Source organism: Mirounga angustirostris, unplaced genomic scaffold, assembly GCF_029215605.1.
Source record: "Mirounga angustirostris isolate CCGP_5_RB_7025 unplaced genomic scaffold, mMirAng1.0.hap1 SCAF_17, whole genome shotgun sequence".
Taxonomy (NCBI): Eukaryota; Metazoa; Chordata; class Mammalia; order Carnivora; family Phocidae; genus Mirounga; species Mirounga angustirostris.
Genome location: NW_026991725.1, coordinates 47,024,373 through 47,083,500, shown reverse-complemented (window position 1 = coordinate 47,083,500; position 59,128 = coordinate 47,024,373). Strand labels below are relative to the sequence as shown.

At 50.1% G+C, this 59,128-nt stretch overlaps 2 protein-coding genes across 3 annotated transcripts; both read left to right on the top strand.

Moving 5' to 3' along the window:
• The first annotated feature begins 15,961 nt into the window (after nucleotides 1–15,961).
• Nucleotides 15,962–28,734, top strand: ASGR2 (asialoglycoprotein receptor 2). 2 transcript variants are annotated; one of them, XM_064582614.1, is made up of 8 exons: nucleotides 15,962–17,738; nucleotides 21,135–21,254; nucleotides 21,463–21,558; nucleotides 22,131–22,202; nucleotides 22,339–22,425; nucleotides 22,507–22,652; nucleotides 26,564–26,670; nucleotides 26,897–28,734. In XM_064582614.1, exons 1-8 carry the CDS (start codon nucleotides 17,615–17,617, stop codon nucleotides 27,051–27,053), a joined length of 909 nt encoding a protein of 302 aa, XP_064438684.1. In that variant the 5' UTR covers nucleotides 15,962–17,614; the 3' UTR covers nucleotides 27,054–28,734. The 2 variants fall into 2 exon arrangements, with proteins under 2 accessions (XP_064438684.1, XP_064438683.1); XM_064582613.1 differs by lacking the exon at nucleotides 15,962–17,738 and having other exon boundaries at nucleotides 20,165–21,254.
• A 12,767-nt stretch (nucleotides 28,735–41,501) lies between these two features.
• On the top strand, nucleotides 41,502–47,802 carry LOC123854613 (C-type lectin domain family 10 member A-like). The gene is made up of 10 exons (XM_045890070.3): nucleotides 41,502–42,548; nucleotides 43,251–43,345; nucleotides 43,951–44,067; nucleotides 44,375–44,470; nucleotides 44,564–44,635; nucleotides 44,736–44,807; nucleotides 44,984–45,070; nucleotides 45,156–45,307; nucleotides 45,552–45,655; nucleotides 45,794–47,802. Exons 2-10 carry the CDS (start codon nucleotides 43,279–43,281, stop codon nucleotides 45,948–45,950), a joined length of 924 nt encoding a protein of 307 aa, XP_045746026.1. The 5' UTR covers nucleotides 41,502–42,548; nucleotides 43,251–43,278; the 3' UTR covers nucleotides 45,951–47,802.
• Nucleotides 47,803–59,128: the final 11,326 nt, after the last annotated feature.

Genomic DNA, 59,128 nt, shown 5'->3' with positions numbered 1-59,128 from the left:
CTGCTCAGCAGGGAGCCTGATGTGGGACTCGATCCTGGGACTCCAGGATCATGACCTGAGCCGAAGGCAGTCACTTAACCAACTGAGCCACCCAGGCTCCCCCCAAAATAAAATGTTTTAAAAAAAATCCCACAATTGAGTCTTATCCAGAGGAAACAGCCGAGGAGAGCGCCTCTTGGCTGTGATGCTGGGGAGGCCGCTGTGCCATGAGTTGGCCGAGGACAATCCAACCCATTCTGTCTAAGCAAGTAACCAGCACGGCCTTGCTGAGAGACACCCAGAGACACAAATATGGAAAAGAGCCGTAAGACTCTCGAATAGATGAAGAATGGCCTCCAGAAAAAATGTGCCTTGGAGTGGTTGAAGACAGTGACTAGACACTTCGCTCTGAATTAGGAACATTAGTCAAGCGAGCAGCCTGACGAGGGGAGGTCCTAGGGTGGAAATGCAAGGGCTCAGAGAAGAGATTATGGGACCACAGGGGACATGACACGAGAGCCCGCTCAGTCACTGAAGGAAATGGGAGACCAACATCACAAACAGTAGAGAAATAAAAATGCAGTTGGAAGGAGCATGAGGGGGGACAGACCCTGTGGAATATACTGTACAGGACATAACAAATAGAGGGGATGAAAGCGAGCAAATGAAGTGGGTATGAAGGTAGAGCTAAAAAGAATGAGAGAGAAATTATATATATATATGTATGTAAAATATATATCTCTATATTATACATAGACATGTCCTATATTCTATATATGACATGCAAAGAGGTCTAACATACGCATAGTTGAAATCTCTGAAGAAGAAACCCCAACCAATTGATAGAACATACATACATTTCAATACATAATTTGAGAAGGTTTTCCTCAGATGAATCTATATATTGAAAGAGAAAACTATAGGCCAGGGAAAACTGATCATGCACGTTGAATTTTAAAAATAAGGAATTTTTTGAGCAGCCAGGAATAAAAGGGTCAAGCCACTTTCAAGGGGGTGAAGATCAGGCCAGGCTTGGATGTCCACAGACCCACAACCAACACCAGCAGAGATGGCACAAGATTCTCAAGGAAACAAGGGGAGTCAGGATTTTACAAAAAGGCCACAGTTTTCTGTCCTCCTTCCCCCACCTCCTTCCAGCAACCACTGATGTTTTTACTGTCTCAAAATAGTTTTGCTTTTTCCAAAATATCATATAGTTGGAACCCTATGGTGTGCAGCTTTTCCAGAGTGGCTTCTTTCTCTTAGCAATATGTATTTAAATTTCCTCCATGGCCTTTGGTTGCTTAATAGCTCTTTTTTTTTTTTTTAATATTCCATTGTGTGGAAGCACCCCAGTTTGCTTATCCATTCACCTCTTGAGGGATATTTTGCTTGCTTTCAGTTTGGGACAATTATGAATAAAGCTGCTATAGACATTCGCAGGCAGGTTTTTGGGTGGACATCAGTTTTCCACTCATTTGGATAAATACCCAGGAGTGTGATTGCTGGATTGTATGGTCAGTCTGCATTTAGCTTTGTAAGAAATGGCCAAATTGTCTTCCAAAATGGCGGGGCCATGTTGCATTCCCAGTGGCAGCGAATGAGAACTTCTGTTGTCAGTGTTCTGGATTTTACCCATTCTAATAGGTGTGCAGTGGTGTCCCACTGGTGTTTTAATTTTAAGTGCCCTCGTCACATATCTGCATGTCTTTGGTGAGGTGACTGTTCAGATGTTTTGCCCATTTCCTTGTCACATCCTATGTGTATTTTCATATACTTACCTGCCATCTGCATGTCTTTGGTGAGGTGACTGTTCAGATGTTTTGCCCATTTCTCAATTGGGTTGTTTGTTTTCTTACTGTTGAATTTTAGGAGCTCTTTGTGAAAAAAAATTTTTTTGTAAGATTTTATTTTTCAGTAATCTCTACACCCAATGTGGGGCTCAAACTTACAACTCCAAGATCAAGAGTCTCGCGTTCCACTGACTGATCCAGCCGGGTACCCCAACTCTTTGTAAATTTTGAATAGAAGTCGCTTATTAGATATATGTTTTTGCAAATCCCCCCCCCCCCGGGTCTGTGACTTGTCTGTTAATTCTCTAAACCATAGACACTTTTGGAAATGTATGATTTGAGAATAGTCTCATGAGCTCTCCTTGAAGAGATCACTAGAGGATGAACTTGGGTCAACTCAGGAATAAGTGGGTACATTTTAGTAAAAGGAAGGTAGTGCATATCAAATGTATTTATCACAGAACTAACACGAAAGTTTGGTGGTAGGGTTGGGAGACAGAAGGAGGAAAGTTGAGGATATAAGCTAATTCATTTATCGTTCATTAAAAAAAAAAACAAAACCAAATTTGGAAAGGTGAATCATTTCCTGGGAAAATGTTATTTGTCAGAAAGATCCCAGAAGACAGAAAATGTAAACAGGGGCTTTTATAAAAGGAATACGGAAACTTTTCAGTGAGTCACTAGCTTCCCCCGAAGGCTCAGACTGCCGATTTCACAAAAAATTCTAACAGAGGAGATTTTTGGATAGTGTTCCAGGGCACAGAAAAAGAGGAAAAAGCTCCATGTTATTTTAATTAAGGCAGTACAATTCCAACACTTGATAAAAATTACACAAATATTACCTGTTGGTTGCCCACCTGGCTAAACTGTAGCTAGGTGGGGGGGAAATTTGGACACAGATACACAGGAGTGAAGACGATGTGAAGACACGGGGGAGACCACCACTGCGAGCCAGGGAGAGAGGGGCCTGGAACACAGCCTGCCGCCTCGCCCTCGGAGGGAGCCAGCCCTGCTGATGACACCTTGATCTTGGACTTCCAGCCTCCAGGACTGTGAGGAATTACATTTCTTTCTTTCTTTCTTTCTTTCTTTCTTTCTTTCTTTCTTTCTTTCTTTCTTTCTTTCTTTCTTTCTTTCTTTCTTTCTTTCTTTCTCTTTCTTTTCTTTCTTCCTTTCTTCCTTCCTTTCTTCCTTTCTTCCTTCCTTTCTTCCTTCTTTCTTTCTTCTTTCTTTCTTCCTTCTTTCTTCTTCCTTCCTTCCTTTCTTCTTTCTTTCTTTCTTCTTTCTTTCTTTCTTTCCTTCTTTCTTCTTTCTTTCTTTCTTCTTCCTTCCTTTCTTCCTTTCTTTCTTTTTTCTTTCTTTCTTTCCTTCTTTCTTCTTTCTTTCTTTCTTTCTTTCTTTCTTTCTTTCTTTCTTTCTTTCTTTCTTTCTTCTTTCTTTCTTTCTTTTAAGATTTTGTTTATTCATTTGAGAGAGAGAGCACAAGCAGGGAGGAGGGTCAGAGGGAAAAGCAGACTCCCCGCTGAGCAGGGAGCCCAATGCAGGGCTTGATCCCAGGACCCCGGGACCATGACCTGAGCTGAAGGCAGATGCTTAACCCAACTGAGCCGCCCAGGCGCCCAGGCATTACACTTCTGCTGTTCAAGCCCCTCAGCCTGTGCTACTTGCTTATGGCAGCCCTAGCAAATGAAGATTGCTCCCCTCGGGCGTGGATGCCCATAAAATACACGGTCACTGCAGAAGATCTGCAATGCCACAAAATAACCAAATCCACCAACAAAAACTCCTGTGCGAACAAATTAGGATGAAGTCGTAAAACCCCACAAGTGAGGTCGGCATCCAGCAAGAGTGGTAGTAACAGATTCCGGTTTGGGATCCCAGTTGATTACATTTCTCATGGGCAGTAGGTCCGTTTTGGCAGACAAGGCCGGCACGCCATGGGATCACTGCTTTGAACAGTGACCCCCGTTCAGAGTGTTGGCCGTGAACTTGCCCCTCTCAGGACCCCTCAGGACCAGCCCTGCAGTTTCTGGGCCTAGAAATTCCTTCTTTCCTCAGGCTGAAGACCCCATCCCATCAGGTGTCCTGATCCAGAAGGTGGAGGAGGGCCTTCCCCATCAAACGAGCTTTTGTTGTGTTTTTAGCGGTTTGTTTCTCTGTCCCCAGACGCCTGGGTGAAAGGAGCAAAAGTTCACCGGGTGGCTTTCAACTTTGATTTGGACTTTGTCACCCTCTTTCTTCTTTTCCAGGCCTTTTTCTGCCTGCTGGGGCCAAAGGCTTCCCTACCACAGGTGACCGCTGGGTGCTCCCACCAGCTCCCACAGCGGGGCCCCGATCTCTGCTTTGGTGCAGGGAAAGAGAACAATTCACAAACACACAAAACACCAAATGAGTTCTTTAAAATTCAATCCAATTGACAATAACATTTTTTTTTTTTTGATCTTACAACTGGTGTTCTTTGTCTTGGATCCTGTTCAGGAATGAAATGGAGATATTCTACTGTCCTTAACAAGAGGACGGTTCTCAATGAAACAATATGGCTTGTTGTTCAAGGGAGGTGCTAAATCCTTAAACAAACAGGCCATTTCAGTGCACTTGATTAATTGTATTTTTACTGCAAACATTGCAGGACCTCAAAAAACAGAGGGTCATGTTCCCACTGGTAGAATAAAACCTTAGGTTTGTTTTAGGAATAAATGAACTCTTCCTTATCAGCACTTTCTGGGTTCAGGGGGAATGGGGGGCCACGAGGAACACGTTTAAGACCAAATTAACCTGTTATGACCTGTTAGAAACACTTAAAACAGAAATTCCACATCAGAAGTACAACCTACACAGACATGAAAAACAAACCTACCACGGTTTCCAATGTGAACGTTTGTATTTTTCAGAAGTTATGCAGCTGCGTGTTTAAAAAAAAAAGTCATTTCCTCAAATCAATGAAGACTTTTGATCTTGCCATTTGCAAAAACATGGCTGGGCCTTGAAAAGGCATTATGCTTAGTGGAATAAGCCAGACAGAGAAAGGCAAATACAAAGAAAAAAAAAAAAGACAAATACAGTATGATGTCCCTTATTTGTGGAATCTAAAAAACAGAAAGGAGCTCATGAGCTCATAGATACAGAGGACAGATGGGTGGTCACCAGAGGTGGGGTGGGTCGTAGGTGAAATGCGTGAAGGGGGTCAAAGGTACGGACTTTCAGTTACAAAATAAGTAAGTCATGGAGATGTAATACACAGCATGATGACGATAGTTAATAACACTGCATGGCATATTTCTTTTCTTTTTTTTTTTTTTTGCATGGCATATTTCTAAGTGGCAAATAGAGTAGATCTTATAAGTTCTCATCACAAGAAAGAAATTTTTGTGGCTATCTATGCTGACAGATGTTACCTAGATTTATTGTAGTGATCACTTTGCAAGATCTACAAATATCGAATCCTGACGTCATCCACCTGAAACGAATATAATGTCATATGTCAATTATACTTCGATAAAAATAAAGTTTGAGACAAATGCACAAGAAAGCAAATCCAAGGCAAAAGGCGACAGACTTCGAAGAAGAGGCAGAAAATATGATGGAGGTTCATGGCAGGAATTCCAAATACAGTCATACCACTGAAATTGAAATAAATCTATTTTGAAGCTTTAAAGAAAAGACTTGGGAAAGACTCTGGACATGGTGGTGACGCGGACAGGGCCAAAGTGGCAAGCAGACTGGGGGTCCCCAGGGAGGACCTGAGGGGGATGCAGGACACCATGGGGGCACGGATCCCCAAGTGGCTCGGTGTTAGTGAGAAGCAGCAAAGATGAAGCAAGAAACACAGAACAGCCCAGCTGGTGACCACACAGCCCCAACTGGGCAGGAGGCACCGGAAGACGAGTCGTCCAGGACAGTGGGTATGTGGATGTGGCCTCCAGGCCAAGAGAAGGGCAAGGTCAAGAGAATACACCTCTCGTTCCATCAGTGCTCAACAACCTCTTGGCCCCAAGTCTGTGGGATGTGTGCTTCCATCCTGAGGGTGTGTAAATATGGGGGAATCCAGATATCAAATCAATAAGCCTTTGCCAAGGCCTTACTGTCTGCTAAATTCTATGTTGTCCTGTTGAGGTTCTACAACACAATATGGTGCCTGTCTTTTTTTTTTTTTTTTTTTTTTTTAAGAATTTCTTCATCTATTTGAGAGAGAGAGAGTGCGTGGGAGAGGGACAAGCAGACTCCGTGCTGAGTGTGGAGCCCGACGCGGGGCTCGATCCCAGGACGCCGGGATCATGACCTGAGCCCAAATCAAAAGTTGGACGCTTCACTGACTGAGCCACCCAGCTCCCTGGTGCCTCTCTTGAAGGGAGGCAGGAACGCACCTATTGAGGGTCTATTAGGTGCTCGGTGTTTTATAACAACTCTCTCAATCCTTCCAATGACCTTCCTGGGTAGGTGAGCTGATTGTGATTTTATAAATAGAGAAACTGAGTCTCAGAGGTTAAATGACTTGACCAAGGTGATTTGCCTATAGCCCGTTGGAAACCAGATTGGAAGCCTGGCTCTTCTCTCCCGCCACAATGCATTCAGTGCCTCTCTGCATCACACTATCGAGGAAGGCGGACAGAACACATGTATTGCTGTCCCCACGACAGGCTTCACTAGCTTGGAGGACAACTAAGGGGACCTGTGTCTTTCATATTCAAAGTTATTGTTCAAGACCTCATGGGGCCAGATTAGTGGGAAGTCCCCTGGCTGGCTCCGTCTGTAGAGCGTGTGACTCTTGCTCTCGGGGTTGTGAGTTCGAGCCCCATTTTGGGCGTAGAGCTTACTTAACTAAATTAAATTCAGTTAAAAATAAGTTGAAGGGGGCGCCTGGGTAGCTCAGATGGTTAAGCGTCTGCCTTCGGCTCAGGTCATGATCTCAGGGTCCTGGGATCGAGTCCCGCATCAGGCTCCCGGCTCCTTGGGAGCCTGCTTCTCCCTCTGCTTCTCTCTCTCTCTCTGTCTCTCATGAATAAATAAATAAAATCTTAAAAAAAAAATTAAAAAAAAATAAGTTGAAGGGCCAGACCCAGCTCCATATGCCTTGCAGAGAGTGGCCCACTAGCAGGCTGCATTCTACTGCCTTGTTGCTTCTGCCATTGTCCCCAGAGGCAGCAGCTGCTGCTGGAAGGGGGTCTCCTGCAGCCTGGGACTCCCCCCCCCCATAGTGGGCTTGACCCAGAGGGCCATGTCCTCGGGCCCTAAGACACAACACTTTAGTTCCTATTCCTTGATCCGCTATGTTTCCCAAATCACCTTCCCACTCTGCCACACCTGGCCCCCCCAGGAACCATTCCAGGCCTTGGCATCGATAGGAGGCACTGTGGACTGAATGTTCCCGCCCCTGCCCCCAGTTCCTGCACTGAGACCCTAACGCCCAGCGGAATGGTATTTGGTATTTGGAGGCGGGCCTTTGGGGGGGGTGATTAGCTCATGCAGATGGAGCCCCTTGTAAGAAGAGGAGGGGACCAGTGCCTCCGCATCTCTGCCATGGGAGGACACGGCGAGAAGGCGGGTGTCTGCAAACCGCGAAGCGGGCCCTCACCAGACACCGAATCTGCGGGCACCTTGATCTTGGCCGCCCCAGCCCCCAGAACTGTGGGAGACAAATGTCCATTGCTTAAGCCGCCCGCTCTGTGGTATTTGATTATAGCAGCCTGAGCTGACCAAGACACAGGGTCACTAGATCTGCCTCCTCCTCTGCTCGTGACTGGGTCCCCGTGGGCCGTGTGGCTCCCTGCCCTGTCAGCAGGCCTTCCCTGAAGCCATCCGTGTCCGTTAGGGAGGTTCTGAAGACGTTACACCTCCAAGGGAAAGGGACTGGGTCTCTCTCATTTGTTGACATCGATTTTACCCTTACTTTTGCCAGCTTTATTGAGGTACGGTTGACGAAGCCGTCTCTTCAGTTCCCGAGAAGTGCTGTGGCCCCTGTGAAAAGTGCCCACGTCCTCCAGCCACCGCTGGATCCGCGGGAGGATCCTGGACGGGGCGGGCGGGCTGCCTCCCATCCCCCGCCAGCGGCTGCTGGCTTCTCACTTCGCTATGGAGGCAGGCTGGCCGGGCTTCCGGCAGAGCGAGAATCTTTTGCAAGCTCACCCTCAGAGGGAGTTCATGAGCAATTTTTACATGTCAGCTTGGGCAAACAAAACAAGTTCATGTGCCTATAATCAGGGGCCATGTTTCATCATTAAAAGTGAATTAGAAACAAAGCTATTGGCAGGTTGGGTCACAGGCAGCAGGGGTACCCGGAGGCAGGAAGGCTGGGGCTGGGGAGGGGTCAGGGGATGTGCGCCAGAGGAGGTGTGTGGATGCAAGGGGGTGGGGAACAGCTTGGGAGATTAATCCAAGCGGGAACCTGGAGGCAGGACTCATCTGGCACCAAGTGTGGACCAAACAGTGTGAGATCTGGGGGGTGGCTTATATTCAGGATGGGCTGGAGGAAGACTCACTCACGCCTGACCCGGGGCCCAGAGATGGGGATCCGAGCACATGTGCAGGGCTGAGCCCCAGTCTGGAGAGGGCGGGGCTTGCACAGAGGTCAGAAGTCCCCAAGGCTGGAGGCGGGCTGTGGGTCAGGGACCGGGCAGCAGGACATGCAGCCAGGCCCTTCTGCATACCTTCTGGGTAGGGGGTGCAAGAAGGGCACCCCCCTCCTCGGCCTGCTGGCGACCAACAGACTCTGGGAGGAGGCCCGAGGGGGGTGGAAACCTCTGAGTCCGGTTTCCCTCCCAGATCAAGGTCTTCTCCACTTCTGGCTCCAGCCAGTTTGCAAGCCACAAAACCAGTTTGAGCTTGTCTCAAAAACTTGCTGAGTGAAGCTCTAAAATTGGGATCAGGTGGCTTGCACCTGCCCCTAACCTTTAAGGAAACAGCCGTGAGGTTTCACTGAGGCAGTTTGTCCAGGAGGCAGCTGCCAAGACACCCCAGGGAGGTGCTGGGGGGAGCACCTGCAGGGACAGCAGGTGGGACAGGTGGTCCTGCCTGGTGGGAGGGGTTGTTGCCCCAGACTGGGAGCCAGGGGGTCTGTCCTGCCCTGGGAGAGCCCCGTGGGGAGGCAGTGGAGTGGCTGGATCCCTGTGGACCCCCCTCCACCCCCATTCCTAATTTTACTAAGACAGAGAAGGGAAGCAAAGGTCTGGTAGGAGCTGTAGGGTGCATTGGGTCCTTTCGTGGCAAGTAAAGCCCAAGGGACCTCTTTCTACCAAGTTTTTACAAACTCAGAACTTAGAAACTCGACTGTCCTGGTTTCTGACCCCGAGTTCCATAGATCCGGGGATTGAACAGGAGAGAGAAACTATCACCTTCTGATACCACTCCGACCTGACACCATCAGGGTCTTTGCAAGCTTTTAACTGATCCGTGATCTGTCTCAGAGTAACGGGAAAGTGACAGGATTCCAGCTAGAACAAGTGAATACAAATGAAGAAACACAAAGACTGATCAGACGAAAAAGGTTGCCAACGTTTGAAACTCTGTAGTCTAAGAATGATCTCCTGACTGTTTAAAGTTTCCCTTCAGTTATTGGGGGGGAGGTGTGGTATTACTAAGTAGGTGGGCAGCCGGAGAGTCTGGGTCCCCACGACTGGAGCCTTCCGCAGCTGTGACCACGCGGTGGCGCTGTCATCCCGCGTCTGGGGAGCTGAGCGACACAGAAAGGACAGACCCGGCTTCTTCACCGGACAGAGCGTCCCGGCCCCCAACACGAAGGCACCTGCAATGCCTCCAACAGGGATGGAAAGAAGTTTTACAGGAATGTCCTAAAATGGGAAAACTCAGGTTTTTTTCCTCCCCGGGCAGGGGAAACCCCAGTTCTGCCATTTCTGGGTCCCCAGGTGTGTGGAGGTTTCTCCCCAGCAGCAATTCTGCGACACCAGCTGGGTGTCCACCTGGAGGTGGTGTCAGACCCCACAGGTCAGGGGCTCAGTCCTGCAAGACTGCGCCTTCCTTCCTCCAGATCCAGCTGCAAGCCCAGGACCCCCTGTGCTTCTGAGCTACGGGCTCGAGATGGGAGGGTCCCACCGCCCCCTGCTTGGGTTTGGTTGGTTCGTGATGGCGGCTTACGGGACTCAGGGAAACGCTTGCTCACATTTACTGGTTTATTAAAGGACGTGATAGAGGCCACAGGTGAGCAGCCAGAGGAAGAGGTGAGCAGGGCGAGGTCTGGGAGGGTCCTGAGCACGAGAGCTTCTGTTCCCGTGGAGTTGGGGTGCGTCACCTGCCCCCCCCCCCGGGGTGGATGTGTTCACCAGCCCGGGAGCCCCCAATCCCCGACTATTGTGGTTTTGCGGAGGCGTCCCTGAGTGGGTGTGATTGATTGATTGTTAACTGTTTCCGGCTCCTCTCCCCTCTCTGGGGAGTGGGGGTCGGGGCTGAAAACTCCAAGCTTCCAGTCTGGGCTCTGTCATTCTGCAGATCAGACCCCAGCCGGGAGCCAACCAGGAGCCCACCCAGAGTCCCCTCGATAGGACCAACGAGGCTCCTGGTGTTCTGGCCACTTGGGAGTTTACAGGGTTTCAGGAGCTCCATGTCAGGAACCGGGGGCAAGGGAAAAAAATTTTGTTTCTATGATCTCACGCGTGCATAGGTCTGATTGCACAAACTGAACACATGTGCAACCAGAAACCCGATCTGGAAAGATCATTACCAGCCCCCCAGAGCCCTGCAGCGTCCCCCTTTCAGTCACGGCCCCGCTCTGTGACTTCGAGCGGAATAGGTCAGTGTTGCCCTGTTTTGTCCTCGAGTAAATGGAACACCCTGTTCGTGCTCTGGCTTCTCGTGATCTTCGGCCAGGGTGAGAGTCCCCCAAATTTGCTGCCTGCAGTGTCCCGCTGTGTGGGGACACTGAGAATGTGTATCCACCGTGCTGCCCAAGGGCAGTCGCTGCCACGGACATTGAACATGTGTTTTGGTGAGAATGGGGGTGCATTTCTGTCGGGTTTACCCCTTGGCCTGGCATTCCTGGCTCGTGTGTCCAGATTTAGCAGACCCTGCCAAACACCACCACCTGTGGCCACGTCGAGAAGACAGAAGCAACGTGGCTTGAAGAATCGAGGAAGGTTCCCGATGATGGTCATCCTCACAGCCTCTTTGACATCTGACGTCTTTAATATTCCAAGGAGGTGGGCAATTCCAACCATTCCAGCTCCCGGCGTCCTTGTGACCTTGTGAGAGCATCTGTGTCCCCTTAGCATCACTCAGTGTATTTATTTTAGGTATTTAAAAGTGCCTGACCTGGCAAGCAAAACCTAAGCCAGTAAGTTAAATTATTTAATATTCATAATGAGTCTCAAGGTCTCTTAATTCCAAAACCATCAAATTATTTTACACCTTCCAACTGAAACCACAAGTCTAAAACTCAAGTGCTTGATTTTAGATTTTATCTTGATATCACAAGGCTCACTTCAAGTTCTTTAGTATACCAAATTTCCTTATACATTCTAATACCGAATGCAGATTGCTCTCACATTTAACATTAATACCATGTGTTTGGTTTACTCTGTCATTTACACATTTAGCTTCAAACCTTCCTGGGTTTCGAATATATTTCCCTGGAGGAAAAGCTTTACCCATGCTTTGTCACCCGGGGTTGGCTTCTTACTGGTCTGAGCTCTGAGACTGGGATAAGGGACCAGGAGCCACAGTGAGAAGTCCTGAGCCCTTGTTCTAGTTGCTAAAGATGGGATTAAAGTCACAGCTCCCATTTCCTGGATTTCATGTAATCCATCCCACATTTTATTTGGTCGGATTTGAATAGATGGAATTATACACAACTGCTAGGGTTGAGAAGACCTTCCTTCACAGACTGCTGGGGCCAAGACAAGAGTCCTTTACCATTCCTTCTGCCTGGGCAGGATCCAGCCCTACCAGGCACCTGCTCAGTGCTTGACGGACTCGGCCACCACTGACCCCATGTTCCTCAGGACAACTTGCATTTTCAAGGACAGACCCTTGTATTTCACTAGTTTGTGTTATGAGAAGAAAAGCCAACCCGTAGGCAGAGAGAAAGAGTTGCATAAGATTTTATTCGAGAATTGGGGCGCCTGGGTGGCTCAGTTGGTTAAGCGACTGCCTTCGGCTCAGGTCATGATCCTGGAGTCCCGGGATCGAGTCCCGCGTTGGGCTCCCTGCTCGGCAGGGAGTCTGCTTCTCCCTCTGACCCTACCCCCTCTCATGCTCTCTGTCTCTCATTCTCTCTCTCTCAAATAAATAAATAAAATCTTAAAAAAAAAAAGATTTTATTCGAGAATAATGAAAAAGGCTCCTATGGAGATGTTCTGCATGTCTTGTTTTTGGATTCTTCGCTCGCTTTCTATGGCATTTCCTAACACGGTAGCGGTAGGAGATAAATGTTCTGACACAGACAGGTCTGGAAGTGGTTTATTCCACTCTCTTACGCCGATGATCATTTGACTCTACCGTTCTTGGATGAAGGAAATTTCCCCTGGAAGATGGAGCGTGTGCATCACCCTGGCGTCCCCCCAGTGTTGAATGTAACAGCTGATGAGTGGGATCCATGCTCATTCTTGTTTCTTTGTAGGTGATTTTTCTCCCTCTCTAGTAGCTTCCAGAACCTTCTCTCCATCCCTGGTATTCTGAAATTTCATGATGGTGCGTGCTGGGTCATTCTTCAGAGGAAAGCTGAGCAATTCGTAGGTCATCTGAATTTGGAGGCTCAACGTTTTAATTCTAACAAACTTTCTTGAATTATTTCTTCAACAACTTTCTCACTTTGACTTCCTGCTTTTCCTACTAGAACTCCTACGAGGGGGATGTTGGTTCTCCACGTTGATCTTTTATGTTACCTGTGGAGGTTCTACGGGGCTAATAAAAGAAGAGCCTGTTCTCCTCTGAAGTTTGAAACCAGTTGAGAACGAGGACGCAGTAGACAGACACGTGAATATGGAGATGTTAGCTTTATTGCTGATAGGCGGTGAAAAGTGGATTTGGCTGAAAACCTTAAATCAAAACCAACAAAACAACAAAACAAAATAAACCTTAAATCAGAAGGACTTGTTAAGATTTCATCCAAGAATTAGGCAGAACTATCCGCCCCGTGGCAGGCAGGGCTGGCCAGGCGGCCTTCCCCGCAGAGAGCAGATTATAAGTTGGGCGGAAGGCAGCCCGGCAAGGCAGGCTTTCTCCCCTGGGCAGGAGTGAGGGGCTGGGGGGCTGGGGGGTTGGGGGGGAGGCCCAGAGACTTTCCCTGATGAGAAATATATGCGGAGGGCGCCTGGGTGGCTCAGTCGTTAAGCGTCTGCCTTCGGCTCAGGTCATGATCCCAGCGTCCTGGGATCGAGCCCCGCATCGGGCTCCCTGCTCGGCGGGGAGCCTGCCTCTCCCTCTCCCACTCCCCCTGCTTGTGTTCCTGCTCTCGCTAATGTCTCTCTCTGTCAAATAAATAAATAAAATCTTTAAAAAAAAAAAAAAGAAAGAAAGAAATATATGCGGAAACATGAGGCCAGGGGAGAAAGTCCCCCAATTTAGCTGATTTCTCATTAACATAATTTTTCTTTTTATCTCTTTGTTCTTTTGGTTATTCTCTCTCTCCCTCTCTCTCTTCCCTGGAATTTATCTTCCAAAGCTCCTACTAATTTTTTGACGTCAGCAATATTATTATCATTTTTTTTATTTTCAAAAGATCTTTCTTGCTTTCTGAACAAGTATCTAGGACAGAATATACTGGAAATTCTGGTTAATCCACAACATGAATTCAGGAAACCCAAGAGGAAGATAGATGACTGATATGAGAAAGCAACTCACACAAGGGGAAACCCAAATGATTCACACATAGATGAGGAAGTGTCCAAGCCCACTCTTAACTAGAAATGTGGAATGAGAGAGTAGGAAGATGGCAGCAGATTGGCAGCAGTTGGGAAGTTGAATAATATCGAGTTGGGAAGGGTGGACCAGAAGGGAGGGGACCCTCATGGGCTGGTGGTGGGGAGTCACCCAGCACAGCCATTCTGGAAAATGGGCGCCCTGACAAGACGCGGTGAAATCGAGCACCAGAATGCTTTGTTGATTTCATAATTTGACCCTGGGTGTCCTTTGCAGGGAAGGTCTCCTCTAGATCCACCCAGGAACATGACAAACCCTTAATAGCCAAGAGAAGACAGAAAGATAATTTCTGGGTTATTAATATTCTCATAGAAGGAGCAGGGATGGAAGATGTTGTGAGGGGGTGTGAAAGGGAGGCAGTGGACCAGCTAAGCAAAGAAATAAAGGGAGCAAAGACTACTAAAAAAAAAAATCTTGTGGATATGATCTCATCAGTGCAAGAATGTGCGTATGCTTGGAATGAAGTGTGAGAAGTTTCTGTGACCCAGCGATTTCATTCTTGGATGTGGTTCCCGGAGAACTTCTCGCGTAGGTCCTCATGGGAACATGATGAGAACACTGACCGCGGTGTTAATCGTGGTAGCTGGGGATTGGCGACATCTTAGGGTTCATGACTGGAGGACTGGGTAAATAAACCATGATTGATCCACACCAGTGAATACCACACACAGGCTCATAGCAACAAGCCAGATGTACAAATAGCAACATGGACAGATCTTAAACATTTGTTGTTGGGTGAAGAAGGTCAGGAACAAAAGACTTATGAAAATTCCATTTCGGTATATAACAGAGAGGGCACACAAAACCCACCGCGTATTTTATAAAGATTCCTGTTGAGGCGTAGATACTCTTTGCATTACCTATGGATACATAACATACCAACCCCAAATTCAGTGGCTTAAAACAGAGGACTACTCATTCTTTTTCTTTTTTTTTTTTATTTATTCATTTGAGACACAGAGATACAGAGAGAGAGAGAGAGCATGAGCAGGGAGAGAGGCAGAGGGAGAGGGAGAAGCAGGCTCCCTGCTGAGCAGGGAGCCCGATGCGGGGCTCGATCCCAGGACGCTGGAATCATGACCTGAGCCGAAGGCAGACGCTTAACCATCTGAGCCACCCAGGCGCCCCTCTTTTTTTTTTTTTTTAAAGATTTTATTTTTATTTATTTGCGAGAGAGAGAATGAGAGACCGAGAGCATGAGAGGGAGGAGGGTCAGAGGGAGAAGCAGACTCCCTGCTGAGCAGGGAGTCCGATGCGGGACTCGATCCAGGGACTCCAGGATCATGACCTGAGCCGAAGGCAGTCGCTTAACCGACTGAGCCACACAGGCGCCCTCTACTCATTATTTCTTAATATTCTCTAGGGCCAGAAATTTGGGCAGGGAGAGGCCCGGAGGCTTTGTTCACGCATCCTCGGGCCTCAGCACTCCTCTGTGTGGCCTCTCTCTGTCTCTCAATCTCCATATCGTGTCTTACTTCCCCACCCCCAGCCCAGGCCAGGCCTCTCTCTCTCTAGCAGGATAGCTGGACTTCCTTAAAGCGTGGTGGTTTGTGTCCAACCCTGAAAACTGAACCTTCCAGGTCTCTGAAGGCTGAGCCCAGAACTGGCAGAATGTCCCTTCTAGCACTTTCTACTGGCCATGGCAAGTTGCGAAGTTCGCTCAGATTCAAGGGGAGGGAAACAGACTCTAGCTCTGGGTGGGTGGTGTGACTTGCATGTACAGTGAGGGAAGAAGCTGATGGCCACCATCTTCGGAGACCGTCACATACAGCAAGCACGCCATTTTGGCTGCCTGTGGAGCGTAGAATTGGTTTGGGGGAACCGGATGGAGGAGGGAAAGTAGGAGGGGAGATTGGGGAAGATGGCGTATCATGAACTCAGGACTACAACTAACCTAATTTTCTGTGCTTGGGGTACAAAAAAATAAAATAAAAATAAAAATCCCAAACCAAAATCAATCAAATAAAACAGGATTCCATAACCCAAATCAGAAAAACCCAACAAAAAAGTGACAAGACCGTATGAAACCTTCAGAAAGTGTACGTCAACTTTTGGTAAATTAAGATGCTGACTTTCGGGGCGCCTGGCTGGCTCAGATGGTTAAGCGTCTGCCTTCGGCTCAGGTCATGATCCCAGAGTCTTGGGATCGAGCCCCACATCGGGCTCCTGGCTCAGCAAGGAGCCTGCTTCTCCCTCTCCCTCTGCCTCTCTCCCTGCTCATGCTTTCTCTCTCTCTCTCTGTATCTCTGTGTCTCAAATGAATAAATAAAATCTTAAAAAAAAAAAAAAAAAGAAAGATGCTGACTTTCAAACAGGGAGAAAGAGAAGGAGGCAGAGCATGTCTCTCGTGTTCCCTGCACTCTCTCCCCAGGAGGGGGTATGGGGGTTGAGCCCCAAAACTTGGAATCAGTTCCGTTGAGGTGCGTGGCCAGCAAGAACCCCTCCCCACCGCCCGGCCCCATCCCCAGATGGCAGTCAGTCAACCTTGGCCTGCAGTAGGTAATCCGCTTGGTAAGCTCTTACCCAAATCTTAGAACTAAAACCACATCCCCACCAAGACTCGCGCCTCCCAGCGGTGTTTTCCAGACTTTGATTAGCGGCCCACTAGTGGTTTGGGAAACTCACCTCAGTTGGTCACGAACTAGGACGCAAGGAGCAAGGTTTACATTGTTCAACGAGACTTTCATGTCAATAATGCGAGAATCCATTCCTTCACTTATTCAGTAAGTACTAGTTGAACACCTACTATGTGCCGGGTGCCAGGAATTCAGAAGAAAGTAAAACACACAAATGTGTGCGTGTGTGTGTCCCTCACAGAGGGATACTGTGTGTGTCAGAAAGTTGCCGCCCGAACACTCAGGCCTCTCCTTCCCTTTTCAGCACGAAGGCTTAGTGGAAGAAGAGAAACTCTGCCCTTGGCCGGCGGCCCGTTTGGCGGGGGTCAGAAGGTTCATGTTGCCCGGGCCACGCAAGGGGCTTGGTGAGGTCGGATCCCTCTGCCCAGGGAGGGCTGCCTCCTGCCTCCGCCCCCCTGTGCCCCTGGTCCTGGAGGGGCCTTATTCCCTGGACAGCGATGCCCCCCAGCCCCGAGCCGGGGAGCCTGGCTGCTGAGCCTGCGCACGTTGGGCAAGAGCAGAGAACCGGCCCCTCTGATCCCTGCCAGGGATATTTGGAGACACCAGCAATTCTGGGAAATCCGGGGGCAGGGAGGGAAAGGGGGGAGGGGCAGATGGGACCCTGTGAACTGCCCCCCAGCCCCTCCTGGCCTGGACCCCTCCGAACTGTGCGGTGAGGAGCGAGGTGGCCGGCGTGTGGGGGTGAAGGGGGGAGAGGCCAGGAGACCCCTTTCTCTGGGAAGAACGGAGACAGTCGTGTCCCCACGCCCCCGCCACGCTTTGCCTGAGTTCCAACCCCGTTTCCGCTTCTATTTACTGTCCAAAGTCCCGGGGGCAGGAGATGCCAGGTTAGAACCACGTGGACCCTGGGACACAGGGACTCAGGGGCCTCGCCTGGACCAGCCCCTCCTGGTTCCACCTGCTCCACTTCTCGCTGTAGCCCCTCCTTGCCCTGGGGCCTGGGCCACCCGAGCCACCGGGGAGTCAGCCCTCCATACCTTTCACAGGTAACCGAGCTGGGGGAGGCAGGTGGGACTGGGGGATATTCGGTATTGAGGAGACCCTTGTTCAGGGACAGCGGGGGCCAGATGGATGGGGGGTGGTTTGGTCCATGAGTGTGGAAGGAGGGCTCCTGGCCACGTCAAGGCCCGAGCAGTCTCCTGAGAAGGGACAGGACCCAGCTGTATTTCTGCCCCACACTCACCTCCAACCTTAGACCCAACCCAACGTGCTCCCACCCTACATCCAACCCCATCATCAGCCTCTGCCCAAAGTAGCATCTTAGCACAAGCCTTAGCCCCGAGCTCAGCCCCAGCCTTAAGGGGAACCTCAGCCCAACCCAGCTCCAGCCCTGGACCTGGCATGGCCAAGGACTTTCAAGACATCCAGCAGCTGGACTCCGAGGACAATGACCACCCACTGGGTGGAGGTGAGGGCCCGGGCCCTCGTGGGCACAACCCCAGGAGAGGAGACAGGTTCTGCGTAGGTGAGTGTCCGGTTTCTGGGGCTTCACTCCCCCTCCATCTAGCTGCTGGTGGCTCTCTGTCTCGCTGAGGTCACATTCACCTGAGACCAGGGACAGGGCTTCTCTGGGTGTAGGACGCCCGTCTCCTCTGCTTGCCCCCGACCTCACCTTGCTCACTACCCGCCCCTCCCCCCGGGGCCCCTGAGGGCAAGGGAATAACTCAAAGCTGGAGATGACTTTGTCCCCCTTCCTCCCAACCTGAGCAGGGTGCGCGTGCGCGTGTGCACATGTGTGTGTGTGTGTGTGTGTGTGCAAGGAAAGCACATGCAGCAGGAGGGTGTGTATGTGGGAGGGTTGGGGGATGGGGGATGGGCACAGAGAGATCCCGGGAGACCCCCACTCCCCTAAGCGCCCTGCCTAGATCTTTCTCTAGCAACTCCTGAAGGAAGACTCAAGTGTCTGGGAACTGTTTTCAGGTGAGAGAGATCTGAGCTGAAGGGCAGGAGCCAGGAGCCGGGGAGGGGGTCTCGTGATGGAGCGAGGCTCCATGGAGACAGGAGCTCAGGGAGGGGGTTGGTTAGCCTGGGCTGGGAGGGGGGCCCTCATTCCCGAGGCTGGCAGACAGCGGGAGGGTGGGAGCTGATCAGGGCAAAGGCAGCAGGAGGGACAGGCGTCCCCACCCACGGCTTCTCCCTTCCCGGGTGGTGAGCGGGGGGTGGTCAGGGGCGACATGAATCACACCCTGTGCGTCCTCAGTGCCCATGTGATGCCTGGTATGTAGTGAACACTTGGGATGATTTTGGATATTGTCGGATCCTCTGAGGGTGAGAGGATTCAGTTTAAGCAGGAGGCTTGGACAGAGTTGAGAGGTTTTGGATTTCACAGAGGAGGGAGCTCACCCCAAAAGACCTGATGGACAGCACCTGCTTTTCCAGGACAGGCTTCTGCCTTTCCCAGCGCTCTAGAAGCCTGCAGTTTTCCGCCAGCTTGGCAATGTTTCAACCACTGTTTCCTCAAAACCCCTTTTCCTGCCCCCCTCCCTGCTCCTTTCTCCTTCAAGGACTGTAATTATGCATGTATTCATGGCCCCACAGCTCACGGATGCTCTCCCTGTTGTTGTTGTTTTTTAATTCTTTTCTCTTTCAGTGTTTCTTTTTATATAGTTCTTATTGCTGTGTCTCCAAGTTCACTAATCTTTATTGAAGTCTCATCTTCCACTAATTCTACCCAGTGGATTTTCCATTTCAGGCATTGTAGTTTCATGCCTAGGAGTTCAACCCGGGACTTTTTTTTTTTTAATATTTTATTTATTTATTTATTTGAGAGAGAGAAACTGAGAGAGAGAGCACATGAGAGGGGGGAGGGTCAGAGGGAGAAGCAGACTCCCTGCCGAGCAGGGAGCCCGATGCGGGACTCGATCCCGGGACTCCAGGATCATGACCGGAGCCGAAGGCAGTCGCTTAACCGACTGAGCCACCCAGGCGCCCCATGATTTTATTTATTTATTTGAGAGAGAGAGAATGAGAGAGAGCACATGAGAGGGGGGAGGGTCAGAGGGAGAAGCAGACTCCCTGCCGAGCAGGGAGCCTGATGTGGGACTCGATCCCAGGACTCCAGGATCATGACCTGAGCCGAAGGCAGTCGCTTAACCGACTGAGCCACCCAGGTGCCCCATGATTTTATTTATTTATTTGAGAGAGAGAGAATGAGAGACAGAGAGCATGAGAGGGAGGAGGGTCAGAGGGAGAAGCAGACTCCCTGCCAAGCAGGGAGCCCGATGCGGGACTCGATCCCGGGACTCCAGGATCATGACCTGAGCCGAAGGCAGTCGCTTAACCAACTGAGCCACCCAGGCGCCCCCTTACCCCCATTTTTAAAAGTTGTGATAAGAATACTCAATATGAGTTCTGCACCATAGCACACATCAGTGCAGGTGTAAGGATATACCACAGATGTCTGGAACTTACTCGTCTTGCATAACCAAAACTTTACACCCATTGAACAGCAACTCCCGTTTCCCCAGACCCTGGCAACCACCCTTCTACTCTTGATGTCTGTGAGTCTGGCTATTTTAGATACTAGAAGTGGACATGAGAAAATTTGAGGCACCAAGCGGTCGAGTGACTTGCGCGTGATCTCAGAGCTAGCTGGGGGCACAGCTGGACTCAGCCACAGGCGGTCCGACTTCAGAGTGGAGGTGCGGGCATAGATCGCCGAGCTAGCCCAGAACTGGGGTTTCTGGATCATGGGTCAGGTTGGGAAGCAGGACAAGGGCAGTGGACAGGGTTTGAGAGAACAGTCAGACTCAGCCACGGGGTCCTGGCTGGGTGGGGAAGACCGTGCTCAGGGAGGCCTTCTGGATGGAGAGATGCCCAGAGGATGGGGAGGGTGGGAGGGGAAGGGTGTGCGGAGGGGAGGCTGTGCTCAGAGAGGGGGAGCGGGCAGTGGAGGTCAGAGACATGGCCTCTCTGAGTCAACATGGGGTCCTGAGTGTGTCTGAAGGTGGGGGGAAGGTGACAGTCATTGGTGTGAGGATTTCAAGAGTTCTGGGTGGTCACTCACAGGGAGTGACCACGCAGAGGTGCCTGGTGTCATGGCAGCGAGCAGACAGGAAGGTGGGGTCTGAGCCGAAGAGGAAGCATCTTGTTTGCAGGGGGACGGTGCAAAAGCGGGGGGTGTGTTTGTGAGTGTGTGAGATCGTGTGTGTCTGTGTGTATACGTGTGAGGAGACATGTGAACGTGTGCCTCAGTGAGCACGTGCACAGCTCTGAGCGGGACAGTGAAATGAGAGGAGGGTGCACGCGTGGGGGGGTTGGGGTTCAGTCTGGCCAAGGGCAGGGAGAGGTTTCTGTGAGGTTCTGCTGAAGCTAGAGGGGAGAGTTGGTGGTGGAGCGAGGGGTTCTGGGGGCCCCAGGGCAGAGGGAAATGCCAGAGGAGAAGGACGGGGGCTGGGAGGGCAGACCCCAGGGAGCCGTCTGCGGTGGAATGACCCGCAGTAAGGAATGAGGGGTCTGTCCTTGCGGTTTGGGACTTGTCTGAGCGGCCCAGGCATGGACTGTGAGAAGGACACAGGGCCTGGACCCCGGTACCCCAGGTCCGGGAGCGGGGCTTTGCGCACAGATGATGTGAACTATCGTGGGCCCTGTGCTTTGTGTTGCACTTACCTGTGTTGGTGTGTGTGCGTGTCTGCCTGTGTTCATGGGGCGGCGAGTGTGCAAATGCGCGCGTGTGCAATGCCTGGCCCCTGGGGTCAAAGCCCAGTGACTCCCTGCACAACCAGCCCCCACCTACTTCCCTCCCACCCACCCGGGGAATGTGCCTCCTCAGACTTCCGTTCCCCCGGGGTCTCCCATACGTCCACTCTCTGGGTTCCCCCTCCCCAGGCCCCTCCTTCTGACGCCCCTTCTTCTCCGGCAGGGACCCCCACGCAGCCGCCCCTTCTGCTGCGGCGCTTCTGCTCCACCTTGCGCCTCAGTCTGCTCGTCCTGGGCTTCAACGTCCTGCTGCTGGCGGCCATCTGCGTGATTGGGTCCCAAAGTGAGGGTCGCCGGGGCCGGCCGGGAGGGGGGCGCCGAGCCGGGGGCCACGAGATCGGGGAGCGCAGCGAGAGGGCAGCAAGGAGCAGCGCTGGGACAGCTGTGGGGCGGTGATGGGGCCGGGAGGGGGCGGGGACGCGGACAGGGGGGGCTGTGAGGCCGGACGCAGCCCTCCCCACTTTGTCCTGTTCCCTCTGTCCCCTGGCCAGGAGCACAGCTGCAAGAGGAGCTGCGCATCCTAAAGGAAAACTTCAGCCACTTCTCCCACGGCGTCCTGTCGGAGATCGGCACTCTCTTCTCCCATGGTGCGTGGAGGCTCCGGTGAGGCAGGGGCTGCGGCTTATCCGCGCGCTGGGTTGGCTGCGCTCGGTGCCGGACGCCCGGTGCCCCGTCTGCAGGAGGGGCGTGTTTGGGGTGCTGGGGGCACGACACCCAGCCCGAGAAGCTGGGCAGGGCGTCCAGGGACGCTGATCCCTGGGCCGAGGGAGCCTGAAGGATGAACAGGCAGGTGAAGACGATGGGGGTTCGTGCCAGGTAGCGGGAACAGAATCTGCAAAGCCAGGAGGTGAGGAAGACTACCGTCCATTCCCATGTGACCCTTTGCAGTGTGGCAGGGGCGAAGTGGCGAGGGCTGGGCAGAGAGGCGGTTAGGGGCCGGTCCCGCAGGCAGGGACCTCGTGCTAATGAAGAGAGGCCCTGTTCTGAGAACATGGGGACCTGCGGAGGGGGTTGAAGCAGGAGAGCGGCCGGCGCAGGTGTGTGCCTTGGCAAGCCACTGTGGGGACGGGGTGGAGTCAGGGAGGCTCGGGTGGGCGCGGATGGAGGGCCGTTAAGGAGGCAGAAGGGAGGGAGATGGGCGAGCCTTCCTCTTTCTCAGGGCGCAGTGCCAGTCACCAGCTGATCTCTCTGGAAGCCAAGCTGGAGAAACAGCAGAGGGATCTGAAAGCAGGTCAGAGACCCCCCGACCTTGAGTGTGTGCATGTTGCGTGTTGCGTGTCCCCAGTCCCGAGGCTGGCGCGCCGTGGGGGGTCCCGGCAGGTGGGCACCCCCACCGCCCACATCCCGCCCCCCATGCCACGCCCTAGATCACGCCGCCTTGCTCCTGCACCTGAAGCACTTCCCCATGGACCTGCGCATCCTGACTTGTCAGATGGCCTTCTTCCAGAGCAATGGTAGGGACAGAGGGGGCCTCCCGCCCGGTGCGCCTGCACCCGCCGGCGGGCTCTCACCTCCCCGGGCCCCCGCCCCCGCAGGCACACAGTGCTGCCCCCCTAACTGGCTGGAGTACGGGGGCAGCTGCTACTGGTTCTCGGGCTCCGGGAAGACCTGGGAGGACGCCGACAGGTACTGCCAGCTGGAGAGCGCGCACCTGGTGGTCATCAACTCCAGAGAGGAGCAGGTGAGACTGCACCTTCCCGGGGTGCAGCTGGGAGGCTGGGTCAGGCTGCTTTCTTCTCAGTTTTTAACCAGAGGAAGAGTCCAGAGGCGGAGGTCTGGGAGAGCCCTGGGAAGTTCATGGCGAAGCAGCCACTGATTTTAAGAGGTGGGACATTATTGGAGCCAGGAGCCAGGTGAGCAGGTGATGAGCGGCAGGTGGGGAGACAGAATTCCGGACGGAATGAGCTGAAGGGCCACGGGCTTGGGTGGAGAACACAGTGCCAGGGCTCAGCGCCTTCTTGCTGCATGTGGATGGGTGGTCACTGGGCGAAAGGGACAGAGCGGGTAGAATTCCCAGAGACACACCTGCCATGGGTTACTGGGTCCCCCCTCCAAAGAGTTCCTGGTCTCCCCTGCCTGCTGCCACCACCGGCCACAACCCCAACACCAGAGTTTGCAGGGGACAGCCAAGCCGTTAGGATAGGTGGAGACATTTTTTCAAAAAGGAGGATGTGACTGGCAAAAGTCTTCGCTCGGTGAGAAACACTTCCATATATTTACCTGTAATCCTCACGACCCCACGGGCAGGCACTCTTATCCCCTTCGAGGGAGGGAGAGATGAGGGGACTAAGGAAACAGTACATGTTGCCAGAATACATTTATCAAATATATATCCAATATATGTATTTGTATATATCAAATACTAAGTAAATATGTAAATATATAGATAAACATATACATTATAAATATATAAATATATAAAGGAATTTCTCCTACGGATTGTGAATACGTGTTGTTTCCAATTTTTAAAAACTGAGTAAGAGTCTTCTCTTTTAATAGATATGTATCTCATTTACATTTGTTTTTAACAGACATATTTAACCTCAAGCCTGTCTTTTTTTTTTTCTTTCTGTCGATATTCTTCTTTTGTTTTCTCACGTTTGCTGTGTGAGATGTATTCTTTTTGTTTTCTCCCCTACGGTATTTTGAACTACATGTAGCTTCTTTTTGGTTATACTAGTGATTACTTTGATCACTTTAAACGATGGGCCAAAATTTATCGACTTCAAAAAACGTCAAAGAGTTCATACAACTTTCCATATGAAAGATGAGGAAACCAGTCTACTTACATTCTTCACATGCCTCCTCTTTTTTTTCTTTTTAAAGATTTTATTTATTTATTTATTTGACACAGAGAGACACAGTGAGAGAGGGAACACAAGCAGGGGGAGTGGGAGAGGGAGAATCAGGCTTCCCACTGAGCAGGGAGCCCAATGTGGGGCTCGACCCCAGGACCCTGGGATCGTGACCTGAGCCGAAGGCAGACGCTTAACCGACTGAGCCACCCAGGCGCCCCAAGCCTCCTCTTTTTTGTTTGTTTGTAAGTAAGCTCCATGCCCAATATGGGGCTGGAACTCACAACCCCGAGATCAAGAGTTGCATGCTCTATCGACTGGCCAGCCAGGTGCCCCGCCTTGTTCTTTTTTTAAAAATTGAGATATAATTGGGGCGCCTGGGTGGCTCAGATGGTTAAGCGTCTGCCTTCGGCTCAGGTCATGATCCCAGGGTCCTGGGATCGAGTCCCGCATCGGGCTCCCTGCTCCTTGGGAGCCTGCTTCTTCCTCTGCCTCTCTCTCTCTCTCTCTGTCTCTCATGAATAAATAAATAAAATCTTTAAAAAAATTGAGATATAATTGACATATAATATGGTGTAAGTTTGAGGGGTACAATGTGTTGGTTTGATACATGTGCATGTTGCAATATAATTACTCCAGCAACATCAGCTAACACCCTTAGCCCTTCACAGATTTTCACTTTTTTGTGCGGAGAGCAATGAAGAGCTAGTCTCTTAGCAACTTTGAAGTTTATGATGCCTCCTTCTTTTCTCTCTGAGATTCCGTAAGCATTTTGCCTGAATAGTTGGAGTCTTTTCTGTCTTTGAATCTCATTAGCCTCGTCCAGATATATCTTGGTGTTGCTCCTTCTCTCTGTAATTTTCCTCCGGGGCCAGGAGCATCCTCTTAATTCGTAAATTTAGGTTTCCTAAATTCTTAAATATAATTTTAATTTGAACTTTTTTTTCTTGTGCGTTCTCTTTCTTTTTCTGGAACGGGTCATCCAGACGTCCCTCTGTTGTCTGCTGTCCACAGCCCCCACCCTATACTTCTGTCTTTCTCTTTCCCTCTGGGTGGCAGTCCTGTCCTCAAGCCCATCGTTCATGCCCCAGACTTGGCTTTCTGCTAAGTTCCTGGGCTTTTTTGCATGGCTCAAATCTTTCTCTTGGGTTTCTTCCCTTCACTTATCATTGTGTTCTCTTTCTTCTTGGATGTCTTCTTTGATATTTTATATCATTCGTCTCCTCTTTAATTTTGCATAAGTTCCATGATCACAGCCCCCCCCCCGCCATTTTTTTGAATGGGTGCAATTCTTTCTTGCCTGTTATATACCCAGGAATAGGGGAGATGAATTCACCTGGCACTATTGATTCCTCCCCTCAGTCTTCAACCCAGAGGGCTGGATATCGGCGATCTGTATTCCGTTCGGTCATTCAGCTTCCGGTGGCAGCGGGAAGAGGGGGTGGGGACAGCAGGTGGCAGCAAATAGAACATCTGGTCTCTAGCACTTTCCCTCCAGCTCTGTTGACGCCTCTGAATTTGTGGGGCAGGCCCCCCAGCCTCCTCATGCACAGAATGCTGTCCTGTTGGCAGGATTCTAGAATTAATTCAAGGGTGCTGTCATACCTGTGCTCAAGTGAGGTGGTCTGCAATCGTTATGGGGTCTCTAGGAAGCGAATGGAATTAGGAAATTTCCCTCCAAATGGGGTTGTAGACCCTCCACATGCTGTCAAAGGGAAGGGCTAGGCGTGTATGTTAATCAGGCCATCCCCCCGTCTCCTCTATATTCTCCCACTGCTACCCTTCCAAAACATGGGGCTAAAGTCTCTTCTGTAAGAGAAAGCCATGTGGGGGTCTGTTGTCCTCGGGGGTGTGCGTGAGTCCTGGGGAGCTGTCTCAGAGACCACCTCCTCCCCACCCCTGCCCTCACACATTTCCCTCAGACTGCAGACCCCATGTAGCCAAGTCATAAGGGGGTCTGGGCAGTGGGTCCAAGCTTGAAAGGCCCAGGGCCCAACAAAACTCCAGAAATCACAGCTACACAGAGAAGCAGGACCAGGAGGAACAGGGCACATGCCCTTGAGAGGCAAGTGAAACCGAGATCTTTTCTTTTTTTTAAGATTTTATGTATTCATTTGAGACACAGAGATACAGAGAGAGAGAGAGAGAAAGTATAAGCAGGGAGAGAGGCAGAGGGAGAGGGAGAAGCAGGCTCCTTGCTGAGCCAGGAGCCTGATGTGGGGCTTGATCCCAGGACCCTGGGATCATGACCTGAGCTGAAGTCAGATCAGACGCTTAACGATCTGAGCCACCCAGGCGCCCCTGAAACCGAGATCCTTAGTGGGTGTTGGGGTCCCATGGGGGCAGCAGGGGCCAGAGTCAGGATTCCAAGAGTTCGAGGTCGTGAGCAGAAGACACCAGAAGATGAGAGTCGGGGTAGCAGCTGTGAGCTGGGAATGAGGTGGGGTGCTGAGTCGGGGGGAGCGGTCACAAACCCCAGCACTGGAATTCCTGGGTTCCACCAACTACCTCGAGTTCCTTAATCTCACCTGTGAAGTGTGAATCACCAGGGTGCCCAATTTAAAGAGCTCTTGAAGGATCAAATAAGATAACCTTTGGAAAGCACTTAGCACGAGGTTTAGCCCCGCAAAGTTCCACTCAGCAATAACTCCAGTTCCAGAAGAAAAAGCAAAAATAGTTGTTTTGGGAGTGGACGCTTCAGCCTGGGGACAGAGGGGGCTGGACAAGATGGAGGCAGCCGCAGCTGCCTGCACGGAGGTTCAAGGCACTAGAACCTTCCTTCCCTCCTGTTTTCCAGAAATTCATTGTCCAACACACAAATCCCTTCAATGCCTGGATAGGTCTCACTGACAGCGAGGGCACCTGGAAATGGGTGGATGGCACAGACTATCAGCAGAACTACAAGTAAGTGGCCTCCCCTCTGCCCTGTTGGTTTGGCCTGGGGCCAGCCCCCTGGTCTTTTGCTCCATTACACTCCCACCCTTCCCCCGGGGACCAAACTCCCAACCCTCTCCCTCCCAGGCTGCTGCATCCCTCCCTGAACCCCTCCTCCTCGGCTGTGCTTTTCTGAGGTGGGGGTGAGCGTCACAGGGCTGGGGGTCAGAGCTTGAGCTCCATCCTGCCTTCCTAGGAACTGGGCGGCCACTCAGCCAGATGACTGGCAGGGGCATGAGGTGGGTGGAGGTGAAGACTGCGCGGTAGTCCAGGCGAATGGACGCTGGAACGACAATTTCTGCAAGCAGGTGCAACGCTGGGTGTGCGAGATGAGGCTGAACATCACGGCTTAGGAGCCCGCCCCCCTGCCCCGCCCCCAGCTCTCTGCAGGGGGGATTTTGAAGAAAGGAAAAATAGAGGGGAGGGGTCGAGACAGGAGGGAGGGTGTGCTGTGAGCATCACAGACCCCCAGAGACACTGAGGTCCCGCCTCCTTCCGCAAGTGACTGTCATGATTATAATTTTCAGCCCGCTCCATGGGGTAGGGAAAGAAGATGCAAGTATTTGAAATTGCATGGACTGGTCATTTGGAACTGGGAGATGTGGGGAGCAAAGAAGAGGGGGGCATCTGGAAGAGACAGATTTAGTCCTAGACAGCTGCCCCTTGAGACCCCATCCCAAGGGACACGGGTCAGGGAGGGGAGGGGGGTTTGGAGCAGAGATGCTCAGCTCGAGGCAGCAGGTGGGGGCCGGAGGGACTGCATGGGGAAGCAGCTCCCCCCACCCCAGGGGATCTCCCCCAGAAGAGGTTTCAGGGAACAACGGGGCTCCTCCCAACCCCAGGAGCTGTGGTTTGGCTGACGGGGGCTGCAGAAAATGCTTGCTAAGGGAATGGGGTTCGGTAAGACGCTGTCCCCTATCTGCCGTGGGACCACCTCTTCTGGACCCCTAAGAGATCTAGACCTTTCTCTAGCACAGGGTATCACCAGCCACTTCCTCTGGGGCTAAATGTCACCTTCCAAAATCATTCTGAAGCCAATATTAAGAGGTTCTTGAAGCAATTAGAGTTGTTGCTTTATTTTTACTGCAAAAGTAATATATACTATTAGGAAAAAATGCGTCTCTCTCACACACACAGGGATGCTCCTCACGCCTCCCACCTCTCCCAGAGTTAACTATTTTGTGGCCATTGGATTAGGGCTCTCCAAAGAACCAGCAGGATGTGTATGTCTGTGTATGTGTGATTTATTAAAGAGATTTATTACAAGGGATGGGCTCATGCGGTTATGGAGGGTGGCAAGTCCCAGGTTCTGCAGGTGCGCGGGTGAGCTGGAGACCCCGGAGAGCCAGTGACCCCAGTTCCAGTCTGAGTCCAAAGCATGAGACCCAGGAGAGCCGACGGTGTGGCTTCATGTGAAGGCAGCAAGCTCAAGACCCAGGGAGGGCGGATGTTTCCATCGCAGCCCGAGCCAGCAAGAAAGCCCGGGTCCCAGGGTGGAGGGGTCAGGCGGGAAGGACTCTGTCTTACTCCCGGGAGGGTCAGTCTTCTTGTTCCCATCAGGGCTTTAGCCAACGGAGCCGGCCGGCCCAGTCTGCTCTACCAGTTCCAATGCTCATCTCATCCCCAAACACGCCCCCAGACACACTCAGAATCGTGTCTGACCAACTCCCGAGGCGCCCTGTGGTCCCGTCCAGCTGACCCACGGAATCACTCGTTCCACGCGTCCCATCGGGACGTTTCCCGCGTTCCTGCGTGGATGCAGCAGAACATATCACTAGGTCGCGTGCTCCTCCTGCTTCCCCGGGCCTGAGGGTGTCCGTCCAGCCTCTGCTGTTCCCTGACCAGTTTATGTCTGTGAACTTCGCAGCGGTAGAGAGTTCCAACGTATGGATGTGCCCCACGTGACTCAGACATGCCCTAGAGTGGACGGCGAGCTGCTATTTTTGCCTGTTTTCACATGTCCTATTTCAAGCGGTTGCTGCTTCTAGCCTCGCACGGTGCTGAGACTTCCTAGCGTTCACTTGCAAAGTTCTCTAGGACGTCTCCTTCAAAAAGTGGTCGGACTGATCATTCGTGCAGCTTGAAGTCTTGTGGGGCTCGAGGCAGCCGCCCCTGCTGCTCAGAGAAGCTCGCTTTTGGTGCTTTGGCTGTGTCTCCCAGCATTGACATCAGAATTTCTAAATAATAGATGCAAACGGGTATTTCTTTATTGATCACTTGTGAGTGTTACTTAGTAACTCTCTATCATGTCGACGGGGCATGATCTTCTCGTTCAGTCTGCAACAATTTTTTTTTTTTAAAGATTTTTATTTAGGGGCGCCTGGGTGGCTCAGTCGGTTAAGCGACTGCCTTCGGCTCAGGTCATGATCCTGGAGTCCCTGGATCGAGTCCCGCATCGGGCTCCCTGCTCGGTGGGGAGTCTGCTTCTCCCTCTGACCCTCCCCCCTCTCATGTGCTTGCTCTCTCTCATCCTCTCTCTCTCAAATAAATAAATTAAAAAAAAATCTTAAAAGATTTTTTTATTTATTCATTCATGAGAGACAGAGAGGCAGAGGGAGAAGCAGGCTCCCAAGGAGCAAAGAGCCCGATGCGGGACTCGATCCCAGGACCCCGGGATCATGACCTGAGCCGAAGGCAGACGCTTAACCATCTGAGCCACCCAGGCGCCCCAGTCTGCAACAATTTTAATTTAAATCCTAAATCAGGATCCGTATCGGTTATGGCTGGGTCGACCCTGGTACCTGCTGAGCCCAGCGGTATGATCTGGTTTCTAGCTCCTTGCACAACTTCTGTTTCTTCTGAAGTTAATAATTGTTTCACTTTAAAAATTTTTTTCTTCGTATGCTTTGAACCTATTGCAAAGTCATCCTTGACTGTACAAAGCCTGGGTATAATTTTCTTTTTAAAAAAATGTTTAAAAAGATTTTATTTATTTATTTACTAGAACGAGAGAGAGAGACAGCAAGAGAGGGAACACTAGCAGGGGGAGTGGGAGAGGGAGAAGTGGACTTCCTGCCGAGCAGGGAGCCCAACGTGGGGCTCGATCCCAGGACCCCGGCCGGGATCATGACCTGAGCCGAAGGCAGACGCTTAACCGACTGAGCCACCCAGGTGCCCCATGGGTTTAATTTTCTACACACACTGACGGTCATCTAACCAGGATCTGAGCTGCACTTCATTCCTAGAGCCACATGGGTGAATGTGAGTTTTATGGGGCCTGAAGCGTACACAGTTTTGAGGAGCCCTCCTTAGAAAAAAAACAACATTATGGGGGCACCTGGGTGACACAATCGATTAAGCATCTGACTCTTGGTTGTGACTCAGGTCATGATCTCAAGGTCATGGGATTGAACCCTGTGTCCAGCTCTGCGCTCAGCGGGGAGTCTGCTTAAGATTCTCTCCCTTTCCCTCTGCCCCTCCCCACTGCAGTCTCTCTCTCTCAAATAAATGAATAAATCTTAAAAAAATAGCGTTACGAATACAAAAGCATCACTATTTAGCAAAATAAAATTTAGCAAAAGCTAATATTTGCTTAAGTTAGACCCCCCCACAACTTTATGAAGCTGAAAGCTACCGTGAACATCTCAAAAGCGTGAAAAATGATACAATGTTTGTAACAATCGTCCAGCATACCTCAAAAATGCATTTTCCCTACACTTTTTTATGATGCAATACCGTTGGCTTCTGCATGTGACGAAGATGTCAGGTGACCTTCCAGAGAGAGGAGAGAAAGGTCATTGTAGCGTCCTCTTTATTGCGATGTCAAGTGCTTCAGAGCTTAGGAGGGATGAGTAGGCGACGCTTGGGGGATTTTTAGGGAGTGAAACTATTCTGTATGCACTCTACTGGTGGATACATGTCATTATACATGAGTTAAAACCCACAGGATTGGGACTCCTGGGTGGCTCAGTTGGTGAAGCGACTGCCTTTGGCTCAGGTCATGATCCCGGGGTCCTGGGATCGAGCCCCATGTCAGGCTCCCTGCTCAGCGGGGCGTCTGGTTCTCCCTCTGCCTGCCGCTCCCCCTGCTCGTGCTCTCTCTCTCTCTCTGACGAATAAATACATAAAATCTTAAAAAAAAAAAACAAACCCAAAAAACCTCACAGGATGCACAACCCAGAGTGACCCGTAAAACAAACTATGGACTTTGGTTAATAACAACATATCACGGGGCGCCTGGCTGGCTCAGGTGGTAGAGCACGTGACTCTTGATCTCCGGGTCACCAGTTCGAGCCTGTAAAGATTTCTTTAAAAAAAAAAGTGTTAATATTGGCTCATCACTGGTATCCAAGGTACCTTTGTATTAAAGGCAAGGTGGGAGAGAAAAGGAAGACAAAACTAAAATGAAAATGGCAATTCTTTTGAGTTATTAGAATGACTCACTTGCCGAGAGAGTAAACCGGAGCGTGTTGCATGATAGTAAGCAGAACATTTATAGAGTCAAACGGTCTCTGAAAGATGAATAACTTAGCGGGAGCCAACGGCTTCCTAGAATAATAATAAGCAAAAATAAAAGTTGCTTATACTGTGCTTTTAGAAGTAATTTTGCCACAGCAATCTATCAAAGGAAGACCTGAATACACGCCAAAAAGAGATTAAAAAAATACTTATGGGGCGCCTGAGTGGCTCCGTCGTTAAGCGTCTGCCTTCGGCTCAGGTCATGATCCCAGGGTCCTGGGATCGAGCCCCGCATCGGGCTCTCTGCTCCGCGGGAAGCCTGCTTCTCCCTCTCCCACTCCCCCTGCTTGTGTTCCCTCTCTCGCTGTGTCTCTCTGTCAAATAAATAAATTAAATCTTTAAAAAAAATAAAAATAAAATACGACTAAATTAAATTCATGTATAAATAACAAAAAGAGAACCACGACATCTTAGCTGTTTGTAAATGAAGAGCTGCTTTCCTATTATCACCATGATTCAAAGTGAAAGTTATCTAGAAAAGAAAGAAATACATCAAAACCTATGGGACACAGCAAAAGCCGGGCTCAGAGGAAAACGTACAACCTCATTTTTTTATTAAAGATTTTATTTATTTGAGAGAGAGATCGAGCGAGCACGAGTCAGGGGCAGAGGCAGAGGGAGAAGCAAGATTCCCTGCTCAGAAGGGAGCCCGATGCGGGGCTCGATCTCAGGACCCTGAGATCATGACCTGAGCCAAAGGCAGACGCTTCACCGACTGAGCCACCCAAGCGCCTCAGGTTTTGACTATTGCAAACAAAGCTGCTGTGAACATTCATGCACAGGTTTTTATGTGAACACAAATTTTCATTTTTCTGGGATAAATATGCAAGAGGACAATTGCTGGGTCATATAGTGGTTGCACGTTTAGTTCCAGAAGAAAGTGCCAAACCGCTTTCCAGAGTGGCCACCCCATTTTCTATCCCAACCACCCAGCACGTGAGTGATCCCCTTTGTCTGTAGCCTCACCTGCATTCGGCTGCTATCATTCATTTTAAAAATTTTAGCTATTCTGGTAAGTGTGTAGTTTATTGCTGTGGTTTCAGTTTGCATTTCCCTGATGGCTGATGGTGTCATGCATCCCCTCATGTGCTTACTTCCCATCTGCATATCCTCTTTGGGGGAAACGTCTCTTTGTGGCTTTTTGCCCATTTTTCTAATAGGGTTCTTGGATTTTTCTACCGTTGGATTTTGAGAATTCTTTTTTTTTTTTAATATCTCATTGTGTAATTATAGTTGAGTGAATTTATTTGAAAAGCTTAGAAAGTATTTTTGGGGCGTTTGACTAATTTCTTTCAATAACTATATCTGAGCACCTTCTGAGAGCAAATCAATAAGTGAATAAGAGCAAATCAATAAGTGAATAAGAGCAAATCAATAAGTGAATAAGAGCAAATCAATAAGTGAATAAGAGCAAATCAATAAGTGAATAAGACAGTGTAAACCATTAAAGCCTACATTTGTCATCTCTTCACTGAGTGGGGTTCAGAGAATTCTTTACCTATTCTAGACACTGGTCTTTTGTTGGGTATGTGGTCTGCAAATATTTCCTCCAAGTCTGTAGCTTGTCTTTTCTACCTTCTTAGCGAAGATCTGTTTACCAAAACACTCACATGAAAAAATAAAATCTTGGCAAAGCCCAATTAAGGAAGTGAGAGAAGTGACATGGCCACATGAGAGATTAAGCGACACTTTTCCTGTTTTTATAGAAATTTGGCTGCATTCCCAAGGCTGAGAATGATTGTTGATAATGCCCTCCTTTACAACGGAGCCGGATGCATCTAGGCAGGATTTACCAAGAGGTGGCAAAACAAAGCAGCACCATTCCTCCCAGCCTCCGTAAGAGAGGACTAGGGGGCTAGGGGGCTTGTTTCAAGGGAATTCTTAGACGTGGCAAGAGATGCGAGTCTTTTTTTTTCTCCATATGGAGGAGGGAAATGCTTCTCCACAGCCCATTAGCCAGATGCTGGAGTCCAAAGGGAACCACAGTAGAGCCAGGGTGTCTGCAAGGCGGGGAAGAGACAGTCATGTCACTCTCGGGCCAGCAGACGCTGTTGGGACGGCTGTTTGAGAGGGGCAGGAAGAGCGTTAGGGGAGGCTGTGGATGTGTCTCCAGGAGTTTTGAGGACAATCATGGAGAAAGAGACCCACCCTTGACAGGAGCCAGCTGAAGGCAAAGAACTAGGGCTGGAGGTTCCCCGGGCGTGAGTGGCTCAGGCTGCACTTGGTTATCGGTGGGGGCAGGGATGTGAGCCTGGTGGACTTCATGGATGCCAGGCTCGAGCCATACAGGGAGGACCCTGCCCAAGAGAAGTTGGGGCAGAGGGAGGCTGAAGGAGACCATGGATGTGCAGCTGCACCCTGGGGCAGGAGCTGATGGTGGCCATCGGAGGGCAGCCAGATAATCCGTCTTCCTCGTGAGGGAGTGCTGTGGTGCAGAGGGTCCCATAAGAATCTCAGGGGCACCACCCACAGACCCCATGAAAGGCCACGTTGGAGGCCTGCTGTGAAGAGCGTCTTAACCACCAGCCACAATGGCGCCAGACCATGGGTCTCTTCCTCAAATTCCTCTCTCCTTCGCCCCAACCCTTGAGGCTCCGGGAGGAGAAGAGGAAAGAAAGAGGAAGGGGGAACACAACCGCGCATGACTCCTGTCCTAGATTCACCAGCAGCAGGCCCCAAGATGAGGACCTTTGTGCAAGTGATGTGCTAGAAAGTGTTCCTAGGAAAACAGGTAGGGGATTGGGGAATGGGGAAGCCGGGTGAGGAAGAGGAGGAGGTCACACAAGGGTGCGGTGGAAGCTGACCCCGAGGGGAGACTCTTGTGAAAGGTACTCGTTAGGTAGTGTGTCTAGGTGATCTCGAGCACAGTCCTGTGCCCATGGTGGTGGTCTGTGACGAGCTCAGTCCCCACGACGTGCCAGGAACAGGGGATCTGGAGTATTTCTACTCTTGCACTGACGGCCATTGGTGGGCGAGCATGGACATCCCAAGATGCTTCCTGCTCTCTGTGTGTCCGGATGCAGCATGTTCCAGCAGCTGGATGGCGTCTTCCGACGAAAAGACACAGGTGTTGGCCATGAAGAACAAGAGTGAACGGATCTGGATGGAATCTGAGCAAAGCCTTGGCGGTGTCTGTTACGGCCCCGTCCTTGCAGATCCTGGGTGCACTGCATGAAGCTTCGCTCTAGTCTAGACTGGACTTTGAGACCTGGAGTTAAGACTGATCTTACAGCTAAATGTATAGGGAAGAAAAATCCGGGAGAGTTTGTCTGATACCAATGGAATGACATATTAGTGTAGATGCCCTTTATCAGGTTGAGGAAATTCTCTTCTAGCCCCAGTTTGCTGAGAGTTCAAAAAAAAAAAAAAGGAGTTATTTTGTTTCATGCCTATTCTGAACGAATTGGTACAGTTACATGGATTTTCTTCTTAGATCATTAATATGGCGGATTGCATTGATAGATTTCTGAATATTGAGACTTGGGTCCTTGGGAAAACCTCCCTTGGTTTTAGTGCATGACTCTTGATACATTGCTAGATTCACATCACTAATATTTGGTTGAGGATGCTTGTATCTATGGTCACAAGAGATGCAGATTTGTAGTTTGCTTGTATTATCTTTGGTTTTGGCAGCAGGGAAAAAGCTAGCCTAATCAAAGGAGTTGAGAAATGTTTCCCTCTCTTCGATTTTTCTGGACGAGATTCCGTACGATTGGTATTGTTTCTTCTTGAAGCGTTTGGTAGAATTCTCTAGGCCAGAGATTTCTTTTTGGGAAGGTTTTAAACTAGGAATTCAGTGTCTTTAATAGTTACAGAACTACTCATTTGATTTATTTCATCTTAGGTAAGTTTTGGTAGTTTGTGGTCTTTGGAGAATTGCCCTGTCTCACTGAAGTCACTAAAATTTTGTGCGTAGAGTTTTCCATGTTCCTTTATTATCCTTTTAATCTCTTCAGAGTCTAACAGGACATTCCCTCTTTTATTCCTGATATTAGTAATTTCTGTTTTTTCCCTGTTTTTTTTTTTTTCCTTTGTCAGTCCTGCTGCAGGTTGATCAATTATATTGATCCTTTCAAAGAACCAGCTTTTGGTTTCATTGATTTTCTCTATTGTTCTGTTTTCAATTTGATTGATTTTTGCTCTTTGCTTTATTTCTTTTCTTCTGCTTGCTTTCGGTTTGTTTTGTTCTTTTCATAATTTCTTAAAGTGGGACGTTAGGATGTTGACTTAAAACCTTTTTTTTCCCTTTCTTTTTCTTTTTTTAAAAAAGATTTTATTTATTTATTTTAAGATTTTATTATTTATTTATTTATTTGAGAGAGAGAGAGAATGAGAGAGCACATGAGAGGGGGGAGGGTCAGAGGGAGAAGCAGGCTCCCCGCCGAGCAGGGAACCCGATGCGGGACTTGATCCCGGGCCTCCAGGATCATGACCTGAGCCGAAGGCAGTCGCCTAACCAACTGAGCCACCCAGGCGCCCAAAAGATTTTATTTTTAAGTACTCTCTACACCCGATGGTGGGGCTCGAACTCATGACCCTGAGATCAGGAGTCTCAAGTTCTATCGACTGAGCCAGCAGGGAGCCCCAAGACCATTTTTCTTTTTTAATATAAGCATTTTATGTTATAAAATTATCTCTAAGCATTTCTTTAGCTGCATCCCACAAATTCTGACCTGTTGTATTTTAATTGTAGTTCAGTTTAAAATAGTTTCTAATGTCTCTTGAGATTTTCTCTTTGACCCATGGATTATTTAGAAATTCGTTGTGTCATTTTTGGGTTTTGGAGATTTTTAAATTATCTTTTTGTTTTCTACCTAATTGTTTTCTGGCTTAATTCCATTATGATCCGAGGACATATGTTGTAAAATTTCAGCTTGCTTAAGTCTGTTCAAATTTGTTTTGTGGCCCATGATCTGGTCTATCTGGTGGAAGTTTCACATGCACTTGAAAATGATGCGTCTTCTGTCATCATGGTTGGGTGGGGTGGTCTATAAATGCCAGTTAGAGAAATGACAGATAAACATAATACAATTTTGACCTGAATGGCAACAATTTGGGGGGGGGGCAGGATAAAATAACGTTAATATTCACAAAGAAGAATAAAAGCCTAACTATATATAAAATTTTAGGGTTAGAAAATTGTGAGAGATAATGTTCGGTTGGCCCATGATGCAGGTGGCAAAGAATTGCATGGAGATTAGACCAAGGATCAGGACAGAGTTGAGTCAGTCTCCCAAGGAGGAGAGGGGCCAGACCTTGAGAGAAATGTCAGCTCCGAGTTCCCGTCTGTCTGGGCCTTTTAAGGGGTTTTTAAGGACGTGAGAGGGTTGCAGCTGTGCCCATGGTGGAGGATGTGGGAAAGGGGTCTACTCTTGGCCAGGTAGAAGAGGAGGTGGCAGGTGTCAAGGGGTTCTGCCCGGGGCTTGTCCAGGGTGTGGGTTGTGGTCAGGCTAGAGAAGAATATGTTTTGTAGTTGGTGTCTACTTTCCAAGAATGTAGGGCGCCAGGACCTGGGAAAACAGGGTTAGGGCCAAGTGCAGACCCCTGTGAGTGTTGTTTGCAAGTGTGGCTGGGTTGGGGGGTCGGGGGTTTTGAATAGATTCCTTTCAGATAACTTATTCTAAATCCGTTGAAATCAAATCAGTATGATATGAGCATAAGAAGAGAAACTAAATCATTGGAACAGACTCCCAGCCCAGAAATATATATGAATATAGTTAGGAACTCAACACAAGTCTTATTTCAATTCGTTGGGAGAAAACATAAAACATAATATAGTTTATAAATCAGTTTTTCATTTGGAAAGAAACCAAGCCAGATTTCCATCTCACACACCACGCAGAAATGATAAACTCCGGATGGATTAATTATTTAAATGTAAACAGTAATCATTAAAAAATATTGGAACAGAGGCTCCTGGCTGGCTCCGTTGCTGGGGCGTGGGACTCTTGATCTCCGCCTCGTGATTTTGAGTCCCACATTGGGTGAAGAGATTACTTAAAAATAAAATCTTTAAAAAAATATATTGGAACAAAATGGAAGAGAATGTACAAAATTGAGATCGCACACAGCAAATGTGAGAAAACAAAAGAATATCGACAGAAAAAAAAGATAGGCTTGAGATTAAACATGTCTATTAAAAACAAATGAGGGGCACCTGGGTGGCTCAGTGGGTTAAGCATCTGCCTTCAGCTCAGGTCATGATCCCAGGACCCTGGGATGGAGTCCTGCATTGGGCTCCCCGCTGAGCAGGGAGCCTGCTTCTCCCTCTCCCTCTGCCTGCCACTCCCCCTGCTTGTGTGCTCGCTCTCTCTCTGTCAAATAAATAAATAAAATCTTAAAAAAAAAGAAAATATGGTAGATTGAAAAGGTGAAATTATATGGCAGGATTAAATCCAAATACATCAGTTGTCATAATAAATGCAATTAGGTTTAATTCCAACAAATGATGGAAACTCTTAGATTGGGTTAAAGAAATCCAGTGACATGCTGTTTATAAGCCATGGTCATATATTTATATTTATTTTACTTTTTTTCATGGTCTTATGTTTAAAACAAAGCAACACAAACATGTCGAATCAAGACAGGGAAATATATTCTAGATAAACGCTAATAAAAATAGAGCAGGTGAAACGTGACAAGAGACTTTCAGATAAAAATCATGAAGAGGGGTGGAGTGTGTATCACCTAGGAGAAGAGGTGAAACACAGGGAAATAAGTGATGGGTAATTGTGTACTTAAAGGAGTACATCCAAATGGGAAAGCTTCTGGAAACAGAAGGGAAACTGACAAAGCACTATTCATGGAAGAGAAACTCACCTCTTGGATGGAAACAGAATAATGCAAGGTCCCATCTTTGAGAAAAGGAGAATGTGAAGCCAGAAACAGAAGCCTTCCTTTATAAAGGGAAATCCACCTGAAGCAAAGGTGAAGTAGAAAGCCCATCTTTCTGTTCGTATGGACATCAAGGTTTGTGAGAAATATTTCGATAATGGTGGGAAGTCATAACGCATTGCCAATGTGGGAAATAGTCATTTTCTTGAAGTGTACTTATTGTTTTTTTTTTTTTAAGATTTTATTTATTTGAGAGAGAGAGAGCACAAGCAGGGGGAGGGGCAGAGGCAGAGGGAGAAGCAGGCTTCCCGCAGAGCAGGGAGCCGGATGCGGGGCTTGATCCCAGAACTCTGGGATCACGACCTGAGCCGAAGGCAGACCCTTCACCGACTGAGCCCCCCAGGGGCCCCCCATGTGTACTGTTTTAGAATAGCTGTTACACAATTGTCTCCCAGTTGTGGTTGCTCATAGTAAACTTTAATTAAATAAAAGTGTCTCTGACAGTTTCTAAAACTAAACTATAACGCGAAGCTTTGTTTCTACCAAACCAGTCATCAGGTAGGTGTTAACTGAAATGAGACAGAAGATATTTCTTGAACATCATATTAGCAAAAATGTACAGGTTTGTCTGCAAAGGATAAATGAATATCCCCATACACGGTGGGGAGATGAACTGATGATGTCTTTTTAGGGCCCCTTGGCAGTGTGCATACACTTTTAAATGTTAAGATCCATGTTTCCACTCATTTTACTTCCAGATACCTAAGCAAGAGCAGTTATTTGCTTCTTAGCACAAATAGGCATATATGAGCCTGTTCACTTCAGCATTGTTTATAAAAGCCAAAGATGCTGCGTCTCAAAAATGCATCGCCAAGGGGGTCATTAGATACGGTCTGGCACGTGTATGCTCTGGAGGCCGTGGGCAGTGGCGTGGGAAAACCTCAAGACCCATTTTTAGGCAGACACATTATGGAGAAAAATCTGTGTAAAAGAAAACACCAACCCACCCCATCAGTGTATATATGTTGACAGGTGTACAAATACGAGCAGAAATGTGTCTGAAAAGACCACTCATCAGATGGCTGGCTCTGGGCTTGGGGGCTGGAAATGGGGTAAATGTATTAGTTTTTTTTTTTAAGATTTTATTTATTTATTTGAGAGAGAGAGAGAGAGCACATGAGAGAGGGGAGGGTCAGAGGGAGAAGCAGACTCCCTGCCGAGCAGGGAGCCCGATGCGGGACTCGATCCCGGGACTCCAGGATCATGACCTGAGCCGAAGGCAGCCGCCCAACCAACTGAGCCACCCAGGCGCCCGTAAATGTATTAGTTTACTACCTCTCATGCCGTGGGGTAGTCACCTCCAATCCGCGGCCAGCATGATGCTGTCTTCCCCACAGCCACCTCCCAGCCAAGGGACAGGGGAGGGTGGCGTCTCCTCTCACCGATGCCCAACAATCCACGGGAGGAGCATTTGCTCTTCGTCCGCACAATGGGATCATTGGACTTTGGAAGTCCTAGTGCCCAAGGAAAGGACTGCCCCCCCACCCCAAGGGAAAGCAGCCTTGGTCCTGTTGAAATATGAAGATACCACTTGACTCCTACCTGATTTGGGCTCCTCAAAATCACCACTAGGTAGGGGGTAGAGGTAACTGTGCTTTGGAGGTGATTGATCGATGCTGATTAAGAAGGGAAATGGGCTGCTTCGCAATGGGGAGGGGAGAGGACAGAGCCTGCAGCCCGTGAGACCGTGAGGATCGGCAAATCGCAGTGACCCAGTGAAGATAGGACCACAAAGGACTGGGATTGTCCACCGTGAAAGAAGTCTGAGAGGCAAAAGCATTTAGGAGAGCAGAGAAGGTTACTTGCAAAGTAGCCGCGAGGCAATCAGCCTTTGGGTGGACAGGCTTACGGAGCAAAACCACAGGAGGTGTTCAGAGGAAAGCTCTGCACTGTGATTGCTGTGAACAGTTTTTTATCGGTCCGCTCCTGATGGCAAAACACACAATTATCACAGGCACAAAAGGTCGTGACTTATCTTTAGGCATGGGCATTGCAAAATTCAGGGATAAAGCTGTTTTTTTCCTAAGGAGTCAGCAATTTACGGGAAATGCTCTAAGTTTACTTTATTTTGGGGACTGGGAGAACTAGTGTGTGTGTGTGTGTGTGTGTGTGTGTGTCCATGTCCAGGCATATCTGTCACCCGGATATCATCATAGCTCCTCATCAGGACTCTCGGTTTCCACCCTCCTCTCTTTCATTCCCTCCTCTGCCCCAACCCCTCCACAGTCTGCTCCTCTAACTCAGAGTAAAAACAAATCCTTAACTATAGTCTGAGGGCCCTAAAGAATTGGTGCTCCACGTTTTCCCTCTGTGACTCATCTACTCCTCGCCTCTCTAGCTCACTTCTCTGTAAAATCTCTGGCATCTCTGGCAAATGGATGATCCTTGTACACACTAGACATTCTTCCACCCCAGGGCCTTTGCACTTGCTGTGCCTTCGTCTGGAACCCTCTTCCTCCTGGAGCTCCTTGTGACTTTTGCCCAGACATTACTTTCCCAGTAAGGCCGATCCCGACACCCTACTCTTGATGGCCTTATTAAAAACTGACCCTACCTCACTTCCCCGCTGTATTTTCTTCCATATGTCACCAGGTGACATTATATAGATTTCACTCATTTATTTAATCTGTCACCTGCCAAGATGTAAATTCTGTGAGGGTCTGGCCTTTTTTTGTCAGTTTGTTTGCTTCTGAAGTGTGCGTCTTCCGGAGGAGAGTGCCTGGCATGTTGTAGACCCTCGGGAGGTACCTTCTGAATGGATGAGTAAATGAGTGAGCAGAGGGAATGTTCTCTGTGGGAAAGATCCAACAACGCACAGATGGCAAGTATGCCCCGATTACCACGTGAGTACAATGCAACACTGTTGCGGACATGGACGATCTCCCCGACCCCCGCCTCTACCTCTTTCTGGGAAGGACTTGGGGCCCAGTTGTGGGGAGTGTGACCTGTGCAGACAGCCACCCCCCCCCCCGAGGTCATGGCCCTGCGGGGCTGGCCGGCCCGCGGTGCCTGAGCGAGGTGGGGTTATGAAGGCCCCAGCTCAGCCCGGTGCCGACAGCTCGGACAGACAGCTCGGACAGACAGAGCTTGATTGCCCAGAGCGCCTGTGGGTTGGCTGCAGCTTTGTGGGGCCTGTGCAGCTGTGTGCCTTCTCCCGTTGCCCCCTCCTCCTCCTTCCCTATTCCTCTCTCAGGTGTCGGTCCTAAAACATAGCTTGCACCCCAACTTCAGTCTCAGCGTTGGCTTCCAAAAACCCAACCTGGGACAAATAACGCGATCCGAATACCAAATATTAAAAAGCAAGTAGGGGCGCCTGGGTGGCTCAGTCGGTGAAGCGTCTGACTTTGGCTCAGGTCATGATCTCAGGGTCCTGGGATCGAGTCCTGCATCGGGCTCCCTGCTCAGCGGGGAGTCGGCTTCTTCCTCTCCCACTGCCCCTCCCCCCTGCTCTTTCTCTCTCAAATAAATAAAATCTTAAAAAAAGGCAAGTAGAACATAATCCCATTTATATAGAAAATATAATCTAAGATGCATTTGCTTTCCTTCTCTACCTTTGGAGACACTTAAGTTCCTTCCTGTGAAGAAGATTGTGTGTGTGAATTCTGGGCAGCCCCCTAAATGAGATTTGCAGGTTATGGGAATCGGTGGATTCCCTTTCTTGCAGAAGGTTCTCGTACAGAGCTCCCAGGCCAGGGTGTCAGGGGGTGCTGGGCTTGAATTCTGGCCCTTGAGCTCAGCAGGCCTGAGAAGTTGGGCAGCCCACACCCCAGTTCCGGGCCTCAGCCCACCATCCAAAGTGCCTCCCAGGCTTCTCGTGGGAACCGAATGGTTAATGCCTGGCATGGGTCTGGCCCCATCCCTGTTACAGGTTTGATTTTTCATCAGTTTTTCCTCTCCTGGCTCCTCCCTCCCTTTCCCACCCAGGAAACCCTACTCTGCCCTCTCCTCTTCCCTCCTGCTCTGACCATGGTGGCCAAGGCCCCCCGGGGAAGCTCATGAGCCAGGACTCAGTGGGATTGAGCAAGAGCAGAGAAATGGGCTCCTCTGGACCCAGCTGTGCAGTGCTGGGGACACAGTTCTGGGAACTTCAGACGCAGGAAGTGAAAGGGGGTGTGGGCGGAGGCGATAGGCAAACTGCACCTCTGGTCCCTTCTGGCCTGGCTCCCTTCTCCAGAATGGTAAAAATGAGGAAGTCAGGGGGGCTCCAGACGAGCGGAAAGGGAGTAGATACACCCCGGAGGAGGAGAGCAGAGCTGCCCCGTACCCACCCCCCACCGCACGCAATCTTTGCCTGAGTCCCCGCTCCAATCCCTTCTGCACTTCACCGCCTGAAGACGGGGACACGTGAGATCCCAGCTGACAGCCTGCTGGGTTCTGGTCACAGGTGACTCCTCCCTCACTGTCCCCACCTCCGCTCTCCAGGATTTCGTGTTTTTCCAGTTTTGGTCATTACTGCACAAGGAACCCCAAAATTGCAGCCTTCGGACATTCTGCAGGTAACGGGGCTGGGTGCTTAGGGGAGACCAAGGGAACAGGGAGGATGTCAGGGAGAGCCCAGAGCGGGGACTGTGGGTCTCAGGTGGGAGTGAATGGGAGGAAATGTAAGGGGCAGCTTGGGGACTGAATGGCCAAGTGCAGATTTCAGCCTCCATTCCCTTCACTGGATTGGGCTTGAAGTATGGCGGCCAAACCTCACTCACAAACTCAGCCCTATTCCAGTCCCCACCCCGGCCGCAGGCTTGACCCTAATACTAAGCCAGTTCCCCCTTAAGTCCCAACCACAGCTCTGACTTCAGAGTCAACTTGAACGTTCACTCCAGCCCCAACCCAAAGTTGACCCTGGACTTCGTTTCCAGCTTTGGCGCCAGGCTGAGCCTAACCCCATCCACGGCTCCGATAGGAGTCCCAACCCCACCTGAGCAGGAGATGCCCCTCGGGGCCAGGACACAGTCCTCCCACTTTACCTCCACCTTCAATTCCCAGCTCGACCTGCCCCCCACCCAACACCGGTCCTGACCCCACTTCCAACCCTACCTGTACACTCATCCCCAAGCCTCTCTCCACCTTGGGCTCATCCTCAACACGAGCCTCGTCTCTCCTTTTGACTCCGGTCCCGACCTCGGCTCCAAGGAGCCCCAGCCTCCCCCTTGGGCCCAGCTCTGGCCTCCGCCTGGCAGCTGGCCCTGCCCGCCTTTCAGCTCTGACGGCCCCCGTCTCGGTCTGAGCATGTCAGTGCAGTATGAAAAATTCCAGCCCTTGGAGAGTGAGAAGCAAAGCCAGCGGTCTAGAAATGGTAAGTGGAAGGGAAAACGTTCCCTCCCTAGATCCCCTCCTCATTGCGTAGAGCATTCCTGCTGTGCTGTCATATCTGCACCCCCACTGTGTGTAGTGGGGGGTCCCCCATTCTGAGGCGGTCCGGCCCCAGGCCCTGGGGACCCCAGTGTGAAGAGGATTCAAGGTCCTGAGAGAGACAGGGACGGGGACAGGGAGCGCCACAAGGGGCCTGGGTTCCTATTCTCTGGGGGAGGAGCGTCTGGGTTTGGAAGGAAACTCACCCGTGACCCTGACCGTGCAGGTGAGTGGGAGCCTTGGAGGGCTTGGCTGCCCCAGCTCGGTCTGGGTCCCTCTGCCCCCTCCCCGACTGTGATGGGACCTTGCGCATCACCATCATCCCCACTCCGTGGGTGCCTGTGTACGTGTGTTTCCCCGCAGGTGTGAGCGGCCATGTGACCGAGGACTTGTGCTGGTCCAGGAGGGGCCAGAGGCCTGGGCGTCCCCTGCCCCCCAGCGTCCTGGGGCAGCCTCCCACCAGCATCACCTGCGCCAGCCCTCCTCCCCGACAGGCCCCAGGGGCTCTCCTCTCCCAGTCTCCTGCCCTGACCCCGTCTTCTCTCACAGGGCTGCCTCCTCCTCTGTCCTTCCTGCACTGGCTGTGCTCTGGCCCCCGGCCTCTCCTGTTCTCCCTGGGCCTCAGCCTCCTCCTGCTGGTCGGCATCTGTGTGATCGGCTCCCAGAGTGAGGGTCGCAGCATGGGCAGGGAGGAGAGAATGCATGGGGCGCCGGGCGGGTGGGTCGCCGCGAGGGACAGTGGTCTGTAGGGTGGCTGCCAGCTCGGTCACTTATCAGCTGGATAACGTAGCCAAATGGCCTAACCTCTGGGAACTTCGTTTCCTCATCCCGGATACTGGGTAACAGTAGTGCCTGTCCCTTTGGGTTGGGTCACGTGCGGACCCAGAGAGACAAGGCAGGTCAGGTGCCCTGCTCAGCACCAGCTCACAGAGGGCGTGATACATCCCAGCACTGCTTGTCCCATCCCCATCAGATTCCCAGTGTCGGAGGGACCTGGTGACCCTGAGAGCAACTTTCAGCAACTTCACTGCCAACACTGGGGCGCAGGTCCAGGCACTGAAATCCCAGGGTGAGCCCGGCGCGGAAGGGGTTCCGGACAGGGGCGCCGCGGGGGAGGGGGGCGCTGAGTCTCGAGCACCCACCAAGTCCCCGTGTCCTCCAGGTGGCCATTTGCAAGAAGTGATAACATCTCTGAAAGCCGAGGTGGAAAATCACAAGCAGGGGTTGCAGGCAGGTGAGAGACCCTTCAGGAGCAGGTGTGGAAGGAGCCGAGGGCTTTCGGGGCAGAGGTGGGGGTGGGAGCAGCGCGGGGTGCTGAGCGCCCTCCCCCGCAGCCCGTAGCTTGAACGACAAGGTGTTTTCCCTGGAGAGCAAGCTGGAGCAGGAGCAGAAGGAGCTCAAAGCAGGTCAGTCCCCCCTGCTCCCCCTCCCGCTCCCCCGTTCGCTCCCCCCCTGCTCCCCCGCCTCCCCTGCACCGGGATGGGGCGTGCGTGGGAGGGCACCGAGCTTCTGGGGGCCGGCCCCCCGCAGGGACCTCGGGCTACCGGGGACTCGCTGCACTGCCCACCTGCGTGTGTCCCAGGTCATTCCGATACCCTCCTTCGGGTCCAGCAGTTGGCCAGAGACCTGAGATCCCTGACGTGCCAGTTGGCCGCTCTCAAGAACAACGGTGAGGGGTGTGCGGGTGCTGGGCCCCATTTCCTGCTCGTCCCAGCGCGCGGCGTCTCACACCCTCTCCACCCCTGGCCCCGCAGGCTCTCAAAATACCTGCTGCCCCCCTAACTGGCTGGAGTACGGGGGCAGCTGCTACTGGTTCTCGGGCTCTGGGAAGACCTGGGAGGACGCCGACAGGTACTGCCAGCTGGAGAGCGCGCACCTGGTGGTCATCAACTCCAGAGAGGAGCAGGTGAGCGCCGCTGGTGCGCGGGTCCCACGACGCGTCCTATTTAAGGACGGGGTTCTCAGCCTTGGCTGCAGGTTGGAATCACCTGGGGAGCCTGACACCGCCCGGCGGCTGAGCCACCCTCAGAGATTGGATGGGCGGGGGCACTGAGATAAACATCCCAGACCTCAGCAGATGGCATGACGCGTCAAGTGCGAGGAGCTGGCGGGGCTCGGGAGACGTCACCCCTGCCCTTCTGTCGTCCCAGACTTTTGTGCAGGGCCATATCGGCTCATACACCTGGATGGGCCTCAGTGACCCTGAAGGAGTCTGGAAATGGGTGGACGGGACGGACTACGAGACCAACTTCAAGTGAGTGCGCCCTGGCTTTCTGTGCCCTTCTGCGGCCTTGCACTCTTGCTCCTCCAGGCTCTGGCCCTCAGCCCCTGGTTCCCGGACCCCCGGGGTGCCCTCTGAGCGTCCCAGCTGGCTGTGGTCCTCTCCCTGCAGGAACTGGAAGCCAGGCCAGCCGGACGACTGGCACGGGCACGGGCTCGGCGGGGGCGAGGACTGCGCGCACTTCCACCCCGACGGCAAGTGGAACGACGATGCCTGCCAGAGGGCCTACCGCTGGGTGTGCGAGGCCAGCCTGGGCACCGCCAGCTAGCGCGGCGGCCGGTGCTTCCCGCAGAACCGCTCAGCCGGCGGGGAGCGGGAGGGGACCTTCCCGTGAGACCCCTCACGAGACCCTGGGGAGAGGAATGAGCCCATGGACGTCGGGGCGCTGCCACCATTTTGAATGTTTTTCTCCTTGGCGTCCAGAAGACTCTCTAGAGTTCAAGGGTTTGCTTTTTTAACCTCAGCTGCGTGGAGGTATAAGACATTAGAGCTGTACGTCATTGTGATTTGATAAACATATACCCTGGGAAGGGGTCCCCCGTCCAGTTAATAGCTTCACATATTCATCTCGTGTATGTGAGAACACGTAAGTTCTGCTCTCTTGGTAAATTCCAATTATACAATATGTAAGCAACTGTGGTCACCCTGAGATCCTCAGACCTTATTCAACTAAGAGGTGCAAGTCGGTGAACCGCTCCCGATTTCCGCACTCCCCAGCTCCACCATCGTACTCTCTCTTTCTCTGAATTTGACCTTTTTTTTTTTTTCCCCGATCCACATTCTGTTTAGAATGGTGCGGTATCTCTGTCTCTCTGGCTTATCCACTTGGCATAATGCCCTCAAGGTCCATCCCTGTTGTTGCAAATGGTAGGATTTCCTTCTTTCTCATGGCTGGACACTGTTGCCTTGTATACCCACACCACATCTTTATCCATGCACCCACTGAGGGACATTTCAGTGGTTTCCATATCTTGGTTATTGTGAATTAATGCTACAATGGATATGGAAGGGCAGATGTCTCTTTGATACTCTGTTTCCATTCCCTTTGCCTACATGCCCAGAAATGGCATGGCCGGATCACATGGCAGTTCTATGTTTAATTTTTTGAGGAAACTTCTTACTATTTTCCAGAGTGGCTGTATCAGTTTGCTTCTCCCCAGCAGTGCAGGAGGGTTCCCTTTCTCCGTAACTTTGCCAATGTAAGTTTTTTTTTTAATCATTTTTTTTAAAGATTTTATTTATTTGACAGAGAGAGACACAGCGAGAGAGGGAACGCAAGCAGGGGGAGTGGGAGAGGGAGAAGCAGGCTCCCCGCCGAGCAGAGAGCCCCCCCATGCAGAGCTCGATCCCAAGACCCTGGGATCATGACCTGAGCCGAAGGCAGATGCTTAACAACTGAGCCACCCAGGCGCCCCCATTTTTTTAAATCTTAAAAATCAACTTTATTGCGATCTAATTCCTACACAATAAAATATACCCATTTAAAGAGTAGAGATGACTTTAGACAAATGTAAATACCTAGGTAACTACCACCCAATCTAGATACAGAGCATTTCCATCAGCCCAAAGTTTCCTTACCCCGCCCCCCTTTGCTGTCTACCCTGCTTCCTGTGCCTAGGCAGCCAATGAATGACCTGCTTTCTTTCGCTATTCACTGGTTTTGCCTATTCTAGAATTTCACAGGATATACTCTTTTGCGAAACCTTATGTATTTCACATTGCCTGATTTTCAGCAATCTTAACATAGCAGAATGGAGAAAGCTAAGTGAGGCCTTGGGCAGTCCTATGTTACTGTGAAAAGAGCATTTCCTTTTTACATACATTTGAGTTCAATTCTTTTCCATCGCTTAAAAGCCGTGTAAACTTAGGCTGATAAGAAAAGGCAGAGCCCAGAGCTGTCGGGAAAAGCCGGTAAGATGCTCAGGTGTATTGGTTAGCGATCACTGCGTAAAAAACCACCCCAACTAGCAGGGGCTTGAGGCAAAAACCACCATGGAACTGATACAAAACTAGAGGTAGAAGTTATATTTGAAAGAAGTCTTACTTCTGGAAAACCTATCTGCATAGTTTTTCCTCAAGAAAAATAAAATAAGAGCTGGATGACACAAAAGAACATGGCAAAGAGTAAAAGATATTGCAGGGTTTGTTTGTTTGTTTTTTTTCTTTAACCCTTCTAGGGGCATCTGCCCGGCTCAGTCTGTAGAGCATTCTTTGATCTGTTTGCCTTTGGTGTAGAGTTCTAGAAAAGTTATCACATGCAACTCTTGATCTCGGGGTTGTGAGTTCGAGCCCTATGTTGGGTGTAGAGATTACTTAAAAAATAAAATCTTTAAAAAAAAATAACACTTCTAAAGAAAGGAAGAAACCACAGAGAAAACTGAAGCTATAAGAGTAAACTTAAAATATCATAAACATAAAGCACGGCTGAGGTAGGGAGTATGGACGTCAGAGAAGAACAGAGTGCAAAGGGAAAAGCAGGGAATGAATGTAAATAACAGGAAGGTGGAAGGAAGCTTTGGATGATGGAATGGAGGGACAACATTGGGGCGATGGTCTTCAAGACGAGGAAAAGAACAACAAATGTAGGAAAAAACCAATCCCATGACACAAACCTATTAACGTGAAAATGGGAATCTATTTTACCTACAATAGTTTCAAAGACTGAAATATAGGCCTTGAATGTATTTTTTTTTTTTTTTAAAGATTTTATTTATTTATTTGAGAGAGAGAGCGCTCATGAGAGGAGAGGGGGGAGGGTCAGAGGGAGAAGCAGATTCCCCGCGGAGCAGGGAGCCCGATGCGGGACTCGATCCCGGGACTCCAGGATCATGACCTGAGCAGAAGGCAGTCGCTTAACCAACTGAGCCACCCAGGCGCCCCAGGCCTTGAATGTATTTGAAGAAGACCTTGTCACTGAGTGAAGGACAGAAAGCAAGACCTAAGCACATGGACAATCATGCTGCCATTGGGTGGGAAGACTCAGTTTCATCAAAATGTCAGTTCTCCCGATAATTTTAATGCCATTCCAATTCGAACCCTGGTAGGGTTCTCTCTTTTTTTTTAATCAAAGTTTTTATTTTGAAATAATTTTAGACTCACATAGAAGTCGCAAAAATAGGACGCCTGGGTGGCTCCGTTGGTTGAGCGTCTGCCTTCGGTCATGATCCCGGGGTCCTGGGATCGAGCCCCGCATCGGGCTCCCTGCTCAGCAGGGAGTCTGCTTCTCCCTCTCCTTCTGCCTGTCGCTCCCCCTGCTTGTTCTCCCCCTCTCAAATGAATGAAATCTTTAAAAAAAAAAAAAAAAAGGAAAAGTTGCAAAAATAGTACAAAGAGTTCGCTCTCCTGACAGTGACATCATACAGGACTGTAGTAGAATTCTCAAAACCAGAACATTGACATTGGTATAATAGTATTAACTAAACCACAGGCCCTTCCGGGGGTTTCACCAGTTTTTAAATTTTTAAAAAGATTTTATTAGAGAGAGAGAGAGCACAAGCAGGGGGAGCAGCAGAGGGAAAGGGAGAAGCAGGCTCCCCACTGAGAAGGGAGTCTGATGCGGGACTCGATCCCAGGACCCCAGGATCATGACCTGAGCGGAAGGCAGACGCTTAACCGACTGAGCCACCCAGGCACCCTGGTTTCACCAGTTTTAAATGCATTCTTTGATCTGTTTGCCTTCGGTGTAGAGTTCTAGAAAAGTTACCACATGTGTAGATTAAAGTAGCCATGACCCCCCAGTCAGGACACAGCTCTGTGAGAGCAACTGAGTCATACTTCCCCACGTCTCCAACTGTGGCGGCCGCAGGTCTGTTCTCAGCACTCTCATCTTGTCACGTTGCCAAGGTTACATAAGCGGAATCATGCGGTATTAACCTTTCAGGATTGGCTTTTTTCCCTTGGGAGGTATCCCACTACCTGGCTGGGTGGTGGCCGAACCCCAGGGACTCCTGGGCCCACCCTGAGCTACCCTCCGAGTGGGACACAGGAGAGCTCAAGAGAAGACTCTGGATGCGTCCTCGGAAATTTGGGAGCCAACATGCCTTACTTGGCAGGAACAGCCTGGAGGCAGAGAACCGGGGCTGGAGCTGCCCCGTGCATCTGTGGGTCAGGCTGCACCTGGTTGTCTGGTGGGGCAGGGATGTCCAAGAACCTGCAAGCCTGGAGGACTCCATGGAAGGAGTGAGCTTCCGTGATGGCGGGGGCATCAGCCGGGGCAGCAGAGCCTCCGAAAACTCAAGGCCCGGCGCGGGTTTACAGGCTCCTGCTCGGGCTTGAGACATCCAGGGATGACCCTGCAGGGAACGAGTGCATGGTGGGGCGACGCAGAAAGGCTGTGGGTGCTCAGGTGCGCTCTGGGCAGAGCTGGGGGCAACCATCGCAGGGAGTGCCTCCTCCTCCCGAGGGACCGCTGGGGCGGGGTGCGTCCCGTGGGGTCTCAGGGGCACTGGCAGCAGGCCGCATGGAAGAGCCGGTGTTTGGATGCCCACTGAAGAGCACCCTAACCCCACCACAGCACTGGTCACGTATGACCGCGGGCCCCTCTCCTTTATGTCTCTCCCTCCTCTGCATCAACCCTGGAGGAGCACAGAGAAACACAGTGAGGGGACAGGGAGAGAAAGAGTGAGGAAGAATAGGGACGGAACAGCCTTCTCGCCCAGTGCAGCCCCTCAGACCCCAGCAAGGGCAACCTGGGGCAGGGGGTGCTCCGAATGCTTGGGGATGAGGTTTGGGTTAGGGCTGGACTGGGCATTTCACAGCTGAAAATGAGATGGTGGGTAAAACTTAAATGACCACTTAGCGATACACACACCCAAGACACTTTCAAGGGGTGTGGGAAAGAGACTGAAAAAAGTCTATTTTTGGACTTTTGTAACAGAGGGAGACAAAGAAAGCTATTTCTTGATTGTTCTCTACCACGTTCAACCTATTTAATGAGCAAATTATAGATAGATATGGGAGAATTATAAGGAAAGTTATTTGCAACTCGAGGACAACAAAATTTAAAAGCCGGAGGAGATGGATGGCAATCCAGCAACAGATGAATCTACTAAAGTCGTCCAAGAGGATAGAAAATCTGCAGACTTAAAATCAGAGACGATCACATATAGATAGTTAAAGGAGGATATATTTGGAAGTAGATAAGCTGATTCTACATATGAAACTTCATATGAAGTTTACTTAGAAGTGAGAATATCTAGGCAAGTTCTAGAAAAAGAAAATAATGTGGGTAGATTATCCACAATAGTTAAAATAGTGTGGAGCTGGTATATGAACAGACAGTTCAAAAGAACTGAACAGAAAGCCCAAATACTTGAAGGAATTCAGTATATGATAAAAGCGTAGTTTATTCCATGGAGGAAAGAATATTCAGCAAATAATGTGTTAGCAAATGGATGGGCATATGGAAAATTAGAATCAGATCTTTATTTCAGTCCTTAAAGTAAATGAGTTCCAGGTGATTTGAGAGTTCATTGCAAAAATTGAAATAATAGAAGAATTAAAAGAAAACAGGGAATAATTCTCCCATAATCTCAGAGTGAGGAGCCCTTTAAAAGTATGACACAGGGGGCCCCTGGGTGGCTCAGTCGGTTAGGCAGCTGCCTTTTGCTCAGGTCATGATCTCAGGGTCCTGGGATCAAGCCCTGCGTTGGGCTCCCTGCTCAGTGGAGAACCTGCTTCTCCCTCTCCCTCTGCTGCTCCCCCTGCTTGTGCTCTCTCACTCTGACCAATAAATAAATAAAATATTTAAAAAAAATTTTTTAAAGTATGACCCAGGAGCTGTAGGAGAAAAGATTTAACAACAAAAATATATAATAAAGCTGCATGGAGAAAAAGTTACAAAGTCAAAGGGCGATTAGCTGAGATTGTTGGCAACACAGAAGGCAGCGAGGGGCTAGTTTTCTGAATATATTACCAGCTCTTACAAATAAACAATAAAAAGTCAACACAGTCACAAAATGGACAAAATATGTGAACAGTTGATATCAAAAATGCAAAAAGCTCTTAAACATATAGAAAGATGCTCATCCTCAGTTATAATAGGAGAAGTACAAGTTAAAATGACCGTAAAACAATATTTAATCTATTAGGCTGTCAAAGACCAAAAGGCTTTTTATTTATTTATTTGAGAGAGAGAGAGTGAGCGAGCATATGAGCAGGAGGGAGAGGGAGAAGCAGGCTTCCTGCTGAGCAAGGAGCCCCATGCGAGACTCGATCCCAGGACCCTGAGATCATGACCTGAGCCGAAGGCAGACACTCAACCCACTGAGCCACCCAGGCGCCCCAAGACCCAAAGGTTTTTTAAACTCACCATGTCAGTGGGGTTTGGGGAACCAGGCATCTGCCCACACGGCTGCTGGGAGTGTTGGTACAATTCCTCTGGAAAACAGTTTGACAAAACCAGTTAACATTAAAAATGCAAACAATTCCACTGTTCATTTCTCCCACAGATACACTGTTCATCATACCGAAAGCTAGTTGACAATCTAAATGTTCACCAAGTGATGGCATACCTACCAAATGGAATGTCATGCCCATTAGAAAGAAGAACCCAGCTCGACAAGGAAAGATTTCCAAGGTATGTGGTGATGTGGGAAAATCAAGGTATAGAACAGTGTATGAAATATGCTACTCTTTAGATAAAAAAATTAAATATGTTTGTAAATGCATAGAGTATGTCAGGAAGAATACACATGAAAGGATGATGCTTTGGCTTCCAGGGAAGATTGAGGGGCTAGGGAAGAAAAGGAAGGGAAAATGTTCATGGTGTACTTCTCTGTCTTCCAAATTTGGTGTCATGCGTGTATGTTACTAATTTAAAGCAAACAAAACAAAAATGCAGAAGGTCCAGGAGGTGGTCCGTTTGTACAGCTGAGTTTTATTGATCTTAAAAATAACTAGGTTATTCCAATGTGACTTAAATTGTTCTAGGTTGTAGGGAAAGATTGATATCTCACTAGTTTATTTTTCTTTCTTTTTCTTAAGTAGGCTCCATGCACAATGTGGGGCTTGAATCCATAACCCTGAGATCAAGAGTCGCGTGCTCTCTTGAATGAGCCAGCCAGGCGCCCCTCACTAGCTTATTTTTATTAAACTAGCATATCTCAGTACCAAAGCTTGAAAAGGTTCAAAGAGAGAAACTGCAGTCCGGTGATATAAGTAAGAAAATGAGCAAAAGTTCTAGCTGAAATTCTGGCAAATAGAAACCACTGGTGCATCCAAAGAATACTGCACAATGAATGGCCAAATAGGATTTATTCTGGATATACAAGGCTGGTTCAGCATCTAGAATTCTATCATCATAACTTTATTTTTTTTAAGGTTTTATTTATTCATTTGAGAGAGAGCGCACAAGCAAGGGAGAGCAGCAGAGGGAGACGCAGGCTCCCTGCTGAGCAAGGAGCACGATGCGGGACTCGATCCCAGGACCCTGGGATTATGACCTGAGTCGAAGGCAGTCGCTTAACCAACTGAGCCACCCAGGCACCCCTCATCCTAACTTTCTTTCTTCCTTTTTTTAAAAAAAGATTTTATTTACGTATTTGACAGAGAGAGAGACACAGCGAGAAAGGGAACACAAGCAGGGGGAGTGGGAGAGGAAGAAGCAGGCTTCCCTGTGGAGCAGGGAGCCCGATGCGGGGCCTGGGATCATGACCTGAGCCGAAGGCAGATGCTCAACCGACTGAGCCACCCAGGCACCCCTAAAGTGTATTTTTTTAATTAAGAAAGACCAACAAATACATGACATTGAAATTACTAATGAGAAATTTTCACCAGTTGGGGCGCCTGGGTGGCTCAGTCGTTAAGCGTGGGATCGAGTCCCGCATCGTGCTCCTTGCTCAGCAGGGAGTCTGCTTCTCCCTCTCCTTCTGCCTGCCCCTCCCCTGCTTGTGCTCTCTCACTATCTCTATCAAATAAATAAAATCTTTTTTAAAAAAACTGGTTCTGGGGCACCTGGGTGGCTCAGTCATTAACCGTCTGCCTTCGGCTCGGGTCGTGATCCCAGGGTCCTGGGATCGAGCCCTGCATCAGGCTCCCTGCTGAGCGGGAAGCCTGCTTCTCCCTCTCCCACTCCCCCTGCTTGTGTTCCCTCTCTCACTGTGTCTCTGTCAAATAAATAAAATCTTTAAAAAAAAAAAAAAAAAGAAATTTTCACCAGTTCTTACAAGCTCTCCAAGTTTGGAATGAGCGAGTCAAGGTCATGCTGTAACTGTCACCCCCACAACAGCAAAGACAAAATCAAGTAGAGCCTGGTCGCCGGTGGTGGCCGTGTCACGGACGCCACAAAGAGGAAGCTGTCCCAGCTCTGAAAAGTCAGAATCCTGGGGGTGGGCTTGGTTAGATGAGGGTGTGCGATTAGTGACAGGGTCTGAATATTAAGAATATTAACGTCCAGAAGACGGGGCAGGGACCAGCAGGAAGCTCCACTAATCTGGGACAGCTGATGCATCAGAAAGCTCAAAGACAAGTAAAACACTAACAATCACCACCCTGAATTTTCTTCTGACTGGCAAGAATATATTTCAAAAGGGCGCCTGGGTGGCTCAGTTGGTTAAGCGACTGCCTTCTGCTCAGGTCATGATCCTGGAGTCCCTGGATCGAGTCCCGCATCGGGCTCCCTGCTCGGCAGGGAGTCTGTTTCTCCCTCTCCCACTCCCTGTTTGTGTTCCCTCTCTCGCTGTGTCTTTCTCTGTCAAATAAATAAATAAATAAATCTTAAAAAATATATATATATATATTTCAAAAGAAGACTGCTCCTGGGGCGTCTGGGTGGCTCAGTCGGTTGAACGTCTGCCTTCAGCTCAGGTCATGATCTCGGGGTCCTGGGATCAAGCTCCACATTGTGGGGGGAGTCCCTGCTCAGCAGGGAGTCCGCTTCTCCCTCTGCCCCTCCCTCTGCTTGTGTTCTCTTTCTCTCAAATACATAAAATCTAAAAAAGAAGACTGTTCCTTAATTTTAAGAGACTGCTCATGCTGGCTCTCTAATTTTGCAAACAAACCTTCTGTATTCAGAGTTATAGGAGACCCTCTTCTGATAGAGGACTTTGGTTTGAAAAAGATAAAACTGCTCATTGGTGATTATGCCAGCTTTTCTAAGTTGTTTCCGGAAACAAGGAGGCTTAGGTGAGGAGGGGATGAGACTGCGGAAGGAATGGTGTGTGACGCTTGTTTCTTTGGACTCGTCTGAACCCCTATTAGAATCCTACCTTAGAAGGACTCTTTGGCTTTAAGCTACAGAAAATCTCTGGATTTAGGTAATGCAGAAAGACCATCTGTTATACAAGGGAGTCTCCTACAACCTGTCAAGGGTTGGATTGTGTCCTCCAGAAAGATATGGGGAAGTCCTAACCCTCAGCACCTGTGACTGTGACCTTATCTGGAAACAGAACGGATGCAGATGTCATTAGTAAAGACGAGGTCAGAGTCGAGTCCGGTGGGTCTTTAAGCCAGTCTGACCGCGGTCCACACGACAGACGCAGACACACAGGGGAGAAAGCCAGTGGCCGCCCGGGTAGCCTGCCGAGGACTGCCCGCAAACCAGCGGAAGCCAGGAAGAGGCCAGGACGCGAGGCAGGGGGGTGTCTTCCCTCCAGGCTTCGGAGGGAGCCCGGCCCGGCTGGCCCGGCCGGCCCTGCCCACACCTTGGGCTCAGGCTGCAGCCTCCAGAACTGAGACAATCCACTTCTGTGGTTCCGTTGCTCCTCGGCCGCCCTAGGAAACCAACAGGCAGCCCGAGGCTGGGACGTGGCTGCAGCCCGGGGAAGGCCGGAAAGGGCAGCTGCAGCCCTGAGGGTCTCCTCCCCTCCGCGCCATGTGCCCCATCCCGCTCCATCACCGCCGACCATGATGCTCCGCGGTCCCTTCCCGCGCTCTCCTGCGCTCAGGGATGCAGGCCGGGGCAGCCCCGCCCCCTCCCCGACCAAGCGCTGTTATGATTGGCTTAAGCCCAGTAGGGCACGCCCACTCTCTTTTGCCGGTGATTGGCTTAGGGGTAGACATGTGACTCGGTTCTGGCCAATGATACTCGAGGGTCTGGAAGCCTGCTGGGGCTTGTATGAAAGATTCTCCGCCCCGAGGAAGAAAGAAAGACGTCTAAGGACGGGCAGCTCTGTGTGTTGACTTGCTGCTTTGGATCCTTGCTCGTCGAGGACGCGGTGTTTGGAGCAGTGGCAGCTGGCTCCTGACGATGGAGGGAAAGCCAAGAGTAAGGAGTGAATTTAGCTGCTGGGGCAGAGTGAACCTGCTGTGACCCCCCTGGGCGAAGGCAGACGGCTGGGTGTTCAGTGCATCCAATTCCAGCTAAACGCCGTGCGCTGAGTCAAGTGCGCTGCCCATCCTGCGTCTCATCTGGAGTGAAAACAGACACTGCTTTTATTTATTTATTTTTTTAAGATTTTATTTATTTATTTGAGAGAGAGCACATGAGAGGGGGGAGGGTCGGAGGGAGAAGCAGACTCCCTGCCGAGCAGGGAGCCCGATGCGGGACTCGATCCCGGGACTCCAGGATCATGACCTGAGCCGAAGGCAGTCGCTTAACCAACTGAGCCACCCAGGCGCCCCAGACACTGCTTTTAGAGTTAACTTGTAGGTTTGAGGAAGAGAAGGACAAGAATCTGGAGAAAATGCACGCATCACTGGCTAGAAAGGAGGACAAGTAAATGCCTCCAGCAGTACGCCCCGAATTATTAGGATTTGAAGTGTCAGAACGAGTCCTAAACTGGTCAGGTTTTATAAGCGAAACGGTCGTACTGCGTTTTATTTTTATTTATTTTTTTAAAAAAGATTTTATTGACTTATTTGACACAGAGAGAGAGACAGGGAGAGAGGGAACACAAGCAGGGGGAGCGGGAGAAGCAGGCTCCCGGCTGAGCAGGACCCTGGGATCATGACCTGAGCCAAAGGCAGACACTTAACGACTGAGCCACCCAGGCGCCCCTCTTACTGCGTTTTATTCACATGGTGCATGATTACTTCACGGGGGTGGATGGGAACGGTCTATTGCCATTTGATAGAATGGCTTCAGAATGAGAAAAGAAAACCATTCAATAAGTCAGGATCAGCAGCGCACACCCTCCTGACTCCATCCGTTTTCCACAGGTTGATTTGCACCGCCTGAGAAGAAGGGGCAAAATACCCATCTGTTCCATATACATAGGCACGGCCACTACTGCCTAAAATTAGGTAATTCAGAAGTTAATGCATGAACTCTCTAGTTTCATACCTTGACCCTGCTACTAGGAATGGAGTAATTCTGTCCCAGAAGGTCAGACGGAACAGAATGTGTACATAAACTAGACCACCTTTGACATCTGTAAGAAATTGTAGAGATGGCAATTGCAAAAAAATAAAAAAAGATTGTCCCTCTGTCCGCAAAACTTCCATCTAGCTATGCTCTGCTGGAGTCTGCACTGGGTTCTGTCCAGCCAGCAGTGGGGCAGGACTGAGTGGGAAGTTACCTGTCTGCAGTCCACGCTCTGCCATGTGATCACTCCCATTGATCCTGAGACCTTTACCACCTCACTGGCCACCAATCAGAGCCAGTCCTGAGATGCTGGCAGGTCTATACTTCTCAACAGAAGGGACTGGGATTAACCCCTTCCTGCCTTTGCTGTCCTCATTCCACCACTGTTCTTCAGGATTTTTTCTGGATTCTCAGGATGTCTCTTTTCTTTTAAAGATTTTATTTATTTGACAGAGAGCGACACAGCGAGAGAGGGAACATAAGCAGGGGGAGCAGGGAGCCCGATGCAGGGCTCCATCCCAGGACCCTGAGATCCTGACCCCAGCCGAAGGCAGACGCTTAACGACTTAGCCAACCAGGTGCCCCTCTCAGGATGTCTCTTTTCTTAAAGGTAAGATCTTCTCCATCACATTCATTAAAGTCAAAGAAGGATTGGGTTACACGCCCTCTGGCTCTTCGTGCTTGAGAATCACCCCATTTCCTTGCCTGGTCCCTGGAAGCTGCTCGTACTAACGGTGTCATGTCCAAATGGTGCATTTTGTAGAATTGTGGTAAGGTAGGCAATGAATCAAACTCCTGATCTTCTCTGTTTGGAATCTGAGGGGACTCAACCCATCTCTTCTCCTCCTCTACGACTCCACCATGGCCGTCTGCACACCAGCATACTGAGACACGGTTCACACGCGCAGCCCCACCAGCCGCAGCAGCCCCGCAGGGGACCAGCTCAGGTCTCAGCCTCACTGTTGTGTTCATACCCAGAATGACAGGAGCAGCTGTGGGTGCTCTCTGCTGGAAATCTGTCCAGTAATTTTGAGTTTCTAGTAATTTTTGAGTTTCCTTCTTCTTATTCATATTTTAAAGATTATTTATAAATTTATTTGAGAGAGGGGGAGGAGGGGCAGAGGGAGATGGAGAGAGAGAATCCCAAGCACCCGATGGAAGGGCTCCATCCCATGACCCTGAGATCATGACCTGAGCCAAAATCAAGAGTCACACACTCAACCGACTGAGCCACCCAGGCGCCCCCGGGATGGAACTTTCTTTTTTTTTTTTTTTTAAAGATTTTATTTATTTATTTATTTGGGAGAGTGAGAGAGAGAGAGCACATGAGAGGGGGGAAGGTCAGAGGGAGAAGCAGACTCCCCGCCGAGCAGGGAGCCCGATGCGGGACTCGATCCCGGGACTCCAGGATCATGACCTGAGCCGAAGGCAGTCGCCCAACCAACTGAGCCACCCAGGCACCCCTTCTTTTTGTATTTTAGACTCAAAAAACTTTTCTTGGGAGTGTAACCTATCTGTAAGCACTTGGAAAGCTTCTAGCCCTAAGCCCTGTGTACTCAGGAGATAAATCAGCTCTTCTCAAGGACAACAGGGAAATAAACCCAGAAACCACAGGCCACCTAAGAACAGCCAGGCTTTACATACCATGGAGCTCAGGCTCCGGTCTTACTCCACACTGCTCCTCACTGCTCTCAGCATTTGCTGGCCACTGTCCCCCAAACATCTGCACCTAAGCCCTCGGCACCAACTTCCCACCTCCCAGATCTCTGGATCCAGGAGGGGGTAGGCTCCTAACCCATAAATCAGGACGCCTCTGCTAGGCAGCTGGTTGACCAGATGCCCGAGGCCTTGCCTTCACCTCTGTTGGCCCATCCAGGTGTGACCTCCCTCCGGGCCAGTTCCCACCACCATCCTGTTCAAATAGACGGGGGCTGTTAGACTCACAGATGTGCTTTAAACTAGGATCCGTCCCACTGCGAGAGGTTCTGGTTGTAAATCAGGAAAGAGAGAGAAGACCAGACTTGAGGCTCAGGAAGAAAATTGGGTAAAGCTGCTTGCCTGATGGGATAGAGGGAAGGGATCCTTAGGGAGAGAGACTGCTCAGGACTGAAAATGCTTTGAAAGTGGAGAGAGGCTGGAGAGGGCTTTGCGGAGGCGAGAGGACTCTGGAGTGTGGGTGGGGCAGAGATTGGGACCCAAAATCC

What these genes read in the sequence shown, in the direction of transcription:
- ASGR2 (XM_064582613.1), top strand. Translation starts at nt 20,720, where the DNA reads ATGAGGGGTCTGTCCTTGCGGTTTGGGACTTGTCTGAGCGGCCCAGGC. An exon ending in CGGCACTCTCTTCTCCCATG is followed by an intron (nt 21,559 to 22,130) that starts GTGCGTGGAGGC and finishes CCTCTTTCTCAG; the next exon opens with GGCGCAGTGCCAGTCACCAG. An exon ending in GACTATCAGCAGAACTACAA is followed by an intron (nt 26,671 to 26,896) that starts GTAAGTGGCCTC and finishes CTGCCTTCCTAG; the next exon opens with GAACTGGGCGGCCACTCAGC.
- LOC123854613 (XM_045890070.3), top strand. Translation starts at nt 43,279, where the DNA reads ATGTCAGTGCAGTATGAAAAATTCCAGCCCTTGGAGAGTGAGAAGCAA. An exon ending in CTGTGTGATCGGCTCCCAGA is followed by an intron (nt 44,068 to 44,374) that starts GTGAGGGTCGCA and finishes CATCCCCATCAG; the next exon opens with ATTCCCAGTGTCGGAGGGAC. An exon ending in GCAGAAGGAGCTCAAAGCAG is followed by an intron (nt 44,808 to 44,983) that starts GTCAGTCCCCCC and finishes CGTGTGTCCCAG; the next exon opens with GTCATTCCGATACCCTCCTT.